The sequence below is a fragment of the Macrotis lagotis genome, chromosome 5 (assembly GCF_037893015.1).
Source record: "Macrotis lagotis isolate mMagLag1 chromosome 5, bilby.v1.9.chrom.fasta, whole genome shotgun sequence".
Classification (NCBI taxonomy): Eukaryota; Metazoa; Chordata; class Mammalia; order Peramelemorphia; family Peramelidae; genus Macrotis; species Macrotis lagotis.
Window position 1 is genome coordinate 242,963,317 of NC_133662.1, and position 57,771 is coordinate 243,021,087.

The 57,771-nt window shown below is 40.0% G+C and overlaps 1 protein-coding gene and 1 pseudogene across 2 annotated transcripts; one reads left to right on the top strand and one right to left on the bottom strand.

Moving 5' to 3' along the window:
• Positions 1 to 7,096: 7,096 nt before the first annotated feature.
• LOC141489521 (ribose-5-phosphate isomerase pseudogene) lies at positions 7,097 to 8,027 on the top strand (annotated as a pseudogene).
• Positions 8,028 to 15,476: 7,449 nt separating this feature from the next.
• On the bottom strand, positions 15,477 to 37,826 carry CRK (CRK proto-oncogene, adaptor protein). 2 transcript variants are annotated; one of them, XM_074189168.1, is made up of 3 exons: positions 37,521 to 37,797; positions 29,388 to 29,923; positions 15,477 to 18,321 (listed from the first exon to the last, which is right to left on the bottom strand). In XM_074189168.1, the coding sequence occupies exons 1-3, from the start codon at positions 37,780 to 37,782 to the stop codon at positions 18,184 to 18,186; spliced, it is 936 nt and encodes a 311-aa protein (XP_074045269.1). In that variant the 5' UTR covers positions 37,783 to 37,797; the 3' UTR covers positions 15,477 to 18,183. The 2 variants fall into 2 exon arrangements, with proteins under 2 accessions (XP_074045269.1, XP_074045270.1); XM_074189169.1 differs by having other exon boundaries at positions 18,229 to 18,321; positions 29,558 to 29,923; positions 37,521 to 37,826.
• Positions 37,827 to 57,771: the final 19,945 nt, after the last annotated feature.

Below are 57,771 nucleotides of genomic sequence, written 5' to 3' on the forward strand. Positions count from 1 at the left end.
ACATGCTATTACATCATCTCCCTGATATCATGGTCTTCTTTGAGAAGAAAGGACTAATATCAATCAACATAGCTCTAATCATTGAGTGAGCAATGCCTCAGTCAAACTGAGACCTAGGAAAGAGCTTAGCTTAAAGTAGCCAAGATCTCTGATGGCATCTGGAGCCATCTCTAAGTCATCAGATTCATTTGTGGTCACTGGATTCAGATGGATCAGGAGGAAAAAAATGAGGCTGCTTCATTGACAAGTCATGCCTAACCTCCCTGATATCTAGGTCCTCTTCCAGAACTAAGAACAAATAACAGCAATAACATCTGACATAAGGAAGAGATTATTGACTAGGGATCAAAGGAAGGCTTAATTATTAAATTGGGACTTTGCCTTGCAGGATAGAGCAAAAACACAGAAAAGCAAGGAGTTCAGTTTGGCTGAAGCATAGAACAAGGGAAGGAGGAGGAGGAGGAGGAGGAGGAGAGGTAGAAAAAGTAGGAGTAGCAGTTGCAGCATCAGCTGTGATAGTTGCAGTGATGGTGATGGAAATGGTAGAAGTGGTGATAGGTGGTGGTGGCAGCAATATGAGAGAAAGCTGAAAGCTAGATTGCTGTGAGATTGTAAAGGGCTGTGAATGCCAGGATAAAAAAGTCATAAGAAAGGATTTTGAAAAGAATACTATATTTGTGATTACGAAAAGTTAATTTGGCAGAATGGGCTTCAAGATGGATCAGAAAGGAGAAAGATTGAAGGACCACTTAGAAGGCTATTATAGTAGGTTGATAATGTTGGGTTGGTAATCACTAATGTTGTCCCTCATTCTCAGAGGGCCAATGACATCAGGAGGGTGGTGTCTTTTCTTGTCTTTGTCCTTGGGGCACTTATCAAATGAATGTGGAAGAGCAAGGAGAGGGGAAACAAAAAAACCAAATCTGTGAAGATGATCATTTACAGGATTGGAAAAGTTGGGGAGGGAAGGGTAAGATATATGGAGAAGAAAAGTCCAATGTGGGACATGTTGAGTTTTAGAGAGCAGGAGAGAATTCAAGTGTGGAAATGACTGAAATGTAGCCTGAGAAGCAAACCCCATCAGGTCATTCTTTTTTTTTTTAATTATTCTAGAACTTATTCAGAACAATTACTTCATTTTTCCAGACTTCATCCATATGTTTCTTTTTTTATCCATATGTTTCTTATGCAACATAACAAAACTGCAATCCTTAATTCTATGGATAATGAAAATTATAATGGCATTGGTTAGTCACAGCATTAATATAATCTCACAAACCTGTCTAAAAGAGATAGAGGAGGGTAGTTTTCTTTAGAAGGAAAAAGGAAAAGAAAAAAGATACGTTGAAAGAACTTGGCACTTTTCTCTCTAGGAATTCAACTTTTTGAATATTACTGTATCTGTGGCTTTTATATTGAAGAAAGCAGAGAGAAGAATAATCAGAATAAAGAATGTTTATTTTTTATTCTCTCATGAACAGAAGTTAAGCAATGTTCATTACAACAAAATTCCATTATAGCAAAACAACTTGGCCCTTATAGATTCTAGGGTTTGACTTAGAGTACTTTTTTTTTAGTTGGTTTTTTTTTTTTGCAAGACAATGGGGTTAAGTGGCTTGCCCAAGGCCACACAGCTAGGTCATTATTAAGTGTCTGAGGCTGGATTTGAACCCAGGTACTCCTGAGTCCAGGGCCTGTGCTCTATCCACTGCGCCACTTAGCCACCCTCCTAGAGTACTTTTTGGAATTGTGGTTGGAATGATTTACTTACCATGAAGACAGAAAATCAAAATTAGATTGCTCCCTGCAAACTTCTTCCATTATATGCACAAACTTCCTTGCAAGAGGTATCTAATTCTTTAATCTATTAGTTCTCTGTGAAAATGGACAGCAATAGTGAGAGATAATTCCAAACAGTAAGGAATACAAAATCCTCTCTGGTTTTGGAATATTCTACATTCCAAACTGCAGCAAAATTACCTTCCTAATTATGCTATGTTTAGGCTACTAGCAAATTGAGTTTACATTCTTGTATGGCAGTGGAGGGAGGAGCCCAGAAATATTTTGGAAAACTGGGAAGGCAATCTGATAATTAAGAACTGATGGCCCAGAGTTGGATGGCTTCAGTGCATATAAACACAAACAATACCATCAAAGTAAGTTTGACTGGGGAATTATTTTTGAGCTTTTTCTTCACTCAAGTTTATGAGTGGAAAGCAGGGGCTCCTATTAAGTTGTTAGGGGAAGATATTAACAGTAGGCATTTATAATGAGTTTTACATTAATAATGGCTAGGCAAGAATAAGCATTTGCTGAACCTGGAGTCAGAAAACTGAGTTGGAGCCCCCACCTTAGGCACTTACCCAGCTAAATGACCAGCATATGCCTAGTTACCTCTCTCAGCCTCAGTGTCCTCCTTTGCAAAATGGTGATAAAAGCACCTAAGAGGAGAAAGAACAGAGGTGATAAGGGGGAGAAAGCATCAAACAGTTCCACCCATAGTAGAATTCAAACCCAGTTCTTGCAGACTCCCATAGTTGGGGCCTTTGCTGCTTTGCCAAACTCTCACTTAGCATTTCTCTTGTTATTCTCTTAACTCTTCTCAGAAATATATGAATAAACAAAAGTCAATCCAATAACAAGCCTGGTGGATGTAAGACAAAGGTCTTTGCTATGAGAGCATCAGGTGGATGAGGGAAGGTGTCTTTGTATTCTTAGACCAAACTGGAAGATTCTCATAGAATACACAGAACAAGAAAAGATCATAGGTAATATTACTAATGACAATGATGATGATGTGGTTACTAATCTAGAGCCAGGTAGTCCAAAAAATGAAGTCAAGTGGGTCTTAGGAAGCCTTGCTAACAATAAGGCTAGTAGAAGTGATGAAATTCCAGTTAAGGTATTTAAAATCCTAAAGGATGGGCACTCAGTATACCAGCTAGGTGGCACAGTCAGGAAGGAGTCAGGAGGATCAGAGCCACATCCTGACTCAGATACTTATTAGCTCTGTGACCCTGGTTAAGTCATGTAACTCTATTTTCCTCAGTTTCTTCATCTGTCAAGAAGAAAATGACAAACTGCTCTAGAATCTCTGCCAAGAAAATCCCAAATGGGATTAGGAAGAGTTGGACACAATTGAAACAACTAAATAGAAGGGTGGAAGTAATGAAATTCCAGTTGAGCAATACCAAATCTTAAAAGTTATGGTGTCGGGGCAGCTAAGTGGATGGAGCACAGGCCCTGAAATCAGGAGGACCTGAGTTCAGATTTGACCTCAGACACTTAAATAATTACCTAGCTGTGTGACCTTGGGCATCACTTAACCATATTGCCTTTCAAAAAAACAAAAAGAAAAAGTTAAGGTATTGTACTCAATATACCAGCAAATTTACAAAACTCAACAGTAACCACTGGAGAATGTCAACCCTAAAGAATGTTAAAGCATTTCAAATTATTGAACATTTGCACCCATTTTATCTATCAGCAAGGTTATACTTAAAATTCTGCAGACTAAGTTTCACTGATATATAAATAGAGAATTACCAGAATGAGTTGATTTTGGAAGAGGCATAGGAACCCAGAGACCAAATTGCCAATATTTGGTGGGTTATAGAGAAAGCAGGAGTGTTTCAGAAAAAAATGTACTTTTGTTTCATTGAATAAATCAAAACCTTCTATTGTAAACCACATCAAAATGTGGCAAATCCTCAGAGATGGAAATGCCAGCTCATATTATTGGTCTCCTCAGAAACCTGTATTCAGCTCAAGAAGCAAACATATTGATTGCTTTAATATTGTAAGAGGAGTATCAAAAGGCTTTATATTGTCCTATGCAGAGTACCAGACCAAACCATTCAAAAGCTGGAATTAAGGTTGCTGGAAGAAATCTCAACAGTCTCAGATATGCAAAAGATGATGGTATTTGATGAAGAATTAAGAAGCCTGGAAGAAGATGGAATAAAGCAGGAAAATGCCTGGCTCTCCTAATTTCTTCCTACAAACAATATAAAATACCACCTCAGAGAGAACTTTGAGCAGTAGAAATAATTAAAAGTCAACTGAAAAGCAGTTGTTCACCTAAGACAACCTGGGAGGACCTCCCAGAGCTATAGCTTGGCTGGTCTGAGGTACAAATACCTCTGGGCAGATTCTGCCTAATCAACAAGCAACAAGCCCTGGGGACTACGGTGTGGGTGGCAGCCTCAGTTTTAGGAACTTTTCCCTCAGGGTCGTGTGGGAGTGAGACTGTGGATGAGGGGAAGATTTCAAGGTCCTCCACCTGGGCTGGTCTCCAGCCCAGGTAAGATGACTTGACTCAGTCCCAGGCTGTGGCTGTGGGTCTGGAGGACATTGCAGAGGATGGGGATCCTGCTGGCTAGAAGCAGCTGCAGAGACCTTGATTTTAGTTCTAAAGCAGAGGCGTGAGCTGAAGTTTGCAGTTGTAGAGGCTGAAGGGAGCAAAAGGGTTTGCAGAGAATATCCCTAGAAGCCCTGGTGATGGTTCAAGGGCAGACAGGGCTACCTGACCTCAGGTTCCCTACAAATCTCAGGAAAAAAAAAAAAACCTGAAGCATGAATGAGAGATATTCCCCCACACCTCTTGACTTTAGCCTGACAATACAAAGTTAAATGACAAGAAATAAGGTACTGTGGTGGCTAGTGGATAAAGCACCGGCCCTGGAGTCAGGAGTACCTGGATTCAAATCCAGTCTCAGACACTTAATAATTACCTAGCTGTGTGGTCTTGGGCGAGCCACTTAACCCCATTTGCCTTGCAAAAAAACCTAAAAAAGATAGATAGATAGAGAAATAAGCTACTAATGATTATGATGAGGAGGAGGAGGAGGAAGAGGAAGCATGAGAGAACCCAACCACGGATGGCTGCTATGGTGATAGAGAAGATTAAGGTTCATGCTCAGAAGACACTGAAGTTTACACAGTTATTTTTATCTCAAAAAGCAAAGTAACCACAAGCCCAAAAAGAATTTTTGGAAAAATTTTAAAAGAATTTTAAAAATCAAATAAGAGAAATTGAGGAAAAATTAGAAAACAAGAGTAATAAAATGTATGTCATGGGACACTGTTGTTCTATGAGAAACCAGGAGGGATGAGAATTCAGGAAAGCCTGGAGGGATTTGCATGAACTGATGCTGTGAGATGAGCAGAACCAGAAAAACATTGTGCACCCTAACAGCAGCATGGGGGTGATGATCAACCTTGATGAACTTGCTCATTCCATCAGTGCAACAATTAGGCACAATTTCAGGCTATCTGTGATGGAGAATACCATCAGTATCTAGAGAAAGAACTGTGGAGTTTAAACAAAGACCAAGAACTATTACCTTTAATTTAGAAAAAAAATCTGATATCTTATTATCTGATCTTGCTATCTCTTATACTTTGTTTCTTCCTTAAGGATATGATTTTTCTCTCTAATCACACTCAATTTGGATCGATGTACAACATGGAAAAAATGTAAAGACTGGCAAATTGCGTTCTGTGGGGGGTGGAGGGAGGGAAGTAAGTTTTTTTTAGGTTTTTTTACAAAATCTTTTTGTTTTTTAGGTTTTTGCAAGGCAAATGGGGTTAAGTAGCTTGCCCAAGGCCACACAGCTAGGTAATTATTAAGTATCTGAGGCTGGTTTGAACTCAGGTACTCTTGACTCCAGGGCCACTGGGTGCTCTACTACTGTGCCACCCAGCTGCCTTTGTCTCTGTTTTTCTTTACCTACCATTTTCTTATGAGTTGTAACTTCCTTCCACCCTTGCTTTCCCAAGCCTGAATAATAATTCCTTATAGTCAGAACCAAACTTAAGTACCCAGTGGCTACTTTAAAAATTAAAAAAAAGGGGGCGGCTAGGTGGCGCAGTGGATATAGCACCCTGAAGTTAGGAGGACCTGAGTTCAAATCCTTTCTTAGACACCCACTAGCTATGTGATCTTCAGCAAACTATATTATAAGACTGTAATTATCAAATATCTGATGCTGGCTAAGAAATAGAAAAGTGGGGACTACTAGGTGGCGCAGTGGATAAAGCACCAGCCCTGGAGTCAGGAGTACTTGAGTTCAAATCCAGCCTCAGACACTTAATAATTACCTAGCTGTGTGGCCTTGGGCAAGCCACTTAAACCCATTTACCTTGCAAAAAGCTAATATATATATATATATGTGTGTGTGTATATACATATACACATATACATATACATATATATATACATAAATTGTTCATAAGTAGGCAGAATCAATAAAATAAAAATGACAATTCTCCCTAATCTACTTATTCCATGCCATTCCAATTAAACTACCAAAAATTATTAACCCTGATTGCTTCACATCCAGGTCTATCTCCAGTCATCCTGATTCATACCTGGCCACAAGACCTCCCCCAATGGCTCTGGAGGAGAAAATGAGGTTAGTGACTTAGCACAGCACCTCCTCACTCAAATTCAATTCACTTGCTTGCCATGGTATCATCTCCCTGATGACATAGTCCTTTTCAGAAATGAAGGACAATCATTATGATGATGATGATGATGATGATGATGATGATGATAATGATGATGAGAGTAAAGGGAGAACGAAAGAGATTCTTAGAAGGAGTACAGATTAAGGGAGGGAGTGGTTAGAAGTCAATTAGATGGGGCAGCTAGGTGGCGCAGTGGATAAAGCACCAGTCCTGGAGTCAGGAGTACTTGGGTTCAAATCTGGTCTCAGACACTTAATAATTACTTACCGGGTGGCCTTGGGCAAGCCACTTAACCCCATTTGCCTTGCAAAAACCTAAAAAAAAAAAAAAAGATTTTGTACGAATAAAATCAATGAAGTCTAGATTGGAAAGTAAGCAGAAAAGGGGAGGTAATTTTAAAGAGAGTTTATATAGAGAACTTTGTCAAATTTATAAGAATATTAGTCATTTCCCAATTGCTAAAATGTCAAAGAATAACTGGCGGTTTTCAGATGAAGAAATCAGTTATCCATAGTCATATAAATACTCTAAACCATTATTGATTAGAGAAATTCAAATTAAAACAATTCTGAGATATTAGATCTATGTCCCAAAGACATTATAAAAAAAGGGAAAAAAGATCCACATGTACAAACCTACAGCAGCTATTTTTATGATGGTAAAGAATTGGAAATAGAGAGGATGTCCATCAATTGGGGAATGGTTGAACAAATTATGGTATATGAATGTGATGGAGTACAATTGTTCTATAAAAAATCCATAAGCAGGAACATGAGCCCTTGGCTGGAGGCAGTGGAATTCTGCCGGCCCTGGCCCCAGCCCTGGCCCTGGCCTGCTGTGTCCCCCTGGCCCGCATCCACCATATCCAAGACCGAGGACCCAAGTGGTTGGCGGGCTGCATGGCCGTGGAGAACCACATGAAGAATAACCAAGTGCTGGGCATTAGCGGCGGGTCTACCATTGTCCATGCCGTACAGTGGATAGCTGAAAGAGTGAAACAAGAAAACCTGAATGTTGTCTGTATTCCCAAGTCTTTTCAGGCCTGGCAGCTAATTCTTCAGAATGGTTTACCCCTAAGTGACCTGGACGGACACCCAGAGCTTGATCTTGCTATTGATGGTTCAGATGAAGTAGATGCTGACCTTAATCCCATCAAAGGTGGTGGAGGCTGTCTGACTCAGGTTTAGATTGTAGCCGGCTATACCAAATGTTTCATCGTTATTGCTGATTATAGGAAGGATTCAAAAAACCTTGGCGACCACTGGGTGAAGGGTATTCCCATTGAAGTCATCCCCATGGCCCAGGTCCCTGTGACCAGGGCCCTGTCCCGGAGGTTTGGCGGAGTGGCTGAGCTACGAATGGCTGAGTGCCAGGTGGGTCCTGTGGTGATGGACAATGGCAACTTTCTGAAGTTTGACTGAGTCCACAAATGGAGTGAAGTGAACATAGTGATACCAGGTGTTGGGGACACAGGTCTCTTTATCAACATGGCTGAAAGAATCTACTTTGGCATGGAAGATGGCTCGGTCATTGTGAGGGAGAGGCCATGTCACTGACCTAGGCCGGACCAGTCACCAAGGCAGAGAAGCCCAAGAGCCTTTGCCTTAATGTACTTGCCCCAGGACAGCCGGTCAGAGCATGGGGGGAGACTCCTGAAATATTGTTGAATGCCCCTGTCTTTTTTTTTTTAAAGAAATAGAGAAGCAAGGGGCAACTAGGTGGCTCAGTGGATAAAGCACCGGCCCTGGAGGCAGGAGTACCTGGGTTCAAATCCAGTCTCAGACACTTATTACCTAGCTGTGTGGCCTTGGGCAAGCCACTTAACCCCATTTGCCTTGCAAAAACCTAAAAAGAAGAAAAAAGAAATAGAGAAGCATATATATTTTTTCCTATCTAAAAATACTCACTTTTTAAAAAGAAATAAAAAAACTTGATTTCATGTTTTATATGAAATACTACCAAAAAAAAGACAGGGGTTTTTTTTGAGTCCTTGACTTGAGGCTGCTGGTTTCTTATTATTACTTTGAGTGTTTGGTTTTCTGGGGAATTCCAAAATGTCAGCCACTGTGCTAGCCCAGTTTGTTAAGGGCTGAACCAACAGCCCCTGATGCCTTAGAGGAGCCATTGATGATCTTTATGCCTTTGTTCATGATTTGTTGACTTATTTTTGAGTTTACATTTTCATAGCTCAAAGTAGTCACACATTTAGGCCTAGCGTGTGTGTGTGCACGCGCACACGTGCGTGAGCTAAGCAATGCCCTTGATAGTGACCTTCACAAGCCCCAGCCCTCCTCAGCTGAGGTCAGGCCACTCACCCCAACGGGGAAGCCCATGACCCTCGGCCTCCCTGCCAGAGAGGACTTTACTAGTACATCCTTGGTGCTGCTGGGAGAGACCTCTCAGGAGGATTTGTTTTTGTTGTCAACCTTTTTTGGATTATTTGTTTGCCTTTCTCCCCTAGGGTCTGTCACTTGCACAGTTGGGCATCAGATGACTCCTTTTGCATTCTGTGTGTATTGAAATAAAACAACTCCATGCTACTTCAAAAAAAAAATCATAAGCAGGTGGACTTCAGAAAAGTCTGGAAAGTTACATGAACTGATGCAGAACGAAGTGAGCAGAACCAGAACATTGTACACAGTAACAGCAACATTATGTGATCAGCTATGTTAGACTTAGCTCTTTTCAGAAATACAGTGATCAAAGACGATTTCAAAAGACATGAATAGAAAATGCCATCCATGTTCAGAGAAAAATACTGAATACAGATGAAAGCATACAATTTTCACTTTTTTCAAGTTAATTTTTTGCTTTTTCTTTCTCATAATTTTTCCTTTTTGTCCTGATTCTTCTTTCATAATATCTCTAATATGGAAATAAGTTTAACATGGTTGTACATGAATAACTTTTATCATATTGCTTGATGTCTGAGGGAAGGAGATGAGAAGGGAGGAAGAAAATTTGGAACTCAGAATTTTACAAAAATGAATATTGAAAACTATTTTTGCATAATTGGGGAAATACTATTAAGATGAAAAAAGAAAGAACTGATAAATGGTGGTATACATAATATAGTTTTATATATAATATAAATCTGCATCAAATGGTAGCTTTCTTTATTGTAGGATGGGGAAGGAGAGAGGGAGATAGTTGGGAATTTTAAATGTAATAAAAAATAATTTTAAAAATTAAAAAATAAAGTATTCCATAAACTTTGATGAGAATAAAAGATGAGAGTGTAAAAACTGGCTTGAAGTTTAACATTAAAAAAAAAACTAAGATTTTGGCAACTGGTGCCAGCAAATTAAGGGAAAAGAAATGTTGGATTTTTTATTCTTTGGCACAAATATCAATGAAGATGGCAACTGTAGACATGAAATTAAAAGATGCTTGCTCCTTGGAAGGAAAGCTATGGCACATCTGAACACATTAAGAAGCAGAGACATCATCTTTTTGACAATGGTCTGTATAGTCAAGCTTATGATTTTTCCAGTAGCAATGTTTGATTATGAGAATTGGGAGTATAAGGAAAGCTGAATGCCACAGAATCGATACTTTTGAATTATGGTGCTGATGAAGACTTGGATAGCAAAATCAAATTAGTCAATACTTAAAAGAAATTAATTCAGACTAATGCACTACTGAAGTTGAAGCACTTTGGTCACAGTAAGACAGGACTCATTGGAAAACACCTAGATGATGGGGAAGATTAAAGACAAAAGAAAAAGGTGACAGCAGAGGAAGAGATGACAGTGTCACAGAAGCGATGATGATGAACTTGGATAGACTTCGACAGGTAGTGGAGGTTAGAAGGTCTGGTGTCATGAAGAGTCAGACATGAGTTACCAACTGATCAACTAGGGTTTTTTTTTTTGGTAATTCAGTTGTCTATTGTACAGAGGCCACCCAGCATACACAATATAACCATTAATAGGAAGTAAATAAGTTTAGAAGGAAAAGACCTCCCTCTAGTGATACCAGACAAATACTTCAGATCTGAAGCCCACTCTGGCTCAGTCGTGATGTTACTTAACTTCTCTCTGATGCTCCTGGGGGACAGATAATTGACCCTGGGTTCTTAAGGACTATGTCAGTAGAGCATGGGCTCTCTATAAGGTCCTACCAAGGTGGAAAGGCTTTGATTGAAAGTACATAGTGATGAGTACCCATTATCCAAGAACTAACCTAGCTGTTTGAAGAGATTCACCCAAAGCCAGCCCCAGGGTGGAAGCAAAATTTTGGCACATTTTGGCCAAGGTAACTCTTGACTGTTCAGTTTAGTCACAAAGGGGTCAACTGTATCAGTGAAGGGAAAAGCAGAAACTTTCTGCAATAAAACATTATACTCCACAGAAGAGACCAAATGAACATTTTAAGTACTGTGCATTTAAGGCATTCTAAACATCCAGTCCATTCTACAAAGCTAGTTATGTTCTGTTCATCCTATGCATAGCTTGCTTTGGATATATTTGTTTGCATGCTGCTGCTGTGTTTCATCCATTAGGGTGTAAGATCCTTGAGAGCAGAAATTGAATTTTGCCTTTTTTTATCCCCCAGGATTTAGCACAGGGTTTAGTAGGCACTAAAAAAATGTTCTTAATCAGTTCCTTAGTTGGAACAGGATTGTTCCAACCACAATCCTCTCCCCACCTCTTCCTTCTGCCATCCAGTGGTTGTTTGGACAAAAATACTGACCTCTTTAGTACCTTACTTTAATTAGGAATACTGATGATGAGGTGATGATTACAGATGGCAGGCAATGTGTTAAGGACTTTACAATTCTCAATTAGTCCTCATGAGGTGATGTTATGATCCCCATTTTACCTATGTGGGAACTGAGGCAAACCGTCTGACTTGCCTAGGATTACACAGTTAAATACTTGGGGCTGGATTTGAACTCAGTCCAGGGTTCAACACTCTGACAGTTGGTGGATCCAGGCAGGAAAGTCTGGGAAATTCCCACTGCCCTAGTTACATACTGCTTTGGAGGGGGACAAGTCACGAGTTGATGTGTGCATGATGGTGGAGGGGGGTACACAGATTGATTCTCTATAAGCTTTGCTGGCTGTAAGGTATTTAAAGGAACAACTTACCATACCTACTTCACCTTATGGCCAGCAGTTTCTGAATTGCTTTACCTTGACAAGATATTCACCTATGTCACCCCCACCTCACCTCAGCACCGATCAAAACTAAAAAAGACATTTTTTGGAGGGATATTCAGAGAAGACATTGAATTCAGGTGTCCAGACATTTCTCTTGTTTTCCTATGATGCAGGGAAAAGGACTTTACATAGGTATTAGGGTACAGAACAGAAAGGGGGAGCCTTCATTCCCACCCACCCCCAGTTTGTTCTGCAATTTTTTTTTTTTAGGTTTTTGCAAGGCAGTGGGGTTAAGTGGCTTGCCCAAGGCCACACAGCTAGGTAGTTATTAAGTGTCTGAGACCGGATTTGAACCCAGGTACTCCTGACTCCAGGGCCGGTGCTTTATCCACTGCGCCACCTAGCCGCCCCTGTTCTGAAATCTTAACAACTCTAGTTGACCCCTAGAGTTGGATCCATCCATGCAATTCCAAGGCTTCCCCAGAAAACTTAAGGTAAAAAGAAAGGCTTTTTGTTCTATCTTTTATTATTGGAAATGTTTCCTCTGAGTCTGAAGTTCCTCAAAAAAAGACAAGCGCCAACTGACAAATGGTCAAAATGAATAGTCAGTTCTCAGGTGAAGAAATGAAAAAATATGCTCTAAATTACTAAGAAAAAATCCAAATTAAAACAATCACATCACACCTATCAGATAAGCCAATATGACAAAAAAAAAAGGAAATGATCGATATTAGAGGGAATATGGGAAACCTGGGACACTAATGTACTGTTGGTAGAGCTATGAACTAATCCAATCTACTGGAGAGAAATTTGGAACTATATCCAAAGGGCAATAAAGCTGTGCATATGCTTTGATCCATCAAAACCACTACTAGGTCTGTATCCTAAAGATCACTAGAAAGGGTAAAAATCCTACAGGTATGAAAATATTAGTAGTGGCAAAGAATTGGAAATCAAAGAGATACCCATCAATTGAAGAATGACTGAATGAACAAATTGTGGTATATGAAAGTGATGGAGTACTACTGTTCTCTAAGAAATCATAAGCAGCTGGACTTCAGAAAGGCCTGGAAAGACTTTCATGAACTGATGCTGAGTGAAGTGAGTGGAACCAAGACAACAGCAATACTGTGTGATCAACTATCATCAACTTTCCTATCTCAGCAATACAATAACCAAAAACAATTCTAAAGGACTTGTGATAGAAAATACCATCCACATTCAGAGAAGAAACTATGGAGTCTGAAGAGACCAAAGCTTACTATTATCAATTTTTAAATTTGTGTTATATTTTATGGGCTTCTTCCTTTTTGTTCTGATTCATCTTTCACAAAAAGGGTTAATATGGAAGTATGTTTAATATAATAATACAAGTTTAACCAATCTTAGATTGCTCTTGTTGGGGGAAAGGGAGAGGGAGAAAAACATGAAACAAAAATGAGTGTCAAAAACTATCTTTGCATGCAGTTGGAAAAATAAATTAATTTTAAATAAAAAATCACCTTTTCCCTACAGATTTTATTAAATCTTTGATGTTACAGCAACATATATGTATGCATACACATATGTAAGCATATATATTTTAAATCATTGAAGATGTTATTTTCCATATATAAAAATTATAGGTTTGTCAATATCACTTATAAAAGTTCATTTTTAAATAAAAAGGACAAGATACATTGTGAAGAGATGTTGGAAGTTGCCATTTGAGCCAAGGTTTCTGTGTTCTAATTTCCCAATAACTTCCATGGGAAGGCAGAGAATCAAAGGTCACTGAACCAATAGCACTAAGGCTAAGGAATCCTTGTACAGCTAGTCAATGATCCTAGTATAGAAAAAACAATGGCAGATGCCAGTAGACCTTGTTTTGAGGACAATCTGTCACAACAGTATACACAACTTACATATGAAGTTTAAATATTTTATAGTTACCAAGCACTTAACAAATTATTCTTCTATTGTAGAAACTGAGGCTCATGATGAGTTAAATAACTTACTCAAGGTCACACTACAAACGAATGGCAGAACAGCACTCTGGCCCTCATTTACTGATCTATAAAATGATGAGATTGTGCTCAAGGATATCAGAGATTCCTTCACCAGAAATCAAATGTCTGGGACAAACCTAGCTAAACTGAAAGACCATTGCAGGGTACAATGAGAATGAGGGTAGAATTTGGAGTCAGAAAACCCGAGTTCAAATGTGGGTTATACAAATTCTTACCTCATGGTCTGGATTGCCACTTATCCCAAACCTTGGTTCAACTGTACAGTGAAGGACTGGGCAGGGTAATCTATAAGGTTTCTTCCAGCTGTAAATTTATGACACCAGGCTATGAACAGGATGATAATGTTTTTATCCATAATAAATCCAAAGATTTCTTCCACACAATCTTCATTGGCAGGTTACCCATAGGGATGAAATCACAGTCCCTGAATCCATCTCTCCCCAAGTTTTGTAGCTCATCTGCTGATGTCTTCCTGAGGTAAATAAATTTGACAGCAATACAACATGTACTTCAACTGTGCCTCCCCAAATGACCTAATTCAGTATGAATTAAACAACACCTTGCCAAAAACAAGGATTACATCATTTGATACAACACTTAACTTTTCTTAGTGGGGAAAAAAAACGAGATTTTTGACATTTTAAATCTGGACTGAATTTGAATTGGTTTTTCTATGGATCCTCAAGTCTTAGAAACACAAGTAACTCCTCCCAAAAGCCTTATGGACAAAAATGAGAAAAGGAAGATTCAGTCTACCAAGTGCAGGAATCAGGACAGACATGTTATGATAACCCCAAAGCATCAAGGGTACCAATGAAATTGTACCATATACAAGCTACCCACCATAAGTAAATCTTTGTATGTAAAAATCAGCTCCTTTGCATTGGATCTTTCTTTTATTTCATCATGACAAACTACAGCAAAGCAACTAGATGTATCTAGTACATCAAGCTGGATAAGCCTCATTTGGAAGCATGATGTTGCTTAGGACCAAGGCAGCCTATCCTTTCAGCAAGTCACACCTTAGTCTTTAAACCAAACCAAATCTCTCTCTTTTTGAGCTGTTAAGTCTTTACTCCTCACTGACTGCATCAAATGTCTACATCTCAAAAAGCCCTTTAAAATGGTCATCTCTTAACTATGCAATCTCTACAAGTCAATTTAATTGCAGCCTCCATGATTTCTCATCTTTAAGGAATAATTCAAAATAGCTCTTCCAAGAACCACCTACTTAACCTTTATCTTTAATCCACATTCCTGGGGTATTTTTATGTTTGTTTTGGATTGAGAGAAATTCTGTGGAGAAGCCTCAGCAGTTATATAGTACTACCCAAACTCTTAAGAATTCCTCCTCCAGGGAGCAGCTAGGTGCAGCAGTGGATAGAGCAGTCGCCCTGGAGTCAGGAGTACCTGAGTTCAAATCCAGCCTCAGACATTTAATAATTACCTAGCTGTGTGGCCTTGGGCAAGCCACTTAGCCCCACTGCCTTGCAAAAAAAAAGCCAAAAACCTAAAAAAAAAAGAAAAAGAATTCCTCTTCCAGAAGTGGCCTTGACTGGAAGAAGACATGGAGGATGGGATAATCCATCATCTGTTGCTTGGTCCCCTTCAGGGACCTTGTGTTCAATGTATGCCCTTTTTTCCCAGAGAAGAGGGTTTCAGATATTTGATGGCAACTATCATACATCCCCCAAACACTCTCGGATTAATTGGTACATAAAGTTATTAAGTTGCCTTGTAACCTTATCAAGGTTGTTTGGGGACCATATAGCCTGCATCTCTTCTATCTCTCTTTAATATTGTGCTTAAATGTTGACTTAATGCACTGTGTATATATAAACTTTTCAAGTACTTCAAAGAGAACTCTTCCCCCCAAAGATCACCAAGCCAATCATCTGGCCATATTTTATTTACTACATATAGAAACATATACATTACATGCTACAAAAAAAAGTTTTTAAAAAAGACTTAACTGTCAAGAAAGTGTATAGTGTTATAATACAATGGCACATGTTCATATTTTGTTTCAAATTGGTTTGCTTATCATTCGATCCAAACATTAACAATGAAATGCTACTAAAGGATAATTAAAAATTATCTATTTGCATTATTAACAAGAATTTCAACAAATTAACCAGAATTAATCATGTCAAACAATGTTGAAAGAATGGGGTTTGCTGAAAGATTATATAAAACATAGCAGCCAATTTAGATTTACTTTTGCTGTGATGTAATGCACATTTGCAATTAAATAGTGTACTAATATTTTGCTTCCAGAGAGTACTTATAGAAGACATTTGATTTCTTAAGGTCCAGCAACTGCCCATACACAACCAAATTTTAATGCTCCAACAGAAGAATCCCTGCTTTTATGGTCACAGACAATCAACCATTAAAAATACTCATGATTTGGGGGAAAATGTGAGTCCCCGATTAATTTACATGTGACAAAATTATATAACCATTATAAGCCAATTTAAAAGTCAAATGCAAAGCAAAATACAAAATTCCCCATTGGGTCTGACAGTTTTCTCCACAAAGATTTCAAATACCATACTTTCAGGGAAACAGCACTGAGTTAATATGCATTTAGGTTTTAACAAACTGTGCTCATTCACTGAAACCTGATTAACCCATTAGACAAAGCAGAACAAATGAGTTAAAACTAGTAATTCAATCATTTCTCAGTATATGTGCATAGCATTGTGCTAACACATAAAGAAAAGTTGAAGATTAAAGGTCTCTCAAGTTTTACTGTAGTGTGAGGTAAAACCATTATCTTAATTACAGTCAATTCATAGATTTGCATTGGATTCTCTCACTAACCCAAAGTTTCCCCCCCAATCATCATACAGCTTGCTTTCCCTCCACCATCTTGCTACATGCAAGATCAAAAACTCATCTTTTTTCAACCTATGAAAACATGATGGAGGTAAACAATTTAAAAATTTAATAAAACATGTACAAAGTCAAATATAAATGTTTTTATGTTATCCACACCATTGTTCCCTGCAATTAAGGAGGGATAAGTAGGAATCGATTGTCCTCCACTGGCTTCAAATTATGTCCCTCTGCCAGGAACCAATCTATGAAACAGTCAGGGGAAAATACTGTATAACCACTTCCTCATTTTTTGTGTGTGTGAGAGTGTGTGTGTGTGTGTGTGTGTGTGTGTGTGTGTGTGTGTCTGTCTCACTTAAAAACATTTAGAACATCATCATCAATCAACAAGCATTTATTAAGCACCTTCATGTACCAACGCACTACATTCTTGAAGTGCTCTGGAACATTTTTGGTCATAACTGGGTACTTGGAAAAAGAAAACCACCAATCTCATGGTTAGTAAGGCTTGTAAACTACATCTGAACACAAAGAAAACAATGACAGCTGAAACTCAGCCACTTTAGAAAGTGAGCTACTTCAAGCACAGATCTGGCCCAAGGACAATGGTTCATCCATAAGTTGTTGACATGATTGGTTCAGAAGTACTAAATCCTGCTGCCCTGGATGCAGATTACACAGAAGCAGAAGACTGGACTTGGCCCCAAAACCCTTCATGAAATAGTCTCAAGTGATTGGTCCTTCCACTCCAAAGACTGTATACAGGAATTCAAGGCCCAACAGGAATACAGGCCCAACTTGGGCCCTGAATGGCCAAGTAAGTGTAACTTAAGTTCCTCACACCTAGAACCTACTTCTTGTCCCTTAGGAGGAAAGGCAGGGTTTGTCCACTGAGTCAAACACTGGCTTAAAGGTGGGTGCTAATGAGTCCAGAGTTCTGCACATTCTACTTCAAAATTGGTTCTGAAACCCACAGTCTTCTTAAGTTACACATCTGTAGGTTTAGAGGAAAAAAGAATGCCACGTGTTAACAGAATAAAGTTAATATTAAAACAATCCTAAGAAAAAATAAGAAGCATTGACTAGAAAGGAAGACATGCCTCGAGTAGTGTTCCTTAGGATCTGAAATGTCAGAGTATGTCTTACAGTGGTCACTTTCTGTAAATTATAAAGCAATTCCAATGGGCAGAGAAACCTTTTTAAAAGTTCCTAATCACACTGTGCACAATTTCTTCATGATGAAAAAAATACAGTCTATAACCATTTATGGTATGGATTGAAAATGAAAACACAAAACCACAAAGTAAATAAGGATAATAACCAGGGTGCAACACTCCTACCTGTCCATCAACTTTCCTAAGGTTGATCTATTTTGCCTGAGAGTAAGGGAGCAAGTTACTTAACTTGTACAGAGTTTGGGGGAAAAAAACCCCCAAAATTCAGCGAAGAACAGAATGTGATGTTGCTTTCTTTCCCTTACATAACAAGCAGGCAGGGTGGAATAGTATGCCTGACCAACAGCCATTACCACCTACAACCAGTGACTTTAGAAGTTGACCCAGAAGCCATCCAGTTTCGTACCCTGAATATTTTGAACCAAGGTTAGGCATGGAGTAGTTCAGTCCCAGGAGATCATGGGTAACAGAATGCTTATATATAAACTATACTGCTTTTGACATCGGTAGGAAAATTGTATAGATGGCAGTTGGAAAAAACTGAGATTGTTCCCATCTGTCAGCAAAACTGTGGAGCTACACTCAGCTGAAGTCCTCGTCAGGATTCTGTTGATCCAGTAGGCGGACATGCGTGAATGGAAAGTGCCCATGTTTGCCATTGCACTCCCCTTCCCACTGGCCACTCACATTAATCTTCGTGACCTTTACCAGCTCACCGACCTGCAGGAGGAGAACAAGGAAAGCAATTTAATACAGTTGAAGAATGAATGCTAACAAGCTCAGTACTGGTTAGGAAGACCTTCCCATGTGATTATTTTGGTGCTGACTAGACCAAAAGAGCTTAGACACTGCCTCAGACAGCCAGATGCCAAAAGCCCAGTTTCATTCACCAGGCTGATTTCTTATGGTTAATACAAAAGGGGTATGTTGAAGAGACACTAAGAGCAGGAAAAAAGAGAACAATCCTGGAAAATAAAATCAGCTCAAATTTCAGATGCCTCAAGATAAATTCATTTAAAGAACTGTGCCTTTCAACTACTATGTCAGCCTAAACTTCTACTTTGCATTCCCAGGGTCCAGTTCAATGCAAAACATGTCTAAGAAGTTCAAACAAACTATAAGGACTCTGACAGCTGTCCTACTTGGGCAAAATCTGCCAGGCTCAAAGAACCTCAAAAGGAATCAAGGGAAGTAAAGATAAATAAATTTGTACTCTTCTTTGCCTTTTTAAAAGCCTTCTAACATTCATGTGGCTTAATTCAGAAGGCTTTGAGAGAGTCTAAACATACCCATCCCTGAGCCAAGAAGACTAAATGCTGTCAAGATTAAGATCATAACAACTTATCTGTTCTGAGAACTCCCAATAGTCAATTATCAATGTCTTAAAAGAGAAAAATGGAGGTCTATAGGTATAATTTAATTTTCTAACCATGTATAACAGAGTTTAATTCAATCTAAACATTTCAATTGTGCCAAATGCTATGAATAATTCAATGCTAAAAGGTAAAAGATGTTCAATGACTTTTACTTCTGAGAAATTCAGTCAAAGCTTGCTAAATACCTACTACAGACTAGGCCCATATGAAACACAAGGTACACAATGACTAAAGAATTCCTGCTCTAAAGGAGATTTCTTTCTACCAGGGGGAAGTTGTATTTAAAAAAAGCAGTATATACAAAATAACCCAGAAAGAGACTTGGGATAGCCATTCTGGCAAAGACTGCACTTAAGTTGAGTTCTGAAGGAAGCTAGATATTCTCTAAGGAAAAGATAAGGAAGGAGTCATGCTTGGCAAAGAAAAGAGTCTTGCAGAGCAGAGGTGGGAGATCCACTGGTGGTTTTTTGAGCAAGTGACATGTTCAGACCAAAGCAGAGAAACCAACAGGAGGCTCTCTGCAATAATTCAGAAGAGATGAGAGCTTGAATTAGTGGGCACTTTGTGACTGCAGGGGTTCAGAGGTGAGATGATTGCAGAGGTAGAAACAAATGTTGGCAACTAAGGGGGCATTGGAAGGAGGAGATATTCAGTAATTAATTCCCACCTTGACTTATCAATTACCCGAATGATTAAACTGCTACATATCTGTTTATTGCTGACTTCCATAGAATAATCTAGAGAGTTGGAAGCCTGGTCGGGGTATGTGGGGGAGTGGGAAGGGAAGAGATGGGATTTGAGGGGCAAGTTTTTTATTAGCATGTATGTGTATATATACACACACACCCAGTCACTTTAAAAAAGGAATTGGTTCTATAAAAGGCACTTTAATTAGCTCAAGAATTCCAAATATTTTCCGTGTATAAAACAGATGCCACAAGAGAATGAACATGAGCTCAAAGGCAGTCTGACATCTGGGTCTCTGGGTCCCCCTTGCTCACCTAAAAATGAGGTTGAGACTAGAGGAACTCCCAATAATCGCTTATTAAAGCACTTTACTAAGGCCAAAGAGAGGTAGCAGAGAGGCCCAGTTTTGCAGAGGTTTTATCTAATGAGTAAAGATCACACGCAAAAAAATGACATCCAAACAAGATACAAAATTCAATGGGAAATATCGGAGGTAAGACACTAAAAGTAAGAAGGGCTGAGAAGGGTTTCTTACTGCAGGTGGGAGCTGAGTTAGCCTCAAGGAAACCAGAACTCAAAGAGAAGAGGGAGGGCATTCCAGGCACGGAAGAGTCAATGAAAATGTCTGGGGTCAAGAGACAAAGTATCATATGAAAAATTGGCCAGCCAGGAGGCCAGTGTTCTTTCTAATCCTAACACTGGGATTTAGGAGAGGCAAACACCTACAAAGAAAGATTGGGGGGTTACTGTGAGGGGCTGATTCCCTAGTATTTTCCAATCTGGGGTGAAAAAACAATTAAGTCCTCTTGAGAAGCCCCTGTCCACAATTTAACATCTTTTGATAAAAACAAATCTATCGATTCTGTTGTCAGCCCTTAAACCTGACAAAAAGGGATCTGAATCTAGTCTAAGTCAGTAAAATCAAAGAAGCAACTCCAGTGAGTCAAAGGAGCCAGAATCCGGACCTCAAGTCTTTCCCTAGAATTTAGTCTAATCTCTCACATAAATTTATTAAGTACCTTAGGCCCAAAGAACAGTACAAGAGCCCTGAAATGTGCTTCATGATGATATATATATATAAGCTAAGGCTTATGATTATAGGCACCGAAGAATGAGGCATAAGCTAGAAATAGAAGAGATGAGAAACAGCTCAATCTGTAGATACTGAGAAAGGAAAGAAACCCTAGAAAAGGAAGACAACTTGGGGTGCATGACTTTGAGAGTCATGCCCCAACAGCAATTGGAGTCTAGCTTCTTCCCATTTCAATTACCTCAGTCACAAGTCACCATAGTTTTTCTGATACCTTTTCACCCCTTTAGGGAACAGGTCTGCACTGCCACACCAAAAGTCTCCTAAGTCGCCCCTCCCCAAATCTGTGATGGTTTAGATATAGCTAAACCTCCCCCTCAACACTCCTGGAATGCTTTCGCACAAGCCATTGAAATTGATGCCTCGGGTCTGACAGTCACATGCTGTGTTAAGGTCAAACTACCATCAAGTACATTCCACTTTCCCTTTTTTGTTTGTCATTTATTTACAGCATTTGACAAGCATCCACTCGATGCCATATGCACAGTAACATAAAACTCCATCCGTCTCTTGACTCTGAAGGCTGACATTCTGAAGGAGGGGCAGGAGGAGCAGAATGGGACAGTGGACAAGGGGGCCAAGGAAACCAATGATAAAACACATTTCCTTCCCCTGGTAGCAGGGAGGAAGAGATGGAGAGGGGCTGTCAGACACACTCCTCTTAATGGTCAAATCTGTTTGTCTGATTTCTTTTGTTATAAGGAAAGGTTCAGTGGGTATCACAAAATGATCTATGTAAAAATCCAAAAGCATCAATAAAGCTTCTAAAGAAGAAAACTGAGATTACATCTTCATTCTGACACTTACTAACTACGACCCTACATTTGAGTTACTTCCTTTATCCACACCTGAGTTTAAGGGGCAGACTTGTACTTTATATTCCTGTGTGATGCTATAAACAGAAAGATCCCAAAACATTCAATCCACAATATTTTGGAATGCTGCAAAAACAGTTAATAAATTTAAAAACAAACCCTGGATCATGCTAATGGGTAGTTTTCTAAGTCAATATGCACCTGCAGAAATTCTTATGTATGGTTTAACAGCCCCATTTCTATTTGCCTCTGACTCCATTGCTTTTAAGACACTCTAAAAAGGAGATATGACCTATAAGTTTGGGTTAATTTATTTTTTAAATATTCTGATAATTTCATTTCACTGTTAACTGGGTTTCCTTTATAATCTCTGGTATTTTATATTATGTAGGTAGTTAAAATCTTTTGTTGAGAAGTTTTTTTTGTACTGTTCAGGCGTGAAAGGCCTTGAGTCTAAATATCTTTTGATATCTAATTTACCATTTCTACTCACTCCCTAAAGGAAATGGCCTCAGAGACTTTGGTTGAGGTTCCAGCTCTGCTACTACCTGACCCTGAACAAGTCACACCCCTTTGGGCCTCAGCAGTTTTATAACTTCTGTCCCAGGTAACAGTCCTAAAGAATGTCCTACTTTAGAAGTAAAAGAAAAGGAGACAAGAGGTTTGCTAGTAGTTGTGAGATTCTGGAGGAATTTGGGATTGAAACAAGCACTGAGATACAGAACTTCAAAGGGGGTCAGAGGGAGTGGCTCACTTAATTTACCAGGAGCCAAAAGTTCCCAAGTAGATAGCAGAAGATGTTTTCCTCAGCATCCTCCCTTCAACCAATTCCCTCCCTTCCTACCTCCCTTTCTCTCTCCCAAGACTGCTCATTAAATTCTTTGCTTGTTCCTAGTTAAGATACTCATTTAGCCTACCTAGGAACCAAAATTTAATGAGCAAAGCACTTAATAAACATTCATTTCCATATCCAGAGCCAACCACTCTCATAACTTTTCTTGTTGGGGGTTTTCCCCCAAGGGGTGTGAGAAAGAACACTTCATGCTGATAAGCTTGTAGTTCCTCAAGTGTCTTCCCTGTCCTGGCCTGTCCTTGCCACCAAGGCAGGAAAGGAGGCCTGGAGGAAGATAAGGAAGACATATGTGGTTTGGAACCCTGTGTAGCACTTCCTAATTCATTGCAGACAAAAACTACTATTTGCCTTCAAGATGTTCAATCTTAAGACACAAAAGAAATGCACTCTTCAATGAAAACTGCAACAGTAACTCATGATTTCTCTGGTATCTAAAAGCAGGTTCCAGTTAACAGAAAGGCCATTTTACATGAATATTAGGGGAAAGTCAGAAATAGCCAGAAAACTCCTGCTTTCACTGTTGAAAACTACCAAATTTGCCCAAAGAGTTGGCAGAAGAATTGTCTCCCTCCTTTGCAGTTTTCAGTCTGCAAAGTCCTCTGAACAGAAAAGTCCAAGCCTTTACTAAGAAACAAAACTAGGAACTTACTCCAGATATAGACTTAAGGGAAAAGGCTCCCCACTGTCACCTACAGGAGGTTTTGGACCAAGAAACTTTTGGACTCTAAATTGCTTCACTGTAGTTTTCCCTAGGGCTCAATATCCCCAGAGCCACTACTCATGTGGTCAAATGTAGGCTAGCCTTAAAGGTCAAAGATAACCCAGGATCTCCTCAATAAAGAAATAACCCAAAGAAAATACCAACACCAGTGTTGATATCCTGAGGAGAGAAATTGAGTTGCCTTGGGCAAATCACCTCTTTGGGCCTGATCTTCACCGTTAAATGAGATGATCTCTAAGCTCCCTTTCCACTCTAACACCTTTGAGACTGAAATGAAAATGTTATCTGTTATTAATTGCTCTTCTACCACCTATCTGCCACCTATAACTCCAGCTAACTGCTTCTCTACTTTCTGTCCCTAACAGGAGAAGGATCACCCATTTTAACACCCATGTTTCCATGATCCAGCCTTACTACAAAGTTCCAAAGTATTTAGGGAAAAAAGTGCACAAATAAAATAATACAACAAAAAACAAACCAGCACATTATAATGATCACTTTTTAGAACACCATATTTCGGAAATATAAATCTGGCTTAAGAAAAGCAAAAACTAGGGGCGGCTAGGTAGTGCAGTGCATAAAGCACCGGCCCAGGAGTCAGGAGTACCTGGGTTCAAATCTGATCTTAAACACTTAATAATAATTACCTAGCTGTGTGGCCTTGGGCAAGCCACTTAACCCCATTTGCCTTGCAAAAACCTAAAAAAAAAAGAAAAGAAAAAAAAGAAAAAACTAGAAAAATCTAAAGGATATGCAAAATTTACCGTCTATCTTCTTGAAAACATACCTTCTTTGCCCTTTACTAAAAAGAAATCGATAGTAGTGTAGGCTATTTGTATTCACACCTACCCAAAAGGTAAAATGACCAAAAAGGAAAACAGAAGGGCTTTGGGGAAATAAAAACATTAATTATGCAGATGGATTGTTGGCCAGGCTGTGAATTGATTAAGCCATTATGGAAAGCAATTTAAAATTATTTTCATAAAGTCATTCAACTGTGCCTATAAGCCAATCTTAAAGAGATCAAAAGAATAGGATTCACATGTACAAAAATATTTATAGTCACTCTGTGGTAGCAAAAAAACTGGAAACTAAAAGGGATCGTCCATGAACTGGAAGATGGCTAAACAAATTATGGTCTATGAATATAATGGATTACTGTTATCTTAAGAAATAATAAAATGGGCAGTTTCAGAAACATCAGCGAAGATCTCTGTGATATGATATAAAGTAGCTTGAGTAAAACCAGGAGAACAATTTATACAGTAACAACAAGAATATAATGAAACCAGCTTTGAAAGACTTAAATCTCTGTTCCATTACTGACAAACCTCATTTTAGAATAGTGGAGATGAAGGGGCAGCTAGGTGGCAGTGGATAAAGCACCGGCCTTGGAGTCAGGAGTACCTGGGTTCACATCTGACCTCAAACATTTAATAATTACCCTAGCTGTGTGGCCTTGGGCAAGCCACTTAACCCCATCTGCCTTGCAAAAAAAAAAAAAAAAATAGTGGAGATGAAGCACAATGCTTCCCACACCTCCTGAAAGAGAGAGACTCAGGGTATAAAATAAGACCTACAGTTTGGGGCACGGATGATGAAGAAATCTGCTTTGCTTGGCTAAGCATATTTGTTATGAGCAATTTTTTTCTGTTGTCTAAATAGAGAAAAGGGAAGAAACGAAAAAAAATTTTTAAAAAGAAAAGATCTATTTGTCGGTTCTTACCGACCTACTTCTAAAGGAAAGAATAAAAGCATCACCCCAAATCTGCAAGGACAGGACATGGGTTAGACAACGTTGTCTTCACCTAAGCAGCTAAGACAATGCCTACTTCTCTCTTGGGGAAGAAAAGAAAGAAAACATCACACAATCACTCACACATTTTTCATCCTAATTTTCTAACTCAAACAGTCTAGCTTAAAGGTCTCCCCTAGGGGCGGCTAGGTGGTATAATGGATAAAGCCCCGGCCCTGGAGTCAGGAGTACCTGAGTTCAAATCTGTCCTCAGACACTTAATAATGACCTAGCTGTGTGGCCTTGGGCAAGCCACTTAACCCCATTGCCTTGCTAAAACCTAAAAAAAAAAAATAAAAATAAAAAAAAATGTCTCCCCAAATTTCAGATAAGGAAACTAAGACTAAATGACTTGATTAAAACCCAAAGAATTTAAACCTAAAGACCAGCTAGTGTCCTTTACACTCTATAGGCTCAAATTGCTCACCTGGAGCAGTTTCCAAGAGACAGCAAGGTAAAGCTGCCCATGCATTGACCCGTCCTCAGTTCAGGCACATACATCAACATCCATTCCAGAGAGAGATAACTCGTGGCTGCCCTATAAAGGCTGTCTCTGAAGAACCAGGGACTTGCAGTTTTCACTGAGACTACACAGAAATTCACCACTCAAAGAGAACTGCCTTTCATCTATCTGTCTACGCCACTAATTTTTTACAAGGCACATACATGTGAACCAAAAGATCTACAAAAATATGGACCTCCAAGATTAATAGCACATTCTCCTAGTTCATAATACACAGTGGGACTGACCTCTTTTCACTGGGGTCTGTACATAAGCCTATCTAATAAGACAGGTTACAATTCATCAGCAAAATACACCTTTAAAGCCTGGGATATGAAAGGCCCTAAGTGAAAGGCTGTGGATAAAACACAAAAAAATGGAACAAATCTCTTCATTTTACAGATGAAAAAAAACTATGAATCAAAAGGGTTCTTAGTGTAGGTTTAATAATAAGATTGACAGAAAGAATCCTTATCCTTTAAACAGACAGAAACTCTGGGACAAAGCATATTTAAAACAAGGGATCAATTCTTCAGTAAGATCCGCCAATGAACTGCTCCCATCTCCCATTGATCCAGATGAATGAGTCCTAGCTGTTGATGGTGCAGTGCCCTCTTCCCCTAAGAATACCTCTCTTCTGTCCAGCACTTTCCTCACTCTTATGTCAATTCCTTTCTATTCTTTATTTACTGTGTACACACACACACACACACACACACACACACACGTCTACCCTGAATTTAAGCTCTTTGAGAGCAGGGATGGCTTCACTCACTTATTTTAATCTGTTTCAGGGTGGTAAAAACCATAATTGGCTGTACAATTAAAAAAGGGAGTTCTGGATTGATATCAGTTCTTGCCTTTGGAAAACAAAAGGCTACCAGCACCTCAGCCCTGTGCTTAGCACAAACAGCGGGAGCTTAATAAATGCTTCTTGACTGACAGCCCCCATACTTGTGTGGAGACCTGAGCCAAGATGCTTATGTCCCACAAGCCCCATTTCTACAGCAAAGTCTTCTGATTAGTAAACTTTTACAATACCAGTGACTAAAAGCCAAGTGCCTGGAGTGGCCCCTACCAGGATGCCCTGGTACAGAGCAAAGGGAGCTTGCTGGGAAGCCAGGACCAGAGTATATCAATGAGGTCCTCAAGAGTGAGATATGCTGGGGCGGCTAGGTGGCACAGCGGATAAAGCATCGGCCCTGGAGTCAGGAGGACCTGAGTTCAAATCTAGCCTCAGACACTTATAATTACCTAGCTGTGTGGCCTTGGGCAAACCACTTAACCCCATTGCCTTGCAAAAACTAAAAAAAAAAAAAGTGAGATAGGTTACCAATATATACAAGAGAAAGGATAATATCTGCAAATCACAGAAGAAGATGTCACCATTACAGCTACTTTGGTCTCATTTGAGGAACTGAGCAAAAAAGAATGAAAAGCTTCCTCTATAATGTTTTTTAGGATCATTTCTAGGGTTTGTCAAGACAACTATATCTGTAGTTGTAGGGAAGGATAGTTAGAAATGTAGGTTTTAGCATAGGGTGACCTTCATCCTATACACACACACACACACAACCAAAAACTGGATAACCATGTTCTAACGAGAAGCCATAATATCTGAAATATCTTGAAAATGAAGAACTACAAGATTTTTTAAAGTTCTCTTCCAAATCTAACCTTCCCTCAAGGCTCAACTCCAGTGATACCTTCTCCATTTGGCTTTCAACGATTCCCCCTTCTATCCTTAGCCTCCCTCAGTTGTTAAGGCTACCCACTTTCTCAAATTACCTTGTATTTGATGATCTGGATATGTGCTCTGCAGAAGAGAATGTCTCATTTTTGACTTTGTATAGTTAGTACCTACTGTGTTACCAAACACACAAACATTGTTGAAAGGAAGACAAGTTCCTATATGCCAGATAAATAACATTGCAACAATGAGCCATTTGTTTTAATCACTGAATTTAGCCTCGTATTTAAAGAAACCTCACCAGAATTATCATAATTTGTGATGATGCTCTCACTCAATCAAATGCATGTAGCTCAAGACCAATACCCAAACAAAAACAAAATCATGAACTCTCTTTATACTTTTATCCTCAAACTAAATATTAATTAACATTCACCTTAATTCTGGTTAACAACAAGAAAAAGTGTTTACATCACCATAAATGTTCTAATCTCACAAGATTTGTATTTCACAATAGCAAAACTGTTTTTAAGTGCTGTATGAGTCAAAACAATTATCTTTACAACTAAAAGGATACAGAAATAAAAAGTAATGATTTATCTACCTACTTCCTGGCCGGAAGCCAGTCTCTATGATTATTATCGTCTTCACTGTTTTACACATTCGGCCTAGTTCTAACAAGTCCTACATCAAGTATCCTGTCTACAGGACAAGGTTGAATTCTAAAGCCTATGAAACCTGCCCCCAAGGAGCTTACTCCAGAAATTGTGAGCTTTTCTTTCCTTTTCAGAACTTCTGACATTTCTCTATTATCATGCTGGAAGAATGATCTCTAGTTCATGTTTGGGTCTTAATGAAGAGATTAAATTCAAACCAGTGATGATATTCTACAATTAGGAAAAAAAGCTCATGAATGGAAAGCAGTATTTTGTTTTCCAAAGGCAAGAACTGATATCAATCCAGAACTCCCTTTTTTAATTGTACAGCCAATTATGGTTTTTACCACCCTGAAACAGATTAAAATAAACTGAATCAGAAAATTTTTTCACTTTTCAGGACAAAGCTACATAAGAATCATTATCTACAATAAGATAACATTATCTTCCATGAATATTCAAATGTACACTAGTGGGTTGGAACAACAAATGAAAATCAACAATCTGCTTTCAGCAACAGTGTTTGGTTCAAAAGTACCCCAGTCCTATCCTACAGACTATTCAAGCACAATGGCCTCCATCTTCAAATTAAAGGCAACTGAAGATACTCCAAATTAAACTGGAACATTTCCATCATCAAAAGCACCAGCTCCCCCAACCCCGCCCCCATTTATTTTTCAGTCAGTTATAAGCAAATCCAAGTTTTCATGAGTGGAGACAGAAACGTAGGTATCTTCTGCAAAAAATGTGGCATCAACAAACTATGTTGGCCTTGCTCTGTACTGCCCCCCCCCAAGAATGTACAAGGTCACAAAAGATGAAGAAAAGCATCAACACAATGCCCTTATTGGTCAGAGGAATATGTACTACTAAGGATTAACACATTACAGGAGGGAATTTGCTTTCCTGAAGAAATTTGCAAACACCTGAGAAATATAGAAACAAGTAAAATTAAATAAGGTTGCAGCTCAAAATTCTTTGAAATCAAAACATATCCTTCTTTTTCTAGAAATAGGCACCACATGGTGTTCATCAATCACCTTACCTGTTGGACAGGCTTTATTGTTTCCTCCTGACATTCTTATCTGGCTGCTTGGCTAATACAACCAAATTTGGAAAAAAAACAACCCCTATGATGTTAAGACTATTGTATTTGGGAAAAATGTGACATTTAATATTTTGACAATGCAGTCTGCCTATTACATTCAAATTTATGAATAAACCCAAACCTTTTAAAAATGACAGAGAGAAAACAAGGAAGAGATTAGAATGTAAAAGAGAAAATTCTTAGGTTATTTCTTGTAAAGAGGGTTATTATGAAATTAGCCCAAGTATACTTAGTAGAAGAAATCAATCAGAATGAAGAACAATCAGTAGCCATGCTTCAAGTAGTTATATGGTTATTCATTCTAGGTTAGGTTTTCTATGAAGAAGTATTCATCTCCAACATCAAACTCCTAAATCATTAGTTATCGGTTTGACATCTACAGTAACATCACAATGCTGGTGCTCTCGCACTGCACGTCTACAAAGCTGTAATATGTCTGAAAGGGAGATCCCTGGAGCAGATCTCTTCTTTCTACGTTTTGCCCATTATGTACCTCCAAAGCCAAGGCTGTCTTGTCGTAGGCATTAGGGACTCGCTTCTGGATAACCCTGGCATAAATGGGCCCATTCTGGAGGTTAGGGAGCGGAGTGTTGACGCTGGGTTGGGCATAGGGCCCTGGCTCCGGCCCACCCAGTGGCTGTGGGTGGGAATTATCCTGGTTACCTCCAATCAAAGCTGATACTGAGGCGGAAGCAGGTCTAAACTTCTCGACGTAAGGGACTGGTATCATTCCCCTCTTGCCTTCGCTGTCCTCTGCATTCCACCACTGCTCTTCAGGCTTATCCCGGATTCTCAAGATGTCTCCTTTCTTAAACGGAAGGTCTTCTTCATCATTCCCATTAAAGTCAAAGAGAGCTCGCACATATTCCGCTTCCTCTGGCCTGAGAATTACTCCGCTATGTTGCCTGGATCTGGGAACGGGTTCTATCAAAGTTGTAGTGTCCAAATAGTGTATTTTGTAGAATTCCAGTAAAGCAGGCAATGAATCAAACTCTTGATCTCCTATTCGGAGCCTGGAGGGATTCAGCCCTGAAAGAAATACACCAGGATATTATTTAAAAGAACACAATGCATTGAAAAAAAACTTTTCAAATTTACAATACAAATGTATTATAAACTATTGTAACTTAGTAAAAAACTGACTGAATATACGACCATGTGTGATGAGTTAAATGTTCACAAAGTGGTTTATGTTAACTTTAATTGTTAGAATTTTTTAACCAGGTGCTCAGAGACAATCTCAATACAGAACATGTTTCACAGAAGCTATATCTTTTGATATTTGTATATAATATTATCTGTGAAAACTCAAGACTCTCAGCACCTGAAAAAATAAATTTAAATATCCCTGCTGCAATCACCTAAGGAAGGTCATTATGGAAAAGCAATTCCCGAGATTCCACAGCTCAATGTGGTAATCAGATTGACAGCAAAGGACTTCAGTATGGCAGGACCAGTGAAAGCTACAGTTAGCTTACAACTAAAATAAGGGACTAAAGAACCTTAGAGCTTATGAATTTTCATAAAACATGACTTTAGTCTCTTTGGAGAGAATGGATTTTAGAACATAATCCCTTTTCTGCCCTAAGGTTCTAAAACTCAAGGACAAAGATCAGACAACCAAATAAACAAAAAATAAAAGTTACCACTGAAAGAGAACTATAAGCTTTTCAAAAGTACAAAAGACAGAACAAATGCCCGGTTTTTATCTTGTTTAGATATATAGTATTTGCCATTATCTTCTAATTGAGGTAGATTGCATAGTGGTTAGTTGAAAGACTGGGCTTGGAATAAGACACACTAGGTTCAAGTTCTGTTTAGGACAGACTAGGTGCATTTTCATCTTCAAAAGCCCCCAGGGTGGAAGTTCCCACCCCCCAGTCTAATAATTTTCAATCAGCCACATGCAAATCCAAATCATCTCATAAGAGAAGATTGCAACATGGGTCTCTTTCTTTTTGTACCCAGAGGAAAGTTATTTCATGCGTCAGAGGTCCCAAGTTATCTCTCTAAAACTGAGCTATCAATCAGCATTACCTACTGATTCTATGTCCCAAGCACTGTACTACTAAGTGGGCATACAAAAGGAAGCAAGACTGTCCTCAGCTTGCAGGACAAGGTCCTGAACTAAGTGCTTTCCAATGATTTTCTCATCTGATCTTCACTGGAGACAGCCGCTATGAGGATCTCCATTTTACATATGAGGAAATGGAGGCAAACAAGGGCTGAGTGACTGATCCAAGGTCACACACATCTAGTAAGCATCAGAGATCAGAACTGAAACCAGGTGTTCCAGAATCCAGACTCTACCCACTGAGTCCCTTAGTTGTCCTCTAAGTTATATACTTGGGGGCGAGGGGAGGACGATGGTTTCAATGCTAAGAAGGAAGGAAAAATGTTCCTTGAATGCCTCATCACAATGTGGACCTGGCCTTGGATTCTTGCCGGCAGGGAACAGAAGTGGGAAGGTCAGACAAACTGGAAAGACTTAATAAATATAAGTCCAGAGCCAGACTAATAGCTTTCATGTCCACTATCTGAGACTCAGACTAACTATACTTGGGGAGGTTTATAATTAGGATGGTCAACATGATGAATTTTCCAATCATATCTTTCTAAGTCATGAAGATATTCTACATTGTTAAGAGTTATTTTACAGATCCTGAAAACCCTGAATGACTATATACCCTAAGTGTAGAAAGCATAACAAGAATCCGGAGATATGGTTTTAAAACAAAATTCACTTCATTATTAGGGAGAGGTGAAAAGACAAAACTGAAAGGCCTCATGGATTTATAGGCCTACAATTCAGAATGAGTCCTTCTCCTTTCACCCCAGCTGAATAATGGGAGCACAAAGCTCTAATTTAAAGGACAGTACAGTTCTCATGGGTAAACACACATTCCTTGCAAAGTATAAAGTCTATCTGTGGAATTCTGGGTTGGAAGCTAAAACAAGTTACCAGGAAAGGAGAGAGAGACCTGATCCAAACCCAGGACTGCTGGGTACCAGCCCCAATCCAGACCCATGAAGTGGATGCCCAAGCCTAGGACCACAACAAGCAAGAGGTGACCTCCCACCCCCAATTTCCCAGGACAGAATTTGAGATGATTTGGGCATTAAGTAGAACCTAAGTCTGAAAACTGGAGAGGCTGTCAGAGATTATTACTAATTCTAAGGTTCTAAGCACAAGAAAGAACAAGGCCTTTCCCCCTTCATCCCATGCTGTTATAGCTTTCCTCCAAGACACAGAGTTAATAGAAATAACAGAGAGCTATGCTTAATATTCCCCTGTCTGGGTCAGAGGCAAAATCATCAGAAGACAGGTACTGCCTCAGATAAGCAGAGGTGAATGAATGGTTCTCTCACTCCCTCAAGTCCTCAATCAACTACCTACATACCAGATTTCCTTTTGCTTCGGGGAGAGAGGGTCTGAGTACAACTGCAAGTATCCCAGAAAGAGGTAGGTCACCAGAGTGTCCTACTTAATCACAGAATCCTATTTTGCCACTGACTTCTACTATGAAATTAAAGAAATTTATGGGGTTTTTTAAATGAATAAAATCGCGTGCAGTATGAAAACTTGAGACCGTGTTACTGTTTCCAAGTATCAGCATGATGCTCCTTCTGTTTGGAGTATGAGATAACTATAACCCCTGATTTTCCTAAGGATTCTGATAAAGACTAAGGTAAGATGTTAGAGGCAGGCAGTGGGGAAAGATAAGATTCTTTGGACCTAGACTGGCTCTTATGGTTCCTGAGGACATAAAGCTAGCCCTTTTTTCTAACCACCATATATTTTGTCTTTTGGCCCCAATATAACTCAGTTTCTAGGTTTCTTTTGTCAACAGAGAACATCATCAGACACAGAAACAAATGTTAAGGGGACACAGGCCTTCAAGTAGAATTGCAAAAACACTACAGAAATGTAGATGTAAAGGATCTTGTTCTCAATTCTTTCATTAGCTCTGAACTGCAGTTCTACTACTCAAGAATAGTTTTTGGGAGAGAGAGTGTGGAGAACTTCAGAGGTAGAAATTCCTTCCATGACTCCTAACAAGTTCTAAGGGAGATGCCTGAGGCACTTTAGAAGTTAAAGGACTTGAGTTCAAATCCGGCCTCAGACACTTAATAATGATCTTAGCTATGTGAACTTGCCTTGCAAAAAAAAAAAGTCAAAGGGCTTGCCCAGTCTTTCAAGTCAGGGACAGAACCCTGAATTCCAGGGTTGGGTCTTTTTCCATACTCCAAATAGGATAAGAGAGACACAATGGATAGTAATAAGTCATAAATAAACCTGTTATCCTATATTGACTCATTTTCAATCTCCCTTCTCTTCCTAGGAGCCTCAGGACCAGCAAAACCACTTCCTCTCATCAAACCAAAACAAGCAGAAAGCAGAGAAGTCTGGTTGACCAAAATAACCGTGTGTGTGTATGTGTTTGTGTGTGTGTAAAAGACATGTTAGCATGAGGCACCTTGGCACTCTTCAAGAACCTAATTTTAACCCTATCACTTGAGCTTAGTAGCAAATGTTTTGAGAAAAAAAACTTTTGCTAGATTCTGAAGAGGTTGTGGGAAAGCAATGCATCTCACTCTCTGCAAGTTTGCTTTCTATTACATGGGGCAAGTCTCTTTCAAGTCCATCAGGACTCCACCTAAATATCTGGGTCTTCAGGTTACAGTCTGACAGCCCCGGGCCTGGATGTTTTTTGTTAAACTAAGGAGTAGCCCATGAAGTGAATGCTGGCCCTGTCTTTATCTCCCAGAACATTCTCTTTTCCCTCTTCTCCCTTCCCTCTTCTCTTCAATTCCCCTTTCTCCCATTTTTCTTGCCTATGCCTTCAGCTTGCCAATAGTAGTCACAGACAGGGGAGAGGAGGCCCATTCTGATGTGTATGCAATTTGAGTTTCTAAAATGTTATCTTCCTAAAACAGTAGGCCTATCCTACCAACACTTGACACCTACCACTGAAGTCCCTTTAGAAACCTTTCAATTATCCCATAGGAGAGTTTGTACAGAATGATCCAAGAACACTTTCTAAGCCAAAGAGATTGCAAACACACATAAAGAATAAGAAATGAGACCTAGGTTGCCAGATGGCCAGAGGCAGGGATGCCTGAGAACAAAACAAGAGGCCCACAGAGGTTGAAAGGTACAAGGGAAGGACTTTTGCCTTAACAATGCCAAGAAAATGCTGCACCTTGTGAAAGGCACCATCCTAATGAATGGGCTACATGAAAATGAGGAAGACTTGCTTCCTGCTCCCAGAGTTCACAATCAAACAGTGTAAAATTCCTTTTGTCTATCATACTAGCAACTACTGCCCTAGACACTACTCTTGCTTTCTTAAAATGTGATGCACAATTCATCTTTTCCACATAACCTAAATGGAGAGGCACCGTGCTACATCAAAGAAATGGAAACAATGTGGGTGCCTATCATTTGAGGAATGACTTAACTGTGGTATAGGAATGCAATGGAACGTTTCTCCACTTCAAGCAGCAATGAATAGGACGAATTTAGAGAACTTGGGAGACCAGTATGAACTTACGCAGGAGAATAATTTACAGGATGATCATAATGTAAAACACCTTTCAAAAGCTTCAAAAATCCTGATTTAATACAGTAAGCAATCAAAACTGACGAAGCATACCTCCCACCTCTCTTGGTGAACTACAGGTCCAGAATGAGACAAATATCTAACACATGGTCAATATGTGGGTAGATTTTGCTTAATTATATTTAACACTTGAGAAAAGTTTCAGTTTGGGAATGGGACTGAGTCGACGTGAGATTCTTCCATTCCCCCCCTCCCAAAAAATGAAGAGCATCCACAAAATATTTAAAACAAAAAAAACTTGTTAGTTCAGAAGGATATACAAATAGTAATTTGGTCGCTACCTTTTAAAATGTAGGATATACTTATAAAAATCTACACAATAGTTCAGTTTTATATACAATTCCATTTTTCCTCCTCTCCCTTGTATATGGGAAGGTCTGTATTTGCTGTTAAGGTGATGAATATTCACCTATTTCAATTCTTCCTAGATTTACAGTCTGCCCTTGACACTCTGTAAATGTATACTCAGGCTACCCAACTAAAGCACAGTCTTCTCAAGGATGGAGATGGCAGCCTTCATTTCCCACCCTAGAAATCTGAAACATAACAAGTACTCCATATTTACATTCACATTAAGTTGAAGGTGAAAAGGTAAATGCACACAGAATACCCAGGGGCTGGAAACTGCTTGGGGATGGGAGGAGCGTAGAACTAAATCATCTCTAAAGTACCTTTCAGCTTTAAATCTTGTAATTCATTCTGTATCAGGGTTGCTCAACTGGAAAGCCCAGTCTCAAAAAGTGGAGCCTGGGGGCGGCTAGGTGTCCAAGTGAATGGAGCAGGGGGCAGCTAGGTGGCAGTGGATAAAGCACCGGTTTTGGAGTCAGGAGTACCTGAGTTCAAATCCGGTCTCAGACACTTAATAATTACCTAGCCCTGTGGCCTTGGGCAAGCCACTTAACCCCACTGCCTTGCAAAAAAAAAAATCTAAAAAAAAAAAAGTAGAGCCTGAAGAATTGTATTGCTAGCCCTAGCTTTCCTACCATGACCTAGCAAGTAATCTTTAATATCACCCTAAGAAAAGTTCTGCAACTAAAACCTTGTGGAGCCTAACTCTACTTACTTAAGTTCATCTAAACTGCTGCTGCTGCCTACATTTCTATTTACAGAAAAGCAATCCAATCATTTACATAAACCTTTCTAACTGAATTCTTACCCAATCTGCCAAAGATTTTTAGAAGCTCTCAATTTCCTTCCCCACCCCACCTTCCTGCCCTAAACAAAGGATGGCAGGGGCCTGGGGACAGCTTTTCTTCACAGTCCTCCAACAGCAGGGGCAAAGGCACCAAACCATTCACATTCCCAGGTGCTCTTTCCTCCGTTGCAATGTTCTTTGGAGCACTCCTGGGATCCTGAAATGGCCAAGAGTTTCTAGATTCCTCAACAAAATTCAATTCAACTTCCTATATGACTTCAAAAGAATAGTAAAGCCAGAGCAGAAATATACAATAGTTGAATCAAATGTACTAAGTGGAAAACAGAGAATATAGTAGAAAGCAACCCAGCTGCTGATTTTCACTCTACAAAATGTGCCTTCATAGTCACACAACAGCAAGAACCCTAAGATCCTTGGTTGAGCCAGGGACTTGGTTGAGTTGGATTTTTATGTTTTGAAAGGGAGGGGCCCTCTCTCAGGACATATACTGATACTGAGATTTGAAACCCCAGTGTGGAGAGAACGGATCTATATCCAAAGAGCTTTATCTCTACATTTGTCCACCAAGTCAAAAAGCACAAAGAAAAACTCAAATTTTGTCCATTTTACTATGTAAGGGACAGCCCAAGATACCCTTTACAAACTGCCTCAAGCTTAGGGTAAAAAACTGAATGTGGATAAACATTAGACATGTGGTATAATACTGCCTTTAATACTGAATCACAGGGGTGGCTAGGGGGCAAAGTGGATAGAGCACTGGCCCTGGAATCAGGAGAAATCAGCCTCAGACTCTTAATAATAATGACCTAGCTGTGTGGCCTTGGGCAAGCCATTTAACCCCATTTGCCTTGAAAAAAAAAACTAAACTAAAAAATACTGAATCACTAAGACATTGATCACTCTGGAAAAGGTGAAATATTCTATGAATGGAATTCATTGGGAAAAAAAAACCTCAAAATAAAAATTTAAAGGGAGAAATTTTAAAACTAAAAAAACTGCTTCCTCCTTGAAATTACTGATTCCTTCTAATCCCAGTTGTTCTGTAATAATAGGGCAGTATTCATCAGTTCTCCCGACTTAAGATTTTTAAAAAGGTCCAAATCAAAGAGACTGGCCTCGAGACACATAGCTGATAGAAAGGAAAGGTCATCTTTGTCCCTTGACACTAACAGCAACATCAATCAATGGAAGATAGAGCGGGATTTTTTTAACTCTCAACTACGACCACAAAGGGAAGGACTGGACGCTTAACAGCCCAGAAAGTCCGGCTGTGTCCGGAGCCCAAAGGCCTCGGTTCTACACAGGCGGCTTTTAGGTTAAGAGATGCAGTGCGGTGTAGCTGGGGGATTCGGGCCTTTGGAGTCCGAAAAGGTGGGTTCCAGCCTCAAGTCTGTCACACCTGTGTGGCCTGGGCCCAGTCACTCAACCACGTTAAGCCTCGGTTTTCCTCATTTGCAAAAACCTCCAGGACCCCATCAGGGAGAGATGGAAGACCACTCACATCGGGGAGGGGGGGGCGTCTCTGAAAACACACATTCCACCCTTTTTTTTTTAGATCCAACATCCACCGCTCAAGTGTGTTCCCGGAATCCCTAGCTCCACCTTGGCAAAAGCAACCCAGCGCCGTGACCTTGGCCGGGGAGGCTCTCCCCTGGCCCCAGTCCCAGGCCCCCGAGGTGGAGTCTGGGAGGGGGCGAGGGCAGCGCCGGAAGGAGATGGGGACTGGCAGTCCCGGGGGGCGTCTGGGGGAGGTGGCGCGAGCCGAGCAGTGCCATGGCAACGGGTCCTCCGCGGCCAGGCGCCCCGCCGCCCCGCCCGCCCGCCCGTCCCCGCGCCGCCGCCTCACCGGGCCCGGGCTGCGCGGCAGCCGGCGGCAGGGGCAGCGGCGGGGCGGCGGCGGCGGGCCGCGGGCCGCTGCTGTTGATGATGTAGTGCGAGACGCGCGAGTTCTCCGAGACGCTGAGCACATAGTCCCCGGGGCTGGTGCTCGAGTCCCGCACCAGGAAGACCCCGTGCCGCTGGCCCTGCAGCAGCGCCACCGCGTCCTGCCGGCTCAGCCGCCCCCAGTACCAGCTGCTCCGCTCCTCCGAGTCGAAGTTGCCCGCCATGGCCGCCGCCGCCCCGACACGCTGGGCCTGGGCCCGGGCCCGGCCCGCCGAGGACGCCGCCGCCGCCGCCCCGCCGCCCGCGCGCGCGCCCCTCCACGCCCGCGCGCCGGCCGGCCGGCCTGCCCGCCCCGACCGACGACCGACCGACCGCCCGCCGCCCCGCGGACCGGCTGCGGCCTCCGCTCCTCAGGGGCGCCCGAAATGGCGGCGGCGGCGGCGGGCCTTCCCCACCGGAAGTGACGCGCCCCGCCAGGGGCGGGGGAGGGGCGGGGGCGGCGGCGGGCGGCCGCCATCGGGAGAAGGGCAAGCGCGAGCATGCGCGCTGGCCCTCAGGCCCGCCGGCCCCGGGCCCCGCCCCGGGCTCTCGGGTGACGCCGCCTGGCCCGGGCCGGGACTGCAGCCGGCTCCGGGGCGGGGCCGAGGAGGCGGGCAGGGGGCGGGGCTTGCCTCGGGGCGGCCCTGTCACTCTTCACCCATTTCCGCCTGAGAGCCCCGAAGGGAATGGAAACTTTGGCGGGCCTGGGGCCTTCCTCCTCGGGGGGTCCCGCTCCTCCTTCCCTCCGCCCGCTCCATGGAGAGCAAAGCGCCCACGCGGCGTCACGGGGAGGGGGCGGGGCCGTGGGGCCCGCGACCCGGCTCCTTCCACGGGAGGATCCCTGGGTCCGGCCCCGGGCTGGGCGCCGGGGACAGTGGGGGGCCGTCAGCTCCCTGCGGAGGGTGCCGCCCCGAAACCTCGCAGCCCACGGGTGGGGGAGGGCTGCCAGGAGGGGAATTCTGCATTCAAAATTTTTTTAAATTTTTTTAACAATTGTCAGGTTGTACACATAACCCCCTCCCCCAGGAAAAAAAAACTCAAGAAAAATAATGTGGAAAAAAAGCATTTCGGTCTTTGTTCAGACACCTTCGACTTCGTCTTTGGGATGCCCGTCCTCCAGAGTCCTGGGGTCACAGCCGCTGCCGCGGGGGCTCACCATGTATCCCCCTGCAGCCTCGCTGCTACTTTGTATCCAGTCCCCTTCCGCGGCTTCCGGCCCTGCAAGTCTGTTACTGAGAGCATCCTGCGCATCATCTCCTGGAACGCAGCAGCATTTCATCTCCATCACAAGCCACAATTTGTCCCCGACCTCCGGGCATCTCCTTGCTCTCCACCACCAGAACAGAGCTCCTATATAAATAGCCTATACAGATACACATTTTTTTTCTTCCTGTACTCAAAAAACATTTTTAAATAGATCCTAAAAATAAGTAATACTTTAAATTTTATTTATTTATTTTGAATCTTACAATTCCCCCTCCATCTCACTTCCCTCTCCCCACCCCCCACAGAAAGCAGTGTGTTAGTCTTTACTTTGTTTCCGTGGTATACATTGATCTAAGTTGAATATGATGAGAGAAATCATGTTCTTAAGGAAGAAAGATAAAGTATAAGAAACAGCAAAATTATATAAAAATGTAACTTTTTTAATTAAAGGTAATAGCCCTGGAGTCAGGATTACCTGAGATCAAATCCAACTGCAGTCACTTAATAATTGCCTAGCTGTGTGGCCTTGGGCAAGCCACTTAACCCCATTGCCTTGCAAAAAAACTTAAATAAATAAGGTGATAGTCTTTGATCTTTGTTCAAACTCCACAATCCTTTCTCTGGATACAGGTGGTATTCTCTATTGCAGATACCCCAAAATTGTCCCTGATTGTTGCACTGAAGGAATGAGCAAATCCATCACCGTTGCTCAACACCCAGATGTTGCTGTTAGGGTGTACAATGTTTTTCTGGTTCTGCTCATCTCTCTCAGCATCAGTTCATGCAAATCCTCCAGGCTTCCCTGAATTCCCCATCCCTCCTAGGTTCTAACAAGAACAATAGGGTTCCATGACATACATATACCACAGTTTATTAAGCCATTCCCCAATTGATGGATATTCAATTGATGTCCAATTCTTTACCACCACAAACAGAGCTGCTATGAATATTTTTGTACAAGTTATGTTTTTACCCTTTTTTATCATCTCTTCAGGGTATAGACCCAATAATGGTACTGCTGGATCAAAGGGTATGCACAAAAATTAATTGAAAAAAACTATCACCAGTACTTAGCATATTGTACCTAATTTTTTTTATTCATTCATTTTAAATTCATCTCTCCATTCACTATCTCACTCGTTTTACAAAAGATCTGACCAAGTCATTTCTCAAGAACCTTCAGGAGTTCCTTTTGTTCATAACCCTGTGACCCCAGGGTTCCAGGTCCTCCACAGTCTGAGCCCAACCTACTATTCCATCCAATTTTTTCCTGCTCCTACTTCTGGACAGTATGATAGAGACCATCACTGAGCTTTAAATATTTACCATGTGTCACCACCATGCAAAGCACAGAAGATACAAACACAAAAAGCGAAACAGCAATCCTTGTGCTCAGCTTACATTCTATGAAGGAGACCCACACAAACATTATATCTATCTATCTATCTATCTATCTATATATATATATATATATATATATATACAAACTATGAGCCCTAATACTGTGAAAACCTTAAAAATAGAGAATTGAAACAAAAGTGACAAAATATAGATTAGACATGAAGTTTTATTCTCTGAGATATACCATCTAAACTTGAAGGTGGAGACTATTTCAGAAAATGACACTTTCATATGGTTTTGTAAACAGAGAATAGGGGAAATTATTAAGCTCCTTTGAGGTCTAACCATGAAAGTTGCACAATATCTCTGCACAAAACTGCTCCTCAAAGACAATCATCCTTGTATAATACTATCGGATCTCTTATTGTCTTTTCCTGGCAGGACAAGTCTCCCAGCATCCTGATCATTGTCCTCCTGAGTTTGTAACATAGGTGAAGCTATCTAGGAGTCTTAATTTCTTACTAAGTGATATGTGAAAACTGTGTACTCTCTAAAGAAATCAATCTTTTACCAGGATTCTAGTTTTGAGAATCTTATACTTTGACAACATACATACATATAATTCTTTGCCTTAGCTAGGGTCATCCATCTCACAAGCCAGAGATAGACTCTTGCCTCCCTCACCCTAATCTTATCTCTGCTGTGGTCTCTCCTTACCTACAAGAATTTGATCACCAATTAAGAAGAAGCTTCAGGCACCCTTAACTCTAATTCTCCCTCCTCTTCCTAGCTCAAAGTGATCATTCCAGGTGAGTGGTCATTTCAAATTTTAATTCAATATATTAAATTAAACAAATAATTACTAAGTCCCCTATCTATGAGGTACCTAGGATGATAAGGGGATGGGGTAAGAATGAACAGTCCCTGTCCTCCAGGAGATTACAATCTATTAGTCTGCTCTGAGAATTTTGTCCTGTTCTTTCCTGTGCACAAATTTCACTCTCAATTGTAGAATTATTTGTGTACCTCTTTACCATCCCCCATCTCCTAGCCTGGTCCCCAGTACCAATAAATTGTGAGTTTCTTAAGAAATAGTGTTTGAGTTCTATCCTCATCACTGAAAATTCTAGCCACAACCTTGAAAACACTTACAGAATGGAGCCACTTGCCCCACTTCACACAGAGTTAGAAGCCTTCTGAACCATTCCTCTCATGCCATTAAAGTTATGTTCATTCAGAATACAGTGATTATACAGTCCTCCAACAGAGACCAGAGTCTAACTAACCCCTTTGGAGGAATGGGTGGGACTGTTCTGAGTAGTGACTCAGAGGGCCAGTTCTCCCTAGGGCTAGAAGAAATTCCAAGCTCATATGAATACACTTAATCTATAAACTCTCACACCATCCCCCAGGGCAAATTGGACAGGACTGCCCCACCCTGCTGCAAACCCTCCTGGGCTATAATTTCTATTTTTGTACCACAGTTTCCCTTTCCCCAAGACTAATATGATCCAGAAACAGTGTTTGGTCCTCTGTAAGTGTTTAAAAACCTGGACTTGGGGTCAAGAGGACTGGTCTTCAAATACTGTCTCAGACACTATCTGACCATAATAGGCAATACTAGCAGGGTGGTTTTAAGGACCTAACATCTCTGGACTCTATCCCTTTGCAAACTTTAAAGTACTATTGTTATTAAGGATGTATGTACTTCCTTTTTCAAAGAAGACAGTGATATCAGGAAGGTGATTTGTATTAAGAGTGGGTACTGAGCCTCACTTTCTCTTCTGGAGCTATTTGCATCCAGTGGTCAAATAGGGATCTCTCTCAGACACTTACTAGTGATGTGATTGTGGGTAGTCACTTAATTTCTGTTTACCTCCATTTTCTCAAGTGTAAAAGGAAACCCAGTGCTACCTTCCTTCCCCACATAAAGACTCTTCCAACTCAGAATTTTTTCTGCTTGTTTTTGTCTCAGTCAACTCTATCTTTTTTCACATGAATTATCAAATGTATTTGAAGTCTTGCTGTATTTCTTGCCTTGGGTAGCAAAAGCCCAAGAAGTCAAAATAACTCCTACATCCCAGGATGTAGTGAGGCTCAAATGCAATAGTATTTATAAGGCATGCTATATAAATGCTACTGTTATTATTATTCTGAGATTCTGCAAAGAACCACTGAGGAAGGAAAGAGCTTTCCTACATGTCTGGTATTCTAATCACCTCTCACAGTGCTGACAGAAAGGCACCGAAATGCTTCTAAATCCAATATCCCCAGCCCCTGCTTCAAGTTTTTCTGAATTTCCATACTCTCCAACTTCCTGCTGACCGCTCCCCTCCTGCCCTGGCCTTCCAGAAAGCTGGCTTTAGACACAGTTTCCTGACTCATCCCCCCCCCATACACACACACACACACACACACACACACACACACACACACCCAGCACACACCTGCACCAGCCTCCTCTTTCACCCATTGTTCTATTTCCTCCTAGTGTCCTTCTCAATACAATTTGACTTTTACCAATGGAAGCATGGACAGAAGTTGACTCCCTTAAGCAGTTTCCTGGAAAGAACTTGATATGTGTAGCAGAGGATCCAAGTATGATCTTGGGCATTACCTCTCCAAATCTCCTTAACATTTTAATAAAATGTGAGAACTGGGCTAGACTTGAGCCCAGTCTCTCTTGAAACTACTCTGTCTAAAGTTTACAAAGAGGCAAAGGAATTAAGTGAAGATGCCTTGCAGTCAGGAAGACCTCTGCCACTCACCAGCTGTGTGTTTGCAAATGACTTCTTAGGATTATAAATGCTGTAAGTGACCATCTGAACTGGGAGAGTTTCTACATTTGGAAGATTAGTATACTAGAGACAACTAGCTTCTGTCTTCTTCGGTTTACTTATCTGTGAAATGGGCATAATAATTGCTCTTACCTTACAGATTTATTGTGAGGATGAAATATGAAAATATTTATAAATCACTTTGCAAATCTTAAAGTGTCATATGAATACTAATTATTGTTTTCATCCTGTGAAATGAGAATGGATCAGCCTGTTTTGGTTTCCATGAAAAGCAACAACTTAGGTAAGAGAAGTAGGGCAGAAATTTAGAAAGGGTAATCATGAAACCCTGAGATGGGGGAAATTAGGTGGCATCCATCTTGAAGTTAGGAGGACCTGAGTCCAAATTGGATCTCAGATATTTACTAACTGTGTGACCCTGAGCAAGTCATTTAACCCCTATATTATCTAAACAATACAAAAAAGAAAGAGAAGGAAGGAAGGAAGGAAGGAAGGAAGGAAGGAAGGAAGGAAGGAAGGAACCCTGAAGTATAGAAGGAGATGAGGGGAGGTCAGAGTCCAGGAAAGAAGCAATACAGTAGACTTTAAGGTTCTAGGTGACTGTGGGGACAGTGACAATAACCTATTTTCTCCATCCCTCTTTCTTCCCAACCCCAAAAGAAATTCCCAACTTACCTCTATTTTATTCCATCCTCAATGCCTCCAGCCTCTCCCACTCTTTGTCAGGTGATATTTCCCAATGAAGATAAGCATACTCAGTGCTACCTTCCTTCCCTGTATAAAGTCTCTCCCAGCTCAGAAATTCTTTCACTTGCTGAGCTTTTTTCTCAATCAATTCCATCTTTTTTTTTTTTAGGTCTTTGCAAGGCAAATGGAGTTAAGTGGCTTGCCCAAGGCCACACAGCTAGGTAATTATTAAGTGTCTGAGACCAGATTTGAACCCAGGTACTCCTGACTCCAATGCCGGTACTTTATCCACTACACCACCTAGCCGCTCCCTCTTGTGATTTCTTTTGGAATCAGGACCATATTTTGCCTTCTCTAATCCTGGGATTTCACAGTCCCTTCTGTTCTTCACAATTTTTCAGATGGTTCTGACACTAGATCAGGCATCACCCATGTCTCTTCATTCATTCAGTTGTGCCTGGGAACTAGTGCTCCTCTACCATCTACTTATTTGTCTTCTATTTCAATTTCCTATTACCCCTTTGCTTCCATGCTAAGAACATTTCCCCTGATGACAAAATAAAAAGAAAAATAAGTACTGGAGAGTTCTACATTATCTGCACAACCCAGATTTCTAGCCATGTCAATGAGCATTTTGCACAAGACTCTCCAAACTGGTATATTTCTGCATTTGGACCTATCATCATCCCATCCATATCACAGGGGTTATCTCTTCCTTGATTTCCCTCAACTCCAATAAAGATTTTTTTAAATCACTTTTTGTTGTTGTTACATTCCCTTATTAACCTCAGCTCATCCCAGGCTTTAGCTTTCCTGATGTTGTTCTTATGAGAACTGTGCCACTCAGCATCACAACATTTGAGAGTAAAAGAAAGGTCAGTGACCATCTCAGGCAATGTAGGCACAAAAGGTAATCCCACTATAATATACTAGATGAGTGGTTGTCCAGCTTCTGCCTAAAGATTTCCATGGAAGAGGAGCTCACCACCTTTCAAGGCAAACAATTCCATTTTGGGGCCACTGAAATTGTTTTTTTTTTTTCTGATATCAAACCTAAATTTTGTTCTTTGTAACTTTTACACTTTGGACCTGGAAACTCATCCAATCCCCTTTCTCTCACCCATTTCCTCTCCCATTTTCCTTTAGGGTAAGATAGATTTCTATACTCAATTGAGTGTGTATGTTATTTCCTCTCTGAGTCACTTCCAATGAAAGTGAAGGCTCACTCATTCCTTCTCACCTTTCCCCCTTCCACTCCATTGCAAAAGCTTTTTCTTGTCTCTTTTATGAGAAATAACTTGGCCTATTCCATCTCTCCTTTCCTCGTCTTCCAGTTAATTCCTTTCTCTCCCATTAACTCTTTCTTTCTTTTTTTTTTTTTTTTAGTTTTTTGCAAGGCAATGGGGTTAAGTGGCTTGCCCAAGGCCACACAGCTAGGTAATTATTAAGTGTCTGAGGCTGGACTTGAACTCAGGTACTCCTGACTCCAGGGCTGGTGCTCTATACACTGCACCACCTAGCTGCCCCATTGCGCCACCTAGCCACCCCAACTCTGTCTTTACAATATATTATACCTTCATATTCAGCTCCCTCCTGTCCCTTGCTATATATGCTCCTTCTAATTGCCCTAATAAATGAGAAGGTTCATAGGAGTTATCAGGATCCTCTTTCCATTCAGGAATACAAGCAGTTCAACATCATTAAATCCCTCATAATTTGCCCTTCCTGTTTACCCTCTATGCTTGAAGAGCAAACTTTCTGTTCAACTTCAATCATTTCCACAGGAATGTTTGAAAGTCCCCTATTTTGTTGAATGTCCATCTTTTCCCCTGAAAGAATAGTTTGATTTTGCTGTAGTTGATTCTTGGATGTAATCCAAGCTCTTTTGCTTTCCAAAATATCATATTCCAAGCCCTATAAGCCCTTAATGTAGACACTGCTAAATTCTACATAATCCTGACTGAAGCTCCACAATATTGGAATTGTTTTCTAGTTGCTTGTAATATCTTCTCTTCAGCTTGGGAGTTCTGGAATTTGTTTATAAGATTCATGGAAATTTTTAACTGGGGATCTCTTTCAGGAGGTGTTTGCTGGATTCCTGCAGTTTCCATTTTACCTCTGCTTCTAGGATATCAGGGCAATTTTCCTATAGTATTTCTTGAAAAATGAAGCCTAGGCTTCCAGGTAGTCCTATTGGCTATTCTCTTCTGGGCACTCAGTGGATTATTAGTATTTCAAGAAGTGAACAAAACATTTTTGATATAGTTGGACCAAGATAGAAATGAAGGACTAAAACCTCCTTGAAGTCATAAAACATTGGAAAGGAGATGAGACTCATAAGAGAATTGTAGCCACTTAAAAAGCACTTCTTGATAAAGCCCTGGAGTCAGGAGTACCTGGGTTTAAATCCCATCTCAGACACTTAATAATTACCTAGCTGTGTGGCCTTGGGCAAGCCACTTAACCCCATTTGCCTTGCAAAAACCTAACCAAAAAAAAGCACTTCTTGAATGATTTAGTAACTGAAAGAAGTATCTGAGTGATGATGTATGAGGATAAGGTCATCTAGGCAGATAGTAGGTAGCAATCTCTGGACCTGCCCTAGCTGCAGTGGACTTTGTGATAGAGAAGCACAGGAAATATGGCAAACAGAAGAAATTCTATTCTCCAGGAGTCCTTATTAATTTTGCATATACAACCCTATACAGCAGCTGCACATATGCACATATACAGCAACACATAGCATATGAAGTAGTCTCCATTCTGAGAGGCAATTGGGAACTGAGGCTGACTGAAGGAAAAGCAGATTCCTATCATCACTTTAAGTTATCTACTCAATGAGTGGAATGAGAAGGGGATTCATGCCTTTCTCTCTCTCTCTCTCTCTCTCTCTCTCTCTCTCTCTCTCTCTGTATGTCTCTCCTTTCTGGCTCTGTCTCACTTTCTCTGTCTCTCTGACTCTGTCTCTGTGTATGTCTCTCTCTCTCCTCTCTGACTCTGTCTCTGTCTCTCTTTTTTCCTCTGTCTTTCACTCTCTCTGTTTCTCTATTTCTCTATTTTTCTCACTCTCTCCCTTCTCTTCTGTCTTATTCTCTCTCTGTGTATGTCTCTCTGTGTCTCTGTATATGTCTCCCCCAGTCTCTCTCTCTCTGTTACTGCTTCCCTCTGTCACTGTCTCTTTCTGTTCCTCTCTCTCTCTCTCTCTCTCTCTCTCTCTCTCTGTCTCTCTCTCTGTCTCTGTGTGTCTCTGTCTCATAGGTATACCTGAAATTGTATAAGTTACAGATTCATATCATGTGACTCCAAGATATGATTCATTAAAATACAAATTGATCAGAGAATTTCCTTTACATTCACATAAGGTCTCCAAAGACAACTCCCCCTTTTCTTCTTAATTCAAAATATTTTGGTTGCTGTCTTTAGAATTGTATTCTTGAGAGTTGCCTCTGCCTACTCAGGAGACAGGGAAAGGACCCACCTGTGTTTGTGTTTGGAGGAAGGGTATATTTTAGCCAATAAGTAAACAGGTAGTTGAAATTTCCTGTCCTGGAAAGTGACATGGTAAAAATAGGAAAATTTTAGGAAAATCAACCAGATTACAACAAACAGGAACAAATATTAAAAGCATTGGAGGGAAAGACTGGAGGCAGGGAGGGAGGTTTGGAGGCTATTGTAATAGTTAAAGAAGTAGGTTCACTGTCTGGACTGAGGGAGTGGTAGCTGGGAAAGAAAAGGAGAAATGAGACATTGCTTTGAAAGCATCTCTGGTACTTGGTGATGGATTGATTAGATGTGGTGAGTCATAGAGGCAAGCAGCAGGGCACAGGAAAAAGAGTCCTGGCTCTGGAGTTATATGAGTTGGCATCAAATCCCTCCCTTGCAGATGTTTACCACCAGTGAATCATCTCATCTCTGTGTGCCTCAGTTTCCTCATCTCTAAAATAAGCTGTCTATTGGACTAGACAGCTTTTGGGGTCAATTCCATATTAGATCTATTAAACAAAACTGAAAATGGAGAGAGAGAAATGCTCAGTTCTAACCCCTAGATCCAACAGCTTGGAAAACAATAGGAATGAGTTAGAAAAAGAGAATAGCAGAGAAGGGGGGGGATATCTCCTCAAAGTTACCTTGGAAAATAATCCAGGTGGCAGTAGGGCTACAGCCGAAGGGAATTTCAGAGAAGCTGGAAGGGTAGAGACAGATGAGGCAGAGATGAGCTTAAAAAAATCTGCCACTTCTCACAGAATTATGAATGAGACAAATCAGAAAGATAATCGTTCATGATGATGGTGCTAATGGTTCTGTAACTATCATTTGACATTCTTAAATTTGTGGAGTGCTTTCCTCATCACAGCCGTATGACGAAAGCAGTGCTGATGTTATTCTCCCCATTTTCAGATGAAGAAAACCAAGGCTCAGAGATGGTAAATAAGTTCCACAGAGTCACCTGATTAGTAAGTACTGGTGCTAGGATTCACACACATTCATTCCTGGCTCTGAGTTCCATGTTTCTGACTCTCCCCTGAAGCTTAATTAGCTCCATGCTCTGGTAAAGTCAGTATCAATTCCAGAGTCCTAGACTTCATCTCTTGCTAAGCCAACTTTCCTTGATTAGATTGTCCTACTGATTCAGAACTATGTCCCCCTTTCTCACAGCTCCTTGATCAGCGACTCTGCCTTCATTTCTTCCATAGGAGCACAGGTGTAGAGCCGGAAGGGCTATTTAAATGGCGGCAGGCCATTTAGTCCAGCCCACCCTTCCATTTTATGGATGAGGAAACCGAGGCTTGTCCAACATTAGATGCTCATTGGTGGAATTTAAACCCAAGTTCCCTGACTCTTTCCATTGACTCTAAACATCATTTTATCTCTCAGGTCTAGGACCTAGGTCACTGACCTAGGAAGTAATGTGGTGATGTGAAAAGCATGCTAAGGCTGAAGACTGGCTGACAACCAGAATTCCAAAACCAGAACTGATACTGGCTACCTGTGTAAACTTAGGTAGGTTACTTAACCTCTCTTGGTATCAGTTTCCTTATACAGAAATGAAGGGGCTAGAATGGATGAAAGTCCCTTCCTAATTCTAAATCTTATGATTCTGATGTAAGGTGTCATTGAGGCTTTACCCTGGTCAAAACCTAGTCCCATTCCTATTCTCTCCTGTTTTCCTCTAGGGTAAGATAGATTTCTGTTCCCAATTGAGTGTGTATGTTATTTCCTTTCTGAGCCACTTGAGATGAGATTGAAGGCTCATTCATTCCCCCTCACCTTTCCCTCTTCCATTCCATTGCAAAAGCTTTTTCTCACCTCTTTTTTGGTGACAGATATGTATAATAAAGATAAGAATTAGAACTAGGTGGGTGGAGAATAATGACCTAGTCTCCTTTTCTGAGCTTCGACTGGGACTCAAATTCATTTACATACTAATCTAGCCAAGATTTTTAGAATTTTTTATCCTTCCTTCTCAGAGGACCTTGAAGGCAGAGAAGTGATGCCATGGATTTGCAAGGGAATTGGATTTAAGTGAGGAGAGGTTTTGCCAAATCCTTATACACACTTTCTCTCACTGGAGGTGGTCGTTAGAAAGTCTAATTCTAAGTGAGAGCACTGTCAGGAACATGGGACTGAGAAATCAATGTGGAAAAGACAATCTTAACCTAGAGGCATACTGTCTACCTTTTGATACATATTACCAAATTGCACTTATCCAAGAGATGTTCTGCACCCCCTTCCCTTACCCCTCACCCCCAGCCTAGCCTTTTAGAGCTACACAAGTTACACTGCATGTTAAAAAGGTAAGCATGTATGTGGAAATGTTTAAATTTAAGGAAAAAAGAGAGGAAAATACTTGGGCAAAAAGAAAAGACTGAAAGAAGAGAAATGTTGCTAAAATGAGAACTATGAACTACCTGGGCCAGATGGAGGAAATGTTTAATGAGTTTCTATAAAACATTAAAAAAAAAACTTGATGAAGAGAAGAATCTTGTTTGTCTTTTTAAATTTTTTTCTTATTATGAACTAGGAAAATAATCAACCAATAAGAATATTTCCTTTTGCAAAGAAGGCCAGAAAATGGAAATTATACATGAAACTATGAATCTACTATATATATAGTTTGCTCCTTTTTAGTTTTCTTTAGGGTTTTTTTAAATTAAATTTAAGGTGGCAGTACTAACAATTCCTTGCTTATCTGTGTCTCCCTCTGAACCTCACTTTGGTGTACTCTGTGAATTTTAAAAATTCAATTAGTTTTCATTTATTTTTTTTAAGGCAATTATTAAGTGTCTGAGGCTGGATTTGAACTCAGGTACACCTGACTGCAGGGCCTGTGCTCTATCCACTGTGCCACCTAGCTGCCCCCCCAATTTGTTTTTAAAATTAAAATTTCCATTCTTTTGTATCCTCTTTTTTTCCTGGTATTACTATTTCTCCATTTTTCCTCTAAAACTTCCTCTCCCCCACAATAGAAGCTTTCCCTTGTAATAAAAGCTTAATCAGGTAAAACAAATCTGTAATGCTGTGATAATGTCTGAAAATATAGGTCTTATTCTTCTTACAACCTCACCAAGGTGAAAGATGTGCTTCATCATTAGTCTTCTCAAATCCTCATTGGTCATTAAAATCAGCGATCTTAAGTCTTTTAAAGTTGTTTTCTTTTATAACATTGCTGTCATGGTATAAAAGTTGACTCATTCTGTCTCATCTCTGCATCCGTTCATCTAAGTCTTTCCAGATTCTCTGAATCTGTCCCTTTAGTCATTCCATATGGCACAATAATATCCCATTACATTTATATGCTATTGTTTGGCCATTTCCCGATTAAAACACCAATTTTGGTTCTAGTTGTTTGCTATAAGAAGTTGGACTAGAAATTTGTTTATGCATATGACTCACTTCTCTCTTTTATCTCTTTGGGCTAAGTACCTGGTAGTAATATTACTATGCCAATGGATATGCACAGTTGAGTAACTTGGAGGGTATTCTATTTGCAAAGTGCTCTTGAGATTGGTTGGACCAATTCAGAGATCTACTGTAAGTTCAATTCCCTGCCTGTCTTCCCTTCAGCAATTGATATTTTCCTTATATGTTTGTCATCTTTGTCTGTCTGATGAGGATTTCAAGTATTGCTTGAATTTGAATTTCTCTTATTATTAGTGATTTGGACATATTTTCATATGATTTCTGACAACTTGGATTTATTTACTTGAAAATGATATATTCATATCCTTTGGCTATTTATTACTGCAAAATATCTATTTTCTTTTAAATATTTAAATGAATTCCCTACATATTTTAGATCTCAGAACCTTATCAGGTTATAAATTTTTTTCCCTCCTAATTTTTACTTCATTGTTTTAATTTTTACTTTAGAAGTTCCTGTTTGATGTGTATAGGCATAGCATATGTGTGGTGACTTTCTAATATAAAGATATGGCTCAGTTCTCATGGCATTAGATAATGTGTTCTGGGATTTGTCCCACCCTGTCTCCAAGGGAGATTGTGATTTCACCTTCTCTGGGGAATAAGTGAGGGTTGTACTATGTTTGCCTTTTTACTTGCCTATCTTCAAGAGGGCTGTTGGTCTAGAATTATATCTATCCGCCCCACCTCAAATATTTGATAGTCTAGGGTTATAATACTTTGGGGCTAAGAATAAATACCATTTCTCCACCCTCTTTTAAGAGGAGGGTAATATTTAGTTAATGAGCCCCAGCTTAGTCCCTTCCCAATGAATATTAGTTCCACAAAACACTATCATGAATTGCTCTTTACCCAGTAAGCAGCAAACAGAAACTAGAGAAATTATACAAATTAAGGTGAACAGATGGAATATGCCAAATTAACTGACCTCTTCTGCTTGACAGCAAGAAAAAAATACCTTGGGGGCAGCTAGGTGGCACAGTGGAGTGGCACTCCTGGAGTCAGGAGGATTTGAGTTCAAATTTTTTTTTAGGTTTTTTTTTTCCTGCAAGGCAAATGGGGTTAAGTGGCTTGCCCAAGGCCCTACAGCTAGGTAATTATTAAGTGTTTGAGACGGGATTTGAACCCAGGTACTCCTGACTCCAGGGCCGGTGCTTTATCCACTGTTCCACCTAGCCGCGCCTATGACCTTGCAAAAACCAAAAAGAGAGAGAGAAGGAAGGAAGGAAGGAAGGAAGGAAGGAAGGAAGGAAGGAAGGAAGGAAGGAAGGAAGGAAGGAAGAAGGGAGGGAGGGAGGGAGGGAGGGAAGGAAGGAAGGAAGGAAGGAAGGAAGGAGGGAAGGAAGGAAGGAGGAGGCGAAGGAGGGAGGGAGGGAGAGGAGAGAGAGAGAGAGAGAGAGAGAGAAGTACCTCAGCTCTTCCAAGGAAGGAATATTCTTGTGATGGGGGGTTGGGGAGGGGAAGAGTACAATAGTCTGTTTCTGGTGGTCTCCAGGGTTACAGTCACTGAGAATTAAAGAACATTTTGAGGACCAACTCCTCATGCACCTGTATCTTCACATAGATTTCATGCCCACCATTTTAAAAATACCAAACTCACCTCTCTTAATGGCCTCTCTTGAAGTCTTCCAGCCATCCCCAAAACTCCCTTCTCCACTCCCACAGGTACAGCCAGGGATGTGCTTGAGGCAGATCAGACTGGTTCATCAGAGACAACTGTTCAATTTTCTACATGAGCATTTATACCTTGAAAATTAGAAAATGTTATAAATCAGAGCTTGATTAATGATTTTGTTGATTATCTAGACTTATTTTCTTTAAACAAAACTTTTTTTATTTTTTCCAATTACATGCAAAAATAGTTTTCAACATTCATCCTTTTGAAAGCTTTTGAGTTTCACATTTTTCTATCACCCTCCCTTCCATTCCTCCTCCTCATGACATCAAACAACCTGGATTTTCTAGATTGAAGAAAATAATGGACAAAATGTTAATGATGCAGATTTAATTTAAAAGTGTGTTATGAGTACTCTTCCCCCCACCCCCACCCCTCACCCAGAGCCTGTTGTTAAACACCATCCCTTGATATAGTCCAACATTGCCTCAACCAATCAGTAGTCACATCTCTTTCTGCCTGATGCAGTATCACAGGCCTGTTCCACAGGAAAACAGGCTTTGGCCGAAGTGGGGTTACATGTAATGAAAATTTTATCTTCTCTATCCCTTATTAGGAAAATAATACATGCCTTATACATAGTTGTGAATGGGATTCTCTTCCATTCTACTCTAATTTGTTTATGATATATTCTTTTATGTCTAGGACATATATCTGTTTGGAGCTTATTGTAATAAATGGCATGAAATGTTGACCTAAACTTAATTTTCTTCTAGCCTGGCTTCCAATTTTGGAAAATATTATTCTTGTGAGGGACTTCAACCATGTGTAAATATGGTAGATGTCTTTCTCTGCCAGAATCAGAGTATTAGTCACACTCTACTATTCTTGCCTATTCATTCATCTTTTAGAAGGGAGAGAAAGTAAAGAGGGCAACTGCTGTTCTGAACTTGTTCCTGATTAACAAAAAGAAGACATAGTTCATGAAAATGGACACATTAGGAACCTTGGATGAATTTGATTATATCTTCTTAGAGTTCATTGTAGATAAAAAAGGATCAGTCTCTCAGCATAGTCTGATATATTCCCTAGACTTCAGGAGAGCAGATTTCAAAAATTTCATGACTTGAAGCTCTAAGAAAGTTGGGAAGCTCTTGAGAATTAAATTCAGATTATTCAATTTTGCGTATTATATATATATATATACATACATATATATATGTATACATACATATATATATGTATGTATGTATATATATATATATATATATATATATTTCAGGTTTTTGCAAGGCAGTGGGGTTAAGTGGCTTGCCCAAGGCCACACAGCTAGGTAATTATTAAGTGTCTGAGGCCAGAATTGAACTCTTGTCCTCCTGACTCCAGGGCTGATGCTCTATCCACTCAGCCACCTAGCTGCCCCAATTTTTCATACTTTGATGAATAAAAGGTAGAGGCATCAAGAAAGACTTATGGGACTGCATAGGGAACTCTCCAATAAACTTTTTTTAAATGTGTAACTGAGGTCTGGTTCATGTATCTCCTTAGCTGATGCAATTTCCCCAAATGAAGACGCTGAGAACACTTTCTAGGCAAGTCAAAATAATTTGTAAAGGAAGTATCTTGAAGATCCTGTAGAATATCCATGGGTGTCCTATAACTGGTTGTGTTCCACTAACCCTGTGGTGAATGAAAGGCTCTTGAGTGGCTCCAAAGGCATTCCAAAGGTCTCTCTGGCTTCCAGCTTTGCTCTCTTCTCTTTCATTTACTCTGTTTCTGGTGATATGATTTCACCCAATGTCTGGCCATGGGACCTTCTCTCCTCTAGAGTGATAATAATAATAATAATAATACAGAACTTTATGAAAGGACTTTGGTTCTTGGCCTCTACATTTGTGCTTTTCCATTTTAGGTAAAGGGAGCAGTGCCTCCTCAACCTTGTGAATTTTGAAAGATTTAGAGGGTACCTCAGCATCCTGGACTCCACAGTCTGGGCTCTAGAATCAATGTAGCTCTGAGGAATGACCTTCAGAATCTCTGTCCAACAGAAACTGAGATGAGGATTCATTCAATTATGCCATGTGAACTGAGAAAATTAGCTTAGTTTTTAGCCAACTCTGTTTTTCATAATATTTTTGAAGTAAATATCCCCTTGTAAAAGCCAAGTGATGGGGGCAGCTAGGTGGCACAGTGGATAGAACACTAGCCCTAGAGTCAGGAGGACCTGAGTTCAAATATGGTTTCAAACACTTACTAGCTGTGTGTCCCTGGGCAAGTCACTTAAACAAGAAAGAGAGAAAGAGAAAAAGAAAAGAAAGTGAGAAAGATGCTAAAGAACTGGAGATAAGCAAATGTCTCAGTTTTCAATAAAAAAGAGGAGGTAGATTCTAAAGGTCACAATCCAGTGGGTTTTCATCTAATCCCAGAAAAATCCTAGAACAGATTATCAACAGGATGACGTTTAACAATCTAAAAGAGTATTGTACACCCAGAATGGGTTCATTAAGACCAGGTCTTGCCAGATGAACATCATTTCCCATTTTTTGTGAGGTGATTAGACTGATTAGATCTGAGAAGTATTTTAGAAGGAATCTTAGGTTCAGTGAGCCATTTGACAATCTGTCATGATAACCTAGAGGACAAGATGGTGAGATATGACTTTAATGATAGTACAGTGTAGTTAAATTGGTAGAGACTTTGAGTTGCATTAATTCAAATCAATAAAGGTTTACTAAGGCCCTTCACTGAACAAGGTGCTGGATCATGGGCTATTGATGAATGAAATATTTTCAATTCTAATGGTTTTCATGAATAGTACCATATCAACTTGGAGGAATTCTCTAATGGTGGTGCTGCAGGACCCCATCTCTTATCTTCAGAAGGGAACTGAACTTGGGGTTGCTAACGGGCAGCTCTCTGTCCTCATAATGAGTCCCTCTTTCTCAGAGTCTTCCATTATCTCCCAGATAAGCATCACAGAGCAGCTTAGATTTCCCTCCAAAGGTCAATATATTTTGGAGCTTGTTGAAAAAACATCTTTTCTCATCAAACCTTCACAGTGAGAGTAACTCATTGACTTTGTTTTTTAAGTACTATCCAAAAACCCATGTAAATTATATTATTCCTTCTTCAAGGGGCAGGATGCATCAAAAAAATCTCTTTCTAGGAGGCACAATGCCTGAACTTTCAAATTCAGAAACTTTTAAAATTAGTGTTATTCTCAAAATTGATACTATCCATGAAATCTCCCTTTTCTACTACGTTTAGAATACAAGATCCTGATACTTTTTTCTTTAGTTTTTTTTTTTGCAAGGCAATGGGGTTAAGTGGCTTGCTCAAGGCCACACGGTTAGGTAATTATTAAGTGTCTGAGGCTGGATTTGAACCCAAGTACTCCTGCCTCCAGGGACGGTGCTGTATCCACTATGCCAGCTAGCCACCCCAATCCTGATATTTATCATAGAATTCAAAATCCCCTTCTTGCTTCCCTCAGAGGTAGGGATTCAAGAACAGTATGCATGAGCTCTGCCTCAGACTATATGTTTTAAATCAGTGGTATCAATGAAATAGAAAAGGGAGCCCATACCATATAGAACCCTATTATATATATAATTTATATCATCCCCTTGCCACATACTTCTGGGATAAATCACCATTGTTGCTCCAACTGGAGGCAGAAGGGTGGATTTTCTTACTCATTTTACTGAGCTTTAGAAGATAAAAAAGCAAAGAGCAAATCCTCAAAATCTGTGTGTGACTAATTCTTATAAATTGCAAAGAAATGTGACAGATCTTTAATCAGTCAATTCCTATATCCCTACATCGTATAAATGCATTTTGGAACTCTTCAGTTTGATAAATAATGGCCCATATCTTTGTAATTTCATCGGGTTGATTTGGAATCAATCTGATCATAGATTTCCCTGATCTACCCCCTTTTGCATAAGAAAAAAACTTATCTTTTTAAAAATATTTCATTTATATTTTTTCTTCAGGTTTTATTTTTCTAAGACACAATTTTATTTTTTATTACATTTTGTTAAAGAAAAGTCCACACACATTCTTAATTAAGTTATTTTAACATAACAGAAAGAAAAGATTTGCAAAAAAGTACTAAGGAAACATTCATACACATTTGTCTAGTGATGTTTTCTCATCAAAATTACAAATTTGCTTGAGAGGCATTATTTACCAAATTTTTAAATGAATTATCATAGGACTATATCAACTAGAAATCTCCTAAGTTACATAACAATATAAAATATGAGTTAAAACTATAAGTATTTATAAAAATTATAATAATTTTATAACAATCTTATCTTATTTGCATTTAGTGTGCTTTTAAAGTTTGCAAAGGACCTTACAATTTATAATTTATTAATTTGATTTAGTAATAAATTTTTTTCTCCTAGGTTTTTTTTTTTTTTTAGGTTTTTGTAAGACAAATGAGGTTAAGTGGCCTGCCCAAGGCCACACAGTCAGGCAATCATCAAGTGTCTGAGGTCAGATCCGAACTCAGGAACTCCAGACTCCAGGGCCGGTGATACATCTATTGCACCGCCTAGGTTTTTTAAGTGACGTTTGTTTTTACAGATATGAAGTGTACACACACACACACACACACACACACATACACACCAGCTAGCAGAGTGCATAAAATGTAGGACCTGGAGTCAAACAGACCTGAGTGCAAATCCAGTCTCAAAAATTTCCTAGTTGCATAACCCTGGGCAAGTCATCCAATCCCACTTGCCTTAGTTTTCTCATATTTAAATTAAGGAAATGGCAAATCACTCCAGTATCTTTGTCAAGAAAATCCCAAATGGGGTGATGAAGAGTCAGGTACAATTGAAAAATTGAAGAACAACAAAAAAGCATATTTATTAAAATATATATATATATACATATATGTAAATACATGTCTGTTTTTGTCCTTCATTCTGGATGAAGACCACATCAGGTTTTGTTTTTCTATCATATAATTTCCCAATGTAATCCTGCTCTATCTTCTCCTAGAAATCCATCTGTAACACTAAATATTAAAAAGGAGAAAATAAAGTTTTGTAAAATTTACCAACATACTAACCAACCACATTAACAAGATTGTCCTATTGAAAAGACCTCCATACTGACTCAATTGCACTTTTTCAGTCCATTGCCTGCTGTGATGGCTGTGAAAATATCCACCTCTCTTTTCTGCCTCTTGTATTGGCATTGTGGTTATATGATGCCATATTGGCTGCCTTATTTTTCATTCCATTTCATCATCCCTATGACTGTTTATTCTAGAAATCCCTGCCCTGGCAACCACTATTCTTATTTTATTAATTTACTTATTTATTAATAAATTCTTTGCTAATTTTAACTCAATAAATTCATTTATTAATAATAAATGATCATTTATTAATTTGTTAATTCTTTATTATTCCCTGGCAACAACTATTCTTCCTAATTTTAGAATGCAAAGTCCTTGAAGGAAGAAACTATATTGCTTTTGTATTGGAGCACAGTGCCTCTATAACCCATATCTAGCTTTTTAAATATATAGTTGTTTGCGAGTTAGACTGTGAGCTCCTTGGGAGCAGGGACTGTCTTTTGTTTGTGTC

Bases quoted from the DNA above. Each gene is read 5' to 3' on its own strand.
- CRK (XM_074189168.1), bottom strand. From the start codon at position 37,782: ATGGCGGGCAACTTCGACTCGGAGGAGCGGAGCAGCTGGTACTGGGGG. The intron at 29,924-37,520 runs GTGAGGCGGCGG...TATTTCTTTCAG, and splicing joins TGCCGCGCAGCCCGGGCCCG to GGCTGAATCCCTCCAGGCTC. The intron at 18,322-29,387 runs GTACATAATGGG...CTCCTCCTGCAG, and splicing joins AGACAGCCTTGGCTTTGGAG to GTCGGTGAGCTGGTAAAGGT.